At 47.1% G+C, this 72089-nt stretch overlaps 2 protein-coding genes and 2 long non-coding RNA genes across 5 annotated transcripts; all 4 read left to right on the forward strand.

Moving 5' to 3' along the window:
* Positions 1 to 12686: 12686 nt before the first annotated feature.
* On the forward strand, positions 12687 to 14875 carry LOC144705957 (uncharacterized). The gene is made up of 4 exons (XR_013582155.1): positions 12687 to 13014; positions 14074 to 14170; positions 14647 to 14711; positions 14791 to 14875. It is a non-coding gene; the product is annotated as an uncharacterized LOC144705957 (long non-coding RNA).
* Positions 14876 to 16276: 1401 nt separating this feature from the next.
* Positions 16277 to 18730, forward strand: LOC144705456 (uncharacterized). Its single transcript, XM_078578137.1, has one exon. It carries the CDS (start codon positions 16277 to 16279, stop codon positions 18728 to 18730), a length of 2454 nt encoding a protein of 817 aa, XP_078434263.1.
* Positions 18731 to 19042: 312 nt separating this feature from the next.
* Positions 19043 to 20104, forward strand: LOC144705457 (uncharacterized). The gene is made up of 3 exons (XM_078578138.1): positions 19043 to 19225; positions 19280 to 19508; positions 19569 to 20104. Exons 1-3 carry the CDS (start codon positions 19043 to 19045, stop codon positions 20102 to 20104), a joined length of 948 nt encoding a protein of 315 aa, XP_078434264.1.
* Positions 20105 to 20645: 541 nt separating this feature from the next.
* On the forward strand, positions 20646 to 21973 carry LOC144705791 (uncharacterized). 2 transcript variants are annotated; one of them, XR_013582111.1, is made up of 5 exons: positions 20646 to 20705; positions 20861 to 20922; positions 20996 to 21123; positions 21267 to 21362; positions 21731 to 21973. It is a non-coding gene; the product is annotated as an uncharacterized LOC144705791 (long non-coding RNA). The 2 variants fall into 2 exon arrangements; XR_013582112.1 differs by lacking the exon at positions 21731 to 21973 and adding an exon at positions 21487 to 21501.
* The last annotated feature ends 50116 nt before the right edge of the window (positions 21974 to 72089 follow it).

The raw sequence follows: 72089 nt of genomic DNA on the forward strand, positions 1-72089 counted from the left end.
CAAGCTTCCGCTGCAAGAGATCAGGGCTGCTCAGTGTTCTGCTCCAAGCACTGAGGCCGGCACACGCCACCTCCGAGCAAGAAACCTAGCTCAAGATTTGACTGTGTGACACTAGTTGAGAGCATCAAAGGAGGCTTAATCCTTACATGAGAGAGGTCCTTGAGAAGGAAATACTAAAATGGCTAAATACTGGAATCATATATGCCATATCTGATAGTAGATGGGTGAGTCCTGTGCACATGGTACCAAAGAAGTCAGGAGTGACTGTAGAAGTGAACCAAAAAGTAGAGGAAGTGCAGAAATGGTTAACCAACGGATGGAGAGTGTGCATCGTCTATAGAAGGCTCAACAAAGCCACCAAGAAGGATCATTACCCACTACCCTTCATGCATCAAATTTTGGAAAAATTATCGGGGCAAAAATTCTTCTGTTTTCTTGACCGATATTCAGGGTACAACCAAGTGAACACTCATCCTGAAGATCAAGAGACGACATCCTTCACCAGTCCTGTAGGGACATACGCCTTCAGGCGTGTATGCCTTTTGGCTTATGCAATGCCCCAACAACATTCCAAGTATGCATGAATGCCTTATTCTCAGATGTAGTTGGGGAGTGCTTAGAAATCTTCCTGGACGTTTTTTCCGTTTTCAGATCTACATATGAAAACTGCCTCCTAAATCTCACCAAAGTATTAAAGAGATGTATTGAATCCGACCTTGTACTAAGTTGGGAAAAATCTCATTTCATGGTGGAGGAGGGGGTGGTGCTGGGCCACATGGTAAGCAACCGTGGGCTAGAAGTTGACAAGGCCAAGATCAAAATCATCGAGGGCCTTCCACCTCCAACTAACTCTTAGAGGTTTTCTCATCCATGCTGGTTTCTATAGACGATTTATTTTAGATTTTGTTAAGATTTCTAAACCACTTACTAATCTTTTATCGTCTAAGAATAATGAATTTGAGCTAACACTAGAGGCCAAGACTGCATTTTATACTTTGAAAGAAGCATTAGTGAATGCACCTATATTGCAAGGACCTGATTGGACCCTTCCTTTCGAATTAATGTGTGACGCTTTTGACTATGTTGTAGGAGCAGCCTTAGGACAAAGGATAGATAAGAAACCAGTGGTCATTTATTATGCCAGTAGAACATTAGTAGATGCACAATTGAACTACACAACTATAGAAAAAGAACTGCTAGCAATCATATTTGTGCTAGAAAATTTTAGATCTTACCTTCTAGGTAGTAAAATTATTGTTTTTCTGATCATGCAGCAATTAGATATTTATTAGCAAAGAAGGAGGGTAAGCCTAGGTTGATTAGATGGGTTCTCTTACGTACAGAATTTGATTTAAAAATCAAGGACAAGAAAGGATGTGAAAATGTGGTCACTGATCACTTATCCAGAATATACGGCACCCCACCCAAGCTAATAAATGATGAATTTCCTGATGAACATGTTCTAATAGCATAAGGAGCACTGGTTCCTTGGTTCACACATATCGTCAATTTTCTTGTTTCAGGAAAAATAACTACAGGATGGACGTCCAATGAAAGGAAGAAACTTCTGACGGACAACAGATTTTACTTTTGGGAGGACCCAGAATTATTCCACCAAGGGCTGGATCAAATATTGAGGAGGTGTGTACCCGAAGATGAGCAAAAGAGTATATTAGAATTCTGTCACGCAAAACTAGGAGGAGAACACTACTCGACTAAGGTAACAACTCATAAAATAGTAGAATCAGGATTTTCTGTCCTACTTTATTTCAAGATGCACAGAAGTTTTACAATAATTGTTTAGCTTGCCAAGCCTCGATTAATATCAATAAGAAAGATCGCATGCTCTTACAGCCCATCTTAGAAGTAGAAATCTTTGATTTATGGGGAATAGACTTTATGGGACATTTTCCAAACTCTCATGGGTATGGATACATTCTGATGGCAGTCGATTATGTGTCGAAATGGGTAGAAGCCATCCCTACTAAGACCAATGATAGCAAAGTAATGACTAATTTCATAGAAATTTTTTTTTTATCGATATGGATGTCCAATGGCTATAGTTAGTGATGGAGGTTCTCACTTTACTAATTATAATTTTAGAACTCTCCTAAAGAAATTTGGTGTCCATCATCGAGTCACCACCCCTTATCATCCCCAAGCTAATGGTCAAGTCGAATTGTGCAATAGAGAGGTCAAGAAAATCTTAAGGAAAATAGTGCGTCCTGATGGGAAAGATTGGTCTAAGAAACTAGACGAGGCATTATGGGCCTATAGGACAGCCTACAAAACCCCTCTAGGAATGTCCCCATTTTGACTAATTTTTGGGAAAGCCTGCCACCTACACTTAGAATTAGAACACAAGGCTCTATGGGCAGTTAGGAAACTCAAACTGGCTTTAGATCAAGCAGGCAATCAAAGAATCCTTCAATTGCATGAGTTGGAAGAACTCAGGAATGAAGCCTATGAGAATTCAAAAATCTACAAAGCCAAAATGAAAACATTTCATGATAAAAGTCTGAGGAGAAGGATATTTGTAGAAAATCAAAAAATTTGGCTTTACAATTTGAGGTTAAAACTATTTCCTGGCAAGATGAAAACTAGGTGGGATGGTCCCTTCATTGTACAAGAAGTCTTTGAAAATGGATCAGTCATGATTTTAGATCCCCAAACTCAAAAATGCTTCACAGTTAATGGACAAAGACTCAAGGCATATTTACAAGACGAGGATTTGCATGGACCAATTAACATCTCTCTAGAAAAGCCTTCCAATGATAGTAGCATGATCTAAGAATTAAGTTGGTTTCTGTTTTCTTGTTTTCTTTCTCTTGCATTTTTTTTTTGTTTTCTTTGTTAAGTTTTCAGCATCGCCTATCCAAGCCCAAGCCAACCACAATATGGATTAGACACGTCACCAATTGTACTCAACTCTATCATTTCAACGATCTCCACTCCTTGGTTTGCTTTCTCTTACTAGCTTTCTCCACTCATTGTTTAAGTTTTTTACTTACCGGCATTTAGGAACATGCCATCTTTTCAAAGGGGGGGAAGTCTCATGAAAAAGGTTATCGACATCAATGAAAAGTTTTTAATTTTTTGTATCAAACCAAGGATATTTGATGATCTTAGGGGACATTCAAGCAATGATAGATACGGCATTCAAATCCTTTTCAAGGATGAGTGGAGTTGAAAGACTTGCCAGCCAAGGATACCCGAGGTGAATTAAGCCTAGCTAAGTGCACGGATGTTCATATTAGCTTAATTGCACAAGTCTTAGCCTCATACTTCTCTCATCTTGTCACCCACTTCAGGTTGAGTTAACACTTACATGCATGAAACCTTTAGCTTTACTGGAGGGTAGGGCTAGTGTTGGCTCGAAGGCATTATTACTTATTGATGTGAGTGAAGCTCCTTGACACAATAGGGATACAAAACCTTTTTGGGAAATAAGCTGCCGATCTACTAAGGACAGCACATGGGTTGTGGATAAGCGCCACTAAATGCAAAGCAAAGAAGCTGCGTCAAGTACTACAAGCTTAAAGCTTGAATCTTAGAAAGCAAAGGTGATTGTCATCAAATATGACCAACATGCAGCAAATGTGAACTAAAAAAAAATGTGGAAAAGCTGCCTCCCATGTGTTTGAGCCAATTGTATTATAGCCATTAGTACTGAGCCAGCATTAGCACCGCTCTCCATGCCTTGTTCAATAATGCGCTTGGGGTGTTAACTGGACCTTACCTCATATAATATGTACTTATTATATGTACTTAATATGTTTTGGGTTAAGGCTGACCTATATCCTTGGGAATTTCCCTAAGGTGAACATGTTCAATTGATAAAGACATTCCTTGATGAGAAAAATAATCAAAACTATAAAAAACGAGGAGTCAACTAGTGATCATCATTTATTCTTACTCACGTTTCATTACTAAGGGACTAGTAATGATCCAAGTTGGGGGGTATTTGATGACTTTAAGGTAAGGCGTACATGTGTTGAGCTACTAAAGAAGTAATAACACCTAAAGAAGCTAGAGCAAGACCTAATTGAAAATAAAGGGAATTATTGATTGTGTCATAAAGACCTTTATGAACACGTCCTAATCGACCTCCCGGTGGGTTATTATGTCATAAAATATTCAGGGATTTTCCAGTAATCAAAGCATTATTTGCATACATTAATTCCATATTTACCATTATTTGCATCCATCATTTCCATATTTAGCATTATTTGCATGCATCATGTCCGTATTTACTAACCCCACTTGGTTCAGAGAATCAAGTGGATTAGATCTCACCTTTCATCTAAATGAGTACAGATGTGGATAAAATCCAATGAAGAAAGCACCTTATTTGCATGAAGAAGCCCTAAAAAGTCCAAGAAGCCCAAAGAGAGGAACCTATAAACAGTCCTTCAAAGAGTCATTTAGGGCTGTCTAGAATTTCAGTCTAAACAGGTTAGGGCTTGGAGAAGAAGAGTTCTGCAGACCCTCCAAGAGTTGATGAGCATTGGAGTTGGGAGGAGAAGCAAGCTGAGGCATAACCTGAGCAAGATGATCACCACCTCGCCGGAAGGAACGTGACACAAGGTTGGTGTGATTGTTCTGGTTTTAGAGAGTGTGTTCTTTTCCCTCTAGGACAATCTAGGTTGGATTGGAAAGCATCAATCAATGTATTTCCAGCATCTTTCTAGCTGAGATTGTTGTTTGTTCTAGTTAATCTGAATTTTCTTCATCAGTACATTCTTGTGATTCTCCCATTTCCATCCATCTTTCATTTCCATCCATCTTCCATTTCCATCTATCTCCCATTTCCATCCATCTTTCATTTACATCCATCTTCCATTTCCATCTATCTCCCATTTCAATCCATCTTTCATTTCCATCCATCTTCCATTTCCATCCATCTTTCATCCTCTCTGTTCATCAGCTCACTAGAAGGCTTAAGCAGCACCAGCAGCAGCACTACGTGCAGACAAGCTGCATGCAAGCTGCGCACAAGCAAGCCCGCATGCAGCTGAGGCCGCGCACAAGCCCGCGCCGCACGCAGGCTGCACGCAGGCATGCTCGCGCGCAGCTGAGGCCGCGCGAAAGACAGCGCCGCACGCAGGCTGCGCACAGGTGAAGCCGCGGGTAGCTAAGGTTGTGTGCAAGCCAGTGCCGCACGCAGGCCATGCGCAGGCACGCTCGCGCGCAGCTGAGGCCGCGTGCAAGACAGCGCTGCACGCAGGCTGCGCACAAGCAAGCCCGCGCACAACTGAGGCCGCACGCAGACATCGCTGCGCGCAAGCCCGCGTGCAGCCTGCCCTCGCCGCAGATTACAAGCGTAGGCCTGGAAAGGAATAGATACAAGCGGTAGCTTGTAAGTGAACGAGGCCGAAATCCCTTCAGCATTTTCTGAAGATTAGATTTTCTAATCTTATCTTCTACAGAAGGACCTAGAAGAAGTTAGTTAAGATTTCTGTAAAATCAATTTATCTGCTGGAGTTCGTGATAAATTTACTTACTGGAGAATATTTTATGGAGTTTTATTGAAGATCTTTAAATTGATTGTTAGAAAAAATTACAGATATCTGATAACATAAATTAAATTGAAGAGGAATTACTACTACATTAATTGCTACTTGTGGTTCGACACCTTACTCACCCTAATGCGGTGAGGTTGATTTTTATTGTTGATTAGTTCAAATACTCACACGAGTAACTAGTAAAAAACCAGTAAAAAACAGCACAATTTGAGCATATCATCTTCCTCGTGGTACCACAGCCCCCCGTACCCGTACCCGTCCCTCCGTATCTCCTAGATCAACTACCCCCCTCCCCGCTTCATCCCCCCCTCGTACCCTCCCATGTTTCCTCTCGGGTCTCTTCCTCTTGCCAATCACCCCCTCGGTCCAGGCCTCCTCGTAGCATATCCCCTTCCCACCCCTCATCATCTCTTCAGCCCTCATCACCCCCTTCCCACCCCCCATCTTCTCTTCAACCCACCTCATCCCCTTCTTCACCACCTATCATGTCTTTGCCCACCACCCGACCCCCTCCATCTTCTCCATCAGCCCACAGCCTATCGCCCTTCACCCACTCACACCTACCCCCTAATATGCTATCCTCGATGCCCGACCTCCATCCATCACATATACTTTATGAGCTAGTGGAATACTTGACAAACCGTCAAGCTGCTTTCATCAGTTCGGAGGACACAAGTGGAGGTACTAGTGGTCGGGCTTCCATAGGAGAGGATGACGATGATGTCTCTCTCTCAGAGGATTATGACATGGATACCTCTCCCTATTTGAGGCACCATTCTAATGCCTCGCCCTCACGTTGCATACACAACACCCAATCTCGAGTGCGTCACGCGAGCCGATAAATTTATGATTCCAAGTCTTATTTGGAATTGTAGAGGGGTTGGAAACCCTCTAACCCAGACACATCTCCTTTTCCTTTTTAATAAACATAACTTAGGGATAGTTGGGCTAATCGAACCGATGACTACATCGGATCATTCCTACTCCATTGCGAGGAAACTCGGAATGGATCATGTTTATTGCCGTTCGTCGAATAATCTGTGGTTTTATTGGAAGCGAGATTATTCAGGCGTACTGCTGGGTGAAGGGACACAGTGTGTCACCTTTGACGTACTGTACTCCCCAAAGCCCTACTTAGTTTCTGTCGTTTACTCCACGCATGGACACCTAGAGCGGGAGGCCCTCTGGGAAGAACTCGCCCAACATAATCACTCCCACTCACGGCTAGTTGATATTCCTCAGCTTATAGCTAGGGATTTCAACTGCATACGGGATGTCAGGGAGCGCCAAGGGGGCCACCCGCCTCGGACACGCTCTATGCAAGCATTTAATGACTTTATCCACGAGGCATCACTAATGGAGCCACCTACCATAGGGGAGAAGTGGACACGGTATAATGAACGTCAAGCAGATGCGCGTATGTACGAACGACTTGATCGCTGTTTTACCAGTAGTACCGCATTGATGCATTGCACGATCACGATTGAGATCCTACTGAAACAGTACTCGAACCATACGCTGATCCTCCTCCTCCCAGACTCGAGTCATCGAGTCTGCTGCCCCTGATGTAATACGTTGATCATGCCGGGATCGCACGCCTCGTATTACGTCACAAGAGAAAAGATGAGTGAATTCGTAGTTAATTATATGCAATGAATATCGTTTAGAAACCCTTGGTGAGCAATAGGAGACGACTACGAATGAGGAGGGAAGATCAATGGTGTCCACTAAAAAGTTATTGATCTGATTAAACTCCTAATAACCCCTTGAGACCAACTACGACGTGTATGAGTATGGGGCATTTGACAGCCAAGAGGTGTCCCACGCCTAAGCTGACGATTAAGCCTTTACCGCAAAAAATCCTATCACTAGACAAGTAGCTATCCTATAGCAATTTCAGGGTATTCTAGGCAGAGGAATCGATAGGGGATGACGGCACTACAACACGTAATAATACTGTGAAATAATGGAGGGGAGACGAGTAGGTACCTGGTTGACAATAGTCCACGGCGCGGTAAGTTGTTTAGAATGCCGGGTTATGAAGGCAGATCGACGAAGCAGGACGCGCGAGCCAGGTGCCTACACACGGCGGCGGGCAGGACGGGTGGTGGCGGAGTCAGACGCATAGGCTGTGGCCTGCATGCAGGAGCAGATTTGGGTGCGCAGGCGGAATGCCTGTGCGCAGCCATAGTAGGGCGAATGGCGGTGGAGCTGGGTGTGTGGGCGTGGCGCCTGCGCTCAATGGCAGAGTTGGGCGCGGGCAGGATGCCTGCGCGCAGCGGAATCGGAAACACAAGCAGGGCGCCTGCGCGCGCGGCAGAGTTGGGCGCGCGGGCGAGATGCATGCGTGCAACTGTGGTCAGGAGGGGCAGAGGCGGAGCCGCGGGCGCGGGCAGGGTGACGGCGCACGGCGATGGGGCAGGGCGCGCTGGTAGAGACCTGCACACCGTGGCAGACGGATGGTGGTGGCGGAAGGTGGAGCAACCTCCAAGAAAGGGAATTTCTTGAAGGGTAACCACCCCAAGAACCCCAAGGTAATGGCGGTTTCTTAATCTGAGGGCGGGTTCTTGCTGGCAAGAGGGTAAGATCTTGGGGGAAGGCGTCAAGGGCACATACCCAGAGTAGTCTCGACGAGGAACTGCTGGTGTCGACACCCTCAACGTTGGCACTTCTTAAATCTTCAAGATAACCTCGGAGTAGTCTCGACAAGGAAGCCTCAAGGTTCTAAGAGAGAATGAGTCTTCAATCTTTGATCTCGGCCTCGGAGTAGTCTCGACAAGGACGATTGAGCACAAATTCACGGAGTAGTCTCAACGTGAGAACGTGGGCTCTAATCCACGGAGTAGTCTCGACGTGGTGCGGGAATAGCCACTTCTCTCTACACTCTAATTCCTATCTAACTCTACCTCTCTAACACTAAGATAGAACGAAAAAGACAACTTTCAATTTTAATAATGCCTTCTTCCACCTGGGCATGATATCCCCATATATAGTGAGGATAGGTGCCAAGTGATGTCGGTTAGAGGATGAACCATCACCTGACGTGGTTCGACCTCTATTCTGAGGTTACAAAAGAAAAGGAAAACACATGGACGTAAGATGCATGAACAAAAATTACAAACACACGAGACAAAATAAAATGTGAAAATGGGACGATACTTATGCGGAGTACTAAAACCCCGGATGGTGAGCGTCCACGCTAGCAGCCCGGTGTGGTTGGACTCGTCCCGTCCCGGCATCAACTGGATGTTCCCCCATCAGCCCCCCATTTTGATTCCAAACCATGTGGCTTGAGCATGACGATTTCCATCATTTTGTGCACAGCCACTAGCATGGAACGATCTCGACATCACCTATGGAGAACTTCAGCTACTGATTGAGGAATCTCAAATTCCATCTGAAGTGGTGGAACCGACATGTTTTGGGAGACGTCCACGCACCAGTCAAAGGACTTAAGAAGGAACTAGTTGATCTAGAGCCACACCTGCAGGAGGGTTGGATGGACGATAGGGGAGAGCGTCAGCTTCCCCTTAGAGAGCACCTTGAGGATACTATGTGGTGTTAGGAGATCTTTTACCTCCATAAATTGCATGTCCCATGACTACAAGAGGGTGATGGAAACACACGTTTCTTTCGCGCTTCGATCCTTCACAAAGCGCGTCCTAATTGCATGACCTTATTAGAGACGTATAATGAGGACCCCTCCCAGCTAGCCGCTGTAGGAGTGCAGTATTATCACTCGCTCCTTGATAACTTGTAAATTAACATGATTAATTAATGAGTTTTACATTATATTTATGTATTTTAATGATTATATTTGCATGTTATCATATTAAAATAAAGATAAATCAGTTGCACTTTCATTTTACTATTTTTTCTAACTTTTTATCATTTATCACATGGAATTGAACCTCACTTTAGTAAAGAAATATTTATTTCAGGGTTTTAACTACTTGGCTTAAGATTGATAAGTGTTTTCATGATTTTTCTGGAATTTTTTCATATTTTTATATAATGTTTTGACCATTATATAGCAAGAAACGATTTTTATATATTTAAATAATACATAATTAATTTATTTGGAATTTTATAATATATTTTTTATATATTAAAGGGCATCCACATCATTCGCCCAAAATTCAGACGAATCAGTGGATAATTATTACTAATAATAAGAGAGATAGAGATTTTTATTTATATATATATGCCCATCGACATGCAAGTGCGCAACGTGCATGCGGCGACATACATTTTTGAAAATGAATGCCTTACGACATCGATTTCCCGCGTACACGCGGAAATCAACGCCGAAAACAATAAAAAAATGAAAACAGTATGTTCGCCGCTTTTTTTTATTATAGGACTAGTCAAAAACTGCGGCCACCGACACACATGAAAAAAAAAGAAGAAATAAAGAGAGAGAAGAATAGTCAAACATTGCGGCTACGGCACACGTGCGTAGAAAATTGCGCTGGCCTTGTTTGTTTTTTATTTTTTATATATATATACAGGGTGACGTGGCTTCTCTATAGCCATTGAAAAAGGCTAATCAATCTCCAATCATTACGGGCGGCCGACGTGGACAACGAAGCCTCAGAATGCGATCCGAGGAAGCGGAAAACGAGAAAGAATATGGCAACCAATGAGAAAATGCCATTTCCAAGCTTCTTGGAGGAGTATCCAACGGCCTAGATTTATCATCACAAAGACCTTGATATCTTGAGATCTAAACGTCGGATTGGGCTGAAATTTGGAGGGTAGGTTTGTCTTTTATCCCTCTACAATCCAGTTGGTTGGATCTTTAAATGGAGGTCTGCAAAAGGGCGAAATATACTTTTGGAGGCTCTCCCCAAGCAATTGGCCAGGAAGGACACAAGAGGGATTCTTGAAGTCGACAGATCTTGCTTCTGAACTCAAATTTGTAAGTCTCTGATTTGTATTTCAATCATCTTCTGGAACGATTCTAAAATGCCAAGGCATGGGCGAAATGTACATGCCCTCGAAGTTTGCATTGAATGAAATTAACACTTCATTTTGATTCTGATTCAAGATCTGATTTTTGATACTTAATTTTAAAACAATTTAAAACATTTCTGCTTCATTAGCTTTTTTATTTAGGTTGGGATTTCATCTTTTCCCCAATTTCTTCACTTTCTCTCTCTAGGTTAATTTGTTTAGTTTCTCTCTCTAGATTTCCATTTTTATCGTCTAGGAATTTAATTCAATATATAACAAACCTTAAAACAAAATTTGAATCGAAAATTCATCTATCTTGAAGTCCAATTTAAAATTCCCTTTCTTGATTATTTAATTACCAATTTTAATTCATAAAATTATTTAAAATTTTATAATAATTGGGAAATTAATAATCTGAGCTTAAAGTTAAAATATTCCTATCTTGAATTTTCTGACCGAAATATTAAAAACCAAAATTAATTTTTTACTTAATTTTGATTAATTAAAGAATATTATTAAGGATAAGTAAGATTTATTAATTGCAAAATTAATTCATTTTTTAATTAATTAATTAAAATTGGATTAAAATTCTCATTTTTTGCCTCCCTGTGGTTTGACCCCTTACTTGCTCTATATTCGTATTTAGTGATTAAGGGAAATTATAAATTTTATTGTATCTCTATTACTATAAAAGGAAAACGTGTACCCTTGTGGCCTCTAATTGGCCAGGAAGGGTTGGAGAGAGAAGAGTGATGACTCTAAAATATTTCATCAAATAATCAAGTTCTTAAGTTTAAATTCATTACAATTATCTTGTGAATTCATGCTAAGTTCATGCATATGTATTGTTTTATGAAATCACTAACCCCACTTGATTCTTTGAATCAAGTGGAATATATTTAACATTTTATGGCTAGTGAACATTCAGAAACAGGTTAAGAAGATCAAGGAAGAGAGGAGGATCAAGAGAAGTGGGCAAAAATTTGAAGTGGCAAAAATTACGAAAATGCCCCTGGGCATGACTTAAGAGAAAACCTATAAATACTCTCTTGAGAGAGGAGTTTAGGTTGTTCAGAATTTTCTCTAAGGAAACTAGGACTTGGAGAAGAGGATTTCTGCACCCTCCAGGAGCTGATGAGCTTGTGGAGCTGGGAGGAGAAGCAGGCTGAAGGATACCCGCTCAAGAAGATCGCCAACTCGCCGACGGGACGTGACACGAAGTTGGAGTGATTGAGCTGGTTCAGATCTGTTCTCTTCTCCCCCTTTCACAATTTCAGTTGGTTGAAGTAACCTTCAGGTTCTTCAGCAGCTCAACCAGAGATTGTTTGATGCTACTTTGATTTGCAGTTCATAGTTATTTTGATTTCGCTTAACGTTTCACCCCTCACCTCACCGTTCATCAATTTGTCATCGAGCGACACCCAACCAACCTGCATTTCCAGTTTCATCCAGCAGAGGGTGCGCAAGCAGCGAGCTGCAAGGCAGAACCACGCTCAGGGGAGCATCCCTGCACGTAGCACCCGCCACGCACAGGGATCCCCCGCGCGCGGCAGCAGCCTTGCGCGCGCACGCGTCCGCGCGGAGGAGCCAACGCGCACGGCATTCGTGCGCAGAGACCTCCTGCGCGGGACGCATAGGAAGGGCTGGGCACACACCGCTGCGCTAGCCGCTGCGAGCAAGCCGTCCCGCGCGCGGAAGCGCAGTAGGCCGCTTGCTCGCGTGCAGCCAAGCGCGTAGCGGCGCTTGCCTACGCAGTGCGTGGCCTAAGAGCCACGCACAACTGAGCACCCTGCGCGCAGGTAATTCTGCACGCAAGGTGCTCGATCTTTTGCCCCAAAGGCAAAAGATCAGTCAACAGAGAAAAGTCTCTGTTGACAGAACAGATTAGGAAATCTTGACTAAAAAATATATACATATCCTCAATCGAATATCTTTTACGGAGACCCCTTTAAGAAACCAACTGAGAACAGATTAACTAGGTAAAAGGACTGAACTAATTAATTGAATTGTGATTTGAATCAAAACACAGAAAGATAAAAAATCATCCTGCTGTTTTCTGCTGCTCCCTATGGATCGACCCTCACTCGCCCTACGCCGTGAGGTTTATAAATTTGTTGCATAAGCTCTGAACCTCACACGTCTGAACTGCTAAATAACCAGTAAAAAACACATAAAGTCCGAGCTTATCAAAGAGAGATAGAGAGACTGAGAGAGAGGAGAGAGACTAGACTGCCCTAAGACTTCGACCCCTTCTCCAGCTCGATTTCTCCACTTCGATTTCGTCACCTCCCAGCCGCGTTTCCTCCAACTCCCAGCACCGTTCTCCAGCTCCCAGCCCCGTTCTCCAGCTCTCAGACCCCTTCTCCAGCTCCCAACCGCGCTCTCAGCCCCGTTTTCTAGCTCCCAGCCGCTCTCTCAGCCCCGTTTTCCAGCTCCCAGCCCCGTTCTCCACCTCTCAGACCCCTTCTCCAGCTCCCAGCCGCGCTCTCAGCCCCGTTTTCTAGCTCCCAGGCGCGTTCCTAAAACGTGAAAGGTAGTTTATGAATTTTGGTTATGAGGAGAAGCTTGATCCGAGTAAAAGAGGCTGGGAGCGGGAGAAGAGGAGATTTGGAGATTTGGGGAGGGGGAGAAGCGAATGGAAAACCCAAAGCGAATTGCTGTTTTCTCTCTCTTCTCTCTCCCTCTCTTTCTCTCTTCTCTCATTGTCTGAAATTATTTTCCATACCAATAATTTCAGACAATGATCTGTAATTTTGGGGAATTCTGAAGAACAAATCCATCTGGACATCCACGGTTCCAATCTCTGATTGGATCAACGTGTGAGTTTTGTTCATTCTCATACCAATAATTTCAAACAACTCATTCAAAAAATGAGACTAATTTCAGGCGACGATCGGAAATTTTTGGGGTTTGGAAGAACATTTTCATCTAGACCACCCATGTTTCTAGTTTTCTTATTGGATCAAAGTGTGCTGTTTTTTCGACAAATCATGGTTCCAAATTTAAATCAAATTATTTTCCAATGATGATCGGTAATTTTGGGGAATTCTGAAGAACAGTTCCATCTGGAACATCCACGGTTGAATTTTTTTTATTAAACCATATTATCTTCCATCTGATATACTTAATAAACCAAATTATTTTCTGATTTTTTATCAGATCAAAGTGTGCGGTTATTTCCGAATGTATTCATGATTTCATGGGTTTATCAAATCTCTCTCTTTCTCTATTTGTTTATCTATATCTTTATTTATTTAAATTTTGTCCCGATCTCTTTGAACAGGAAGTGTCGACAAATATTGCTCGAAGTTCTCTTGATGAACTCCCGATTATACCTTAAAAATATAAAGTTTGGATCGAAAATGTAATTTATAAAATAATTTTCCTCCCCAATAGGCCGAAATATTTTATTAGATGGACGCGGCGGGGTTAACTTAAGAATCATTCCTTCCACCATAAACTTTTGATGGAACTGTATTTCGCTTCGCAGGTTAACCAGATACGCTGCCTCATCGCGGTACCATTTTTGCGATTCTTTCGATTCTTACGTTCTTTCGATTCTTAAAATCCTTACGTTCTTTTGAATATTTAGAACGTGAATTCTCCAGCTCTCAGCCCCGTTCTCCAGCTCCCACCAGCTCTCTCAGCCCCTTTCTCCAGCACCCAGCCGCGTTCCTAAAATGTGAAAGGTATTTTATATCTTGGATATTGTTTGCCTTACTGTCTTATTTGCCTTATCACCTTATATATCTTGGATATTGTTTCCCTTACTGCCTTATTTGCCTTATCACCTTATTTGCCTTATTGCCTTATTATTGCCTTATTTGCCTTATTGCCTTATCGCCTTATTTCGATCTTTCGCTCTCCGTCATTCCTTCCGCCATAACTTTTTGGTGGAAATGTATTTCTCTTCGCCGATTAAGCAGCTTCGCCGATTAAATTTTTGGTGAATTTTTATAACGCGAATTGTTTTTTGGAACGCGAGTTTTTCATATCTTTCGATTTTCCCGCACGCCAGATTTCCGCAACGTTCGATCCTCGCTAGCGCAAGGTTTCTTATGTTTTGCGATTCACCCGGAGTGTCTCTTTCTTTCTATGCGATTCTTATGTTTTCGCGACTCTTATTTCTCTTTCTTTTTCTCCCTCTTATTCATGATGTTTTTAGAACGCGGGGCAAATTTTACAATGCGGGTATCAACATCACCACCAGGTAATCCGCCAGCGGCGAAGGTTCGATCGCCTTCTTCCGAACTCTTTTAATCCAAATTACTATTTTCCACAACTGTGATTAGAAATCACTCATTTGCAGGGACGAACACCTGGGATTAGTTCGACCTCCAGGTTCATACGCGCGTGATTGATCTGGATAGCTCGCCGGAGATTCTCAAACCGATAACGTTGATCGCGATCGAGCTCGACGTGGAAGTCGAGGTGACCATCGCTGAAAACTTCCCTTCCATTATCTGCTCATTAATCGAGAATCGCTATAGTTATTCTTTCGTTATTAGAGTTGTATTTCGAAGAAGAAGATCGATTGTAGGTGAAGATTACGTCGATCGAAGCTCGCCGCGGTTTGGGAACAGCCGGAGATCTGACCAGAGAGGAATGTTCTACGTAGATTAAAACAGATGGTCGGCGGGAATATTGGTAGCCTAGGCGCGTGTAGACCATGGGCCAGCTGCCAACGACTCACGACGTTGGGTTTTTCTCCGAGGAGAACAAACGATCAATTTATCTTTCCTTCATAGTAATAGAGATAGATATATTGATCCACTATTGAATAGATGTATGGATAATTGAATGGACAGAGAGATAGCGAGATAGACTGATCGAAGCTCGATGCGGTTTGCGCATGGCCGGAGATCTGACAAGAGAGGAATTGTCTACATAGACTGGAAACGACGGTGGCCGGGAATAGAGGTAGACTTGGCACGTGGAGACCACGGGCGACCTGGCAACGAGTGACGGCGTTCACTTCATTTGAAATGAAGTCACACTTCGTACGGATAAATAAATGGACGGAGGGACTGACCGCGTTGGATTCTTCTCCGAGGAGAACAATCGATCAACTTATCTTTCTTTTATAGAGAGGTAGAACACGTGTACGTTGTACACTGGATTACTGTCCTAACCAATTACAGTGTTCGACACCCGGAAAATTCGGTGACATTATTCGGCGATATTATTCGGAGAAGAACCCACCAATTCTTCAATAAACCAATATACACATGTACGTTGTATACTGGACTATTGACTCACAATCAGGGCCGGTAGCACGTTACCTTTCTCAGTGAGCCACCGATCATAAAGACTTCAGTTTAATTTTCGGTTATTGGAGAAATAAGTTTCTCTTTGACTTAACTCCCTCACAAACCAAACTAATTCCACCTTGCCGTCTAACAATTTCTCCTCCTCTTTTGGTGGACGTAGCAGTGTAACTAAGTACCACTCTTCGTGTCGTCCATACAACTTTCTTTACACTGATCATGTTTTATTCACATAGATCCTTTTTAGAAGACACTTACTTTTTGATCTTCAAAACTATTAATAGGTACCTCATTGAAAAATCTTCCAATAATCAGCAATTCCATTCAGTACTCTATCCTCCGTTCTGATCTTCAATGCTATTAGTAGGTTCTCCTTCCGAAGACAATAATATGAACACCCCCGTTATGAGGAGCAACCGTCGGGCTGAAAGACTTGCATATCGTTGATCCACGGGATCGACAACTGTGCCCACACTCCTCTCAGCTACGCGCGATCTGAAAAATGTTCAAGCCAATTTTCTCGGTACCATGAATGCATCATGTGCTTCATGCCAGTCAAAGTTTTGGATAGATGAACGCAAACCCAGTTCCAGTCAGCAAAACCCCGTCTTCTACTTATGTTGCAGGGATGGTAAAATCAACTTGCCAACATTCCCCAACCAGCCTCCATTGCTACTTGAGCTGCTTGAGGGCACGACTGATGAGTCCAAGCACTTCCGCAATTTTATTCGAGCTTACAATTCAGCATTCAGTTTCACATCAAGCGGTGCAAATTTTGATCGTAACCTGGCCGACAATTCCGCCGGTGTGTACACTTTTCGAATCCAAGGTGCTGTTTATCATCTGATCTCAAAAGCTTTGCTTCCCCTCCCCGGTCATTCTCCTTCTTTTGCTCAAATCTACATCTACGACATAGACTATCAGATAGAGCAACGAAACTCAATCTTCCCTGACTTACATCGCACCATCTTAGAAAAGATCCACTACTGCCTGAATGTTTCCAACCCATTTGTTCATCAATTCCAAGCTAACAATGAAGAAACAATACTCACCGCATCCACGCAAGAGTTTGAGTTACGGGTTGGAGAGCCTTCCATTGCTGACAGACGTTATGCTCAACCCACAGGCTCCGAGATCGCTGTTCTTATGACTTGGGATGGAAATGAAGGAGACAGTAGGCGTAGCATTGTTCTTCGCAAGCGTGGTGGAGGACTGCAATTCGTTAATCAGCTACACGGATATTACGACCCACTCCACTTTGTGCTGCTATTTCCTTATGGTAGTCCGGGATGGAGCACCCAACTGAAGGAAAACTTCCAAGTAACAATGAAACAATTTTACGCCTACCACTTCATGGTTCGTGACACATCAAGATTGCTTCATCTCTCCGGCAGGCTTTTCCAGGAATATGTCGTGGACGCTTACGCTAAAGTTGAAGAATCACGATTACATTGGGTTCGTTGCAACCAGACAACATTGCGTGGATGCCTCTATCGAGGATTAGTTGATCAAGTAGCCTCGGACAATGTTGATATGCCTGCGGGACGGATGATCATACTCCCACCTACATTTACTAGCGGACCACGCTACATGCAAGGGTTGTACCAGGATGCTATGGCCATCGTACGAAAGATGGGAAAGCCTGATTTATTTATCACAATGACTTGCAATCCAAAATGGCCAGAAATCACACAAGCTCTGCTCCCTGGCCAGAAGTCACATGATCGATTTGATATTTGTTGTCGCGTTTTCCGCTTGAAACTAAAGGAGCTTCTCCGTTTGTTAATCGAGAAGGAAGTATTAGGCAAAGTAAACGGACGTGTGTACGTCGTTGAATTCCAAAAACGTGGTCTCCCGCATGCTCACATGTTATTGGTACTGGATACTCCCCACAAGCCGAAAACCCTAGAGGACATTGACAAGATAGTGTGCGCTGAAATTCCTGATCTTAGCGACAAAGATTTATTTGACTGTGTCACTACGCACATGATCCATGGCCCTTGCGGTTCTGCAAACCCAAGATCCCCGTGTATGAAGGAAGGTAAGTGCTCTAAGAAATTCCCAAAAGAGTTCATAGACTCCACGCAAGTCAACAATGATGGGTACCCTCTCTACGGACGTCGCAACAACGGGCAATTCATCCAAAAGATTTCGCATGTCATTGACAACCCTTGGGTTGTCCCATACAATAAATATTTGTGCAAGGCATTTAACTGTCACATTAACGTGGAAATTTGCTCTTTCGTTCAGTCCGTGAAGTACCTGTACAAGTATGTGTACAAGGGCCACGATCGCATTCAGGCAAGAGTTTCTGCTACATACCTCGGCACTTGCAGTATCACTCCTTATACTCCGCACGACGAAGCCCAAGAATATCTAGACGCGCGATACGTATCTGCATCAGAGGCATTCTGGCAAATTTGCGAGTTCAGCCTACAAAAAATGTACCCAACAGTTTTCGCCCTACAAGTTTACGATGAGAATATGCAAACCGTTGTATATGCAGAAGGAGAAACAATTGGTGAAGTCATGGGTAGGTCGGATCGCACGCCACTCACAGAGTGGATGCGTTACAACAGGGAGCATCCGGACGATATTCAAGCCAAACATATGTTGTACTGTGACTTTCCCTCATACTATACGTGGAACGATTCCACCCGACGTTGGACACGACGTCAACGACAACAGTGCATTGGAAGGGTCCACTTTGTCTGTCCTCGCGACACCGCACGATACTACCTCCGATTAATGCTTCATCATGTTCTAGGAGCTACCTGTTTTGACAATCTAAGGACCGTTGCTGGTGTTCTCTATGACACATATCAGGGTGCTGCAGCTGCTCACGGCCTACTCCACTCTGATGCAGAGTTTGACAATGATCTGTCTTTGGCAGCAGGTGTCGCTTCTCCCCGTCAAGTTCGCGAGCTCTATGCGATGATGTTGCTCTACTGTGAAATCTCCAACCCTCTTATGCTTCTCTAGAAACACCTTGATGCTATGTCGGATGACCTACGTTTAACCAGCCAATCACAAGACCCACATCATCTACAAAAAAAAATACTGATCCTAATCGATTCAATCCTCTATCACAATGGATCTTCGCTCGCGTCATTCCCAGGGTTACCCCGAATAGTCGAAGACCAGTCAGTACATGTCACCAGCAGGGCAATACATAGATACAACATCGAGAATGCAATCCTCACCGCAAAACACCTACAAAGCATGTTGAATGAAGAGTAGAGACAACTTTACGATGCTGTATTTGAAGCAATCGAATTTCCACAACATGCTACTATGGGTAATGTCTTCTTCGTCGATGGGCCTGGTGGATCTGGTAAGACGTTCCTCTACTCGGCAATTCTTGCAAAGATAAAGGCCTCTCGCCTATCGGCATTGTCAACTGCAACAAGTGGTATTGCCGCGCTCCTCCTCGAAAGCAGGCGAACCTTACACTCCACATTCAAGATTCCTATTCCTGTAACTCACGTCTCAACATGTGGATTTTCACCTGATTCGATGATCGGCCTCTAGATTCAAGCGGCAAGTATTATAATTGTTGACGAAGCACCAATGATGCACCGCCATGTCTTTGAGACTCTCGATCGAAGTATTCGCGATGTGATGAAGACTACCAACCCATATTTGGAAAATGTTCCTTTCGGCGGCAAAGTTGTTGTGATGGGAGGTGATTTCAGACAGATGCTTCCAGTAATGCAGAAAGGCTCCCGCGCAATGATCATCAATTCAGCCCTTAACCGAAGTGAGATATGGCGACATTGCTCTATTTTCCGTCTCAAAACAAATGTCCGTGTTTCGCCAGACCAACGAGCATGGAGCGAGTTCTTACTTGCTGTTGGAGAAGGACGGGCTGCCACAGATGTCTATCTTCCAAATGAGATACGCCGCGTATCCTCCCTAACAGATCTCATTTCCCAAGTTTATGGTTCCTTCGATGATGATGAAACTCAGCTGTTGACGAAAACGATCTTAACCCCGCTGAACGATGATGTCGTTGAGATCAACAACATGGTACTAGACGTCTTCCCCGGTGAGACAATGGAATACTTAAGCTCCGATGCAATCCCCCCCGGTGAAGTCCACAATGAATCCCTTTACCCGATTGAGTTTCTGAACACAATTGATGATGCAACTATGCCGCTGCACAGGCTCCATCTTAAGATTGGGTGCATAATAATCCTCATTCGAAACTTGACCACATTACAAGGCCTTTGCAACGGGACTAGGCTAAGAGTTGTTAGCTTCTTTCCAACAATGGTGCAAGTCAGTATCATCAGTCAAGGAAATTTCTATGGTCAAGTCCACCTCCTACCACGGATGTCGCTCTACCCATCTTAATCAAGGCTTCCCTTTCGATTCAAGCGCCTTCAATTCCCAATTTGGCTGGCCTTCGCAATGACGATTAATAAATCCCAAGGCCAAACTCTTGACACTGTTGGGATATATCTACCAAACCCGCTTTTCACTCATGGCCAGCTCTACGTCGCCCTCTCAAGAACAAGACTCGGTCCAACAGGAATCATGTTCTGCGATGGTGGGAAAAATCGATCGCACGTGACTAATGTTGTTTACACGGAGATTTTCCAAAAGTCGACGTTGCGATCACGACCGAGGCGATGAGCATCTCCATACTCCGTTACACTCTCCGATACACTCTCGAACTTGCCCTCCACAACATATTTGCATTGTTATCACAATCTCAACGCCCCATAAATGGATCCTTCAGGTGACACGGGGCTACGGCATGATTCCCTCCTCCCCAACCTGCAACCAAAGCAACAAGCAGACCCAAGAGGTGATAAATAAATCTTGATTTGCTCACACTACAATACATAGCATTTTACTACTTCTCACCGTGATATGTTTTACTTCTGAAACGATCGGATAATTATCGAGAAGCCCATCGGTGCGGAATATCGTACGCTACGACAATGGCCAGGTAAGGTCGACCCATTCATCTAATGTCACCGAACTATTACTAACTCTAACTGGCTACAAGCAGACCCAATAGATGATAAATAAGATGTATATTACTGACATTATGGTACATAATATTTTACTACTTATCGCCGTGATATTTTTTACTTCTGATAGCAATCGGGTAATTACGGAGAAGGCCATCAGTGCAAAATATCGAAGGCTACTGCAATAGCCATGTAAGTTCGGTCCATTCAACTAATGTCGCCTAACTTTGATTATCACTGAGTTTCTACAATTACTCTCTCGTAGTGTCTGCAACTTTCCCATACGTATTGCACGATCAATAAGCCACAACAACTTATCAGAACTACACATTTAATCCACTCCGCACGACGTGAAGCCTGCTCAGACGTGGCATGTTTTCTCCCATTCGAATGGTAATTTCATTCCACGGGGTTCCGTTTATTATTGAAGTTTATATCACATTGAGCATTTCATGTCCTACAATTGTTGATTTTTTGCAACACACGATTTAATCTTCCACTAAAATTCTGATGTCAATTTAAAATGTGAATTATAGCTGTGGAGTGCACCAATTTTTGTTGCGGCTGTGTTATTTATCCACTGTATGGTCATACCCCATGCGAGCTTTGCAAGCGGGCACCACTAGGAGGAGGTTGAATCTTACTCATTTCCTCTCATAATTAACCACTTTATTGGGAATTACGTCTTCTTCCAACTGTTAAATTGTCTCCCGCAATATTGCTCTGATATCTGATACTACTGTTTTGATTAATCAGTGCACTTGCCCTTCTACCTTCCGAAAATCATTACTTCCCCCGACTCAGCCTACTCAGCTATGTCAGCCCGCTCTTCACTGTCCAAATCAGGGGAAAATTTACAATTAAACATCGAGCCAAAAACAAATCAAAATTTACCCCGTCCTCCGGTCGCTTCTTTCAAACATGTCTTGCTCCCAATGGAAAATCATCAATTTTTGCCCAACTCAAGCCACATAATTACTTACTATTTCATTCCTTCTAGGTGGAACGTCAGGCTGAGGGACTTCTCTTTCATTACGGCATCTTCCCCATAGCCTCTACTGGGGTCTAAAAAATTTTGCTCAGCACGGCCTGCCAATGCCATTTCTCATCAGCATCCACTGCACTAGATATCACATCAGCACCACAAAATTTATTCGCCAAACAATTTTGCTTCTACATCCCAAACTTGCCCTGTTAAACTATAACCATTCAGTTCAGCACGGTAACGGCCCTGCTTTTCATATTCATCTCTCTACCTTGCGCGAGCATTGCGAGCGGGCCCCACTAGTAAGTCTAAATCTAAAATCAACGACATTTTTACGTGCATTTTTAGGCTTATCAATTGGGGCCGTTGCCAGGGAGGCACGGTTTGAATTTTAAAAATTCTGTTTTGGAGTGATCATCAATTTTATTACAAATTGTTGAATTGGATTGAATTTTGTAATTGTTTTGTGAATTTTAAACGCATATTTGAAATTGCAAAAATTACTATTGCTCTCTATCTTATATTTGATTTTTCTTGTTTGTCTAAGCTAATTGTCTTGATTATTTGTGTGTTTTGACATTGCATGGACGGTATGAGGTCTTTAAAACCTTATCTAGTGAACCTTGAGACAATCAGTAGAAGTCCTAGCCTTGATTACATTTTTGAGAGCTCCGAAGCAGAAAATCAACACATTTGTGAGAGAATGGAGGATAACAAAAATTTTAGAGCTGAACAAGGCGTTAGAAGAATGAGATTGAGAGAATTTTCTGATCCTGCAGAGAGTGAAACCTACACTAAAATTTCTGCTCGTTTACCTGAAAATGTTAATTTTAGAATTGACCCGAATATGATCAATCAATTACCTACGTTTTATGGACGATTTAATGAGGAGCCTTATGAGTTTTTAGAAGAGTAAAACCAGATATGTTCTGCTTATAGCTATGCAGGTTTTCCTCAGGAAATTCTTAAACTCCAGCTATTTCAATTTGCTTTGAAAGATAGGGCCAAAGAGTGGTTCAAAGGGGTTGGTCAAGAATTTCAATCTTAGAGTGAGATGCAATCTAGCTTTTTAAAGAAATTCTATTCTTATGGAAAGACCACTTCAATTAGGAAAGCTATAAGGGATTTTTATCAAGGAACTGACACTCTAGGAGACGCATGGGAGAGATTTATGTCACTTACTAGGAAGTGCCCACATCATCGTATTCCATCTCATGAATTCGTTAAAATTTTTTATGGTGGATTGAATGATCAGGAACGACATCTAGTGGATATATCTAGTGGAGGAATGTTCCTTGACACTCATGTAGATGAATCCATGAAACTTATGGAAAGTTAGTGGAAGATTGGACATATCGTCAAAGTTTTTCGTACACTAACCGAAATGCAGGTCCAAAGCGTGGAGGAATCATTGATGTCAAAGCAGTTGAGCCTGAGATCAGAATGGATAAGCTGGAAAGAGACATGAGCAAGATTGGTAAAACAATTGAAGATATGAGCAATAATTTTAAATCTTTTTTGCAGGAAACTAAAGGAAAAGCGAATACATATGAAGGCAATAATTCCACTCACAACCCTTGTTGTTTTTGTTCTAGTGAAGAACATTCTGATGAGTCTTGTCCTATAGTTGAACAGGTTAATGCATTTGGAAGAAAAGATGCAGGACATACCCAATGGGATGCAAGACCTAATCAGAATTGGAGCAAAGGAGGAAACAACAACTTCGCATCAAAGCAATTTGCACCGCAGCAATATCAGCAATATTTTCAAAATTTTTCTAAACCTTTTTACTCTCATCCTAACAAAAATAACGACAACGCTTACTCAAATTTAATGGAATTTATCAGGGAAATGCAGGAAGAGAGAAAAAACATGCATGAAGAAAGGAAGATGTTGATGTAGACCTTAGAAGAACACAATAAGGAAATTGAAATGCTCAAGCGAGGACAAGGCATTCAAGCACAACAACAAGCTCTCAGAATGAAAGGTAAATCAGAAGAAGTCCTTATAAGAGAAGGCCATCCAGGTCAACTCCCTACCCAGCCTAATATTAATCCAAAGAATATCATGTTGTGTGTAGATAGAAATTTAGAATCATCATGTTTTGTATCTTCCGAAAATATGAATGAATCTTGCATTAGTGAAAATAATAATGTTGCATCATGCACTGGTTTTACGAATAATTTTGTACATAATTGTGCAGAAGATATGAATATTAATGAGCAAGTCCATGTAATTTCAAAATTAAGAAGTGGGAAAGTTTTTTAGGATTTCATGAAGCTAAAGATAAAGAAAATGGAGAGATGGAAAATGATCAATGAGATAAGGGTTGCGAGGATGAGGAAAGGCATCCAAGAATGGCACACCCTAATCCAATTGATTATAGACCACCCATTCCATTTCCTAGTGCATTAAATATAACCATGTAAAAACTAGAAAATTCTCATTTGCTTGAAATATTTAAAAATGCAACCATAACTATTCCCCTTACTGAGGCAATACAAAATATTCCTTCCTATGTAAAATATGTGAAGGAATTGTGCACCCCTTATAGGAAGCAGAAAAGGGTACAACTTTCTGAAAATATTAGTTGAATTTTATTGAATGATATTCTTAGAAGAAGAAGAGATCCAGGGGCTCCTCTCATTAAATATGAAATAGGAGGAATGGCTTTTAGCAAATCACTTCTTGATTCAGGTGCTAGTGTTAACATAATGCCTCAAGCTTTGTATGATAAGTTTAAATTTGGTGAACTTGAACCTATTTTTCTTGAATTACAATTAGCCGATGGTTCAACTAGGCAACCTTATGGAAAATTAGAAGATGTTATTGTGAAAGTAGAGAATTCTAAATTTCCTAATGATTTCATAGTTGCAGATATGAAAATAACTGGAAATTTGAGCCATGCTCCTATTATTCTAGGTAGACCATTCCTAGCTACGGCAAAACCGACAACAGATTGGGATAAGGGTACAGTGGAACTCAAAGTAGGAGATGAAAAAATTGAACTATCTATCTCAAAATTAATGAAATACCCAAAAGACACAAGCGAGGATGTTTGTTTCCTATGGTTGGTAGAAGAAGACGATTTTGATTTTGATCCGTGCTCTTATGATTTATTTTCTTGTGAATCTAATGAATGTTTGAATGAAAAATCTTCCATGCCAACAAATATTTCATTACATTCTGAAATTGAGTTTAAGCCTTTACCTTCGTCATTGAAATATGCTTATTTAGGACCATGCAATTCTTTCCCCCTAATTATATCATCATTGTTATCATCTGAACAAGAATTAGAGCTTTTAGGTGTTTTATTTACTTACAAATCTGGTACAGGATAGACAATTGATGACATTAAGGGCATTAGTCCAAACATTTGTGAGCATAGAATTTTCTTAGAGGAAAATTCTAAGGCAACAAGACAACCTCAAAGGCGACTCAACCCGCACATGTTGGAGGTTGTTAAGAAAGAAATCATGGAATGGCTAAAAGCTGATTTCATATATGCCATTTCAGATAGCCCGTGGGTAAGTCCTACTCATGTAGTACCTAAGAAAACAGGAATAACTGTGACGAAGGATGAAAATGGTAATGAAGTTCAAACTCGAGTAGCTTCTAGTTGGAGAGTATGCATAGATTATAGGAAGCTTAACTCTGTGACTAAGAAATACCATTATCCATTAACATTCATTGATGAGATTCTTGAAAGACTTTCAGGTCAAAATTTTTATTGTTCTCTAGATGGATATTCAGGATATAACTAAATTGAAATTAACAAAAGTGATCAAGAGAAAACAGCATTTACGTGTCTAGTAGGTACTTTTGCATTTAAAAGGATGCCTTTTGGGTTATGCAATGCACCAGCTACTTTTTAAAGGTGTATGACTGCTATGTTTTCCGATTTAGTAGGGAATTGCTTAGAAATTTTTATAGATGATTTTTCAGTCTTTAGTTCATCATTTGATAGTTGTCTATCTAATTTAACCAAGGTGTTGCAGATATGTGTACGGAACAATCTGGCTCTAAACTTGGAGAAGTCCCACTTCATGGTGGAGGGAATTGTCCTAGGGCACCATATCAGCAAGGATGGGCTAAGGGTGGACAAGGCCAAGGTCGAGGTTATCAAGAATCTCCCCCTGCCCACAACCCTAAAGCAACTTAGGGGATTTCTAGGGCATGATGGCTTCTATAGAAGATTTGTTAAAGGTTGCTAAAATTTCTAAACCCTTAGCTAATTTACTTTCTAAAGATACATTGTTTGTTTTTGATGAAAATGCTAAAGCATCCTTCTTGCAGATTAAAGAAACTTTAATTCAAGCATCAATTTTACAAGCTCTAGATTGGAGTAAGCCTTTTGAGATTATGTGTGACGCCTCTGACAATGCAGTGGGAGCTAGTTTAGGACAAAGAATTGACAAGAAGCCAGTTGTCATCTACTATGCAAGCAAAACATTAGGAGGAGCCCAGGTAAACTACTCAACAACCAAAAAAGAATTGCTTGCTATTACTTTTGCCTTAGAGAAATTTCGTTCTTACTTATTAGTAGTAAAATAATTGTCTTTTCAGATCCTGCAGCTTTAAAGTTTTTATTAAATAAAAAAGAAACCAAACCTAGATTAATACGGTGGATTTTACTTTTACAAGTATTTGATTTAGAAATAAAGGATAAACATGGAATAGATAATACTGTTGCAGATCATCTTTCCAGATTATCTACAGAATTATCTATTCCTATCCATGATGATTTTCCTAATGAATATATTTTAGAAATTTTAAGTAAAAAGCTTCCATGGTATGCTCATATTGTAAATTTTATTGTCACAGGATTAGTACCTAATGATTGGGATGTTAATGATAGAAATACGTTTTACAAAGATATTAATTACTATTATTATGAGGAACCTGAACTTTTTAAATTAGGTGTTGATCATGTGTTTAGAAGATGTGTACCCGAGGAAGAACAATGGAGCATATTATATGCTTGCCATTCTTCTTTATGTGCTGGACATTATGCTCCAAAATTAACTGCATTTAAAGTTTTAAATTGTGGGTTCTTTTGGCCAACCTTATTTTCAGATGCTTTTAAGTTCTGCTCTAGTTGTTTAAAATGTAAAGCTATGGTAAATATCAAAAAGAATGATAGAATGCCACTACAGCCTATCATTGAAGTAGAAATATTTGACCTACGGGGGATTGATTTTATGGGACCATTCCCAAATTCAGATGGACATGAGTATATTTTGATGGGAGTTGATTATCTTTCCAGATGCGTTGAAGCAATCCCCACTAGGTGAAATGATCATAAAGTAGTGCTTAAATTCATTCAGCAGCATATATTTTGCAGGTTTGGTTGTCCTAGAGCAATTATTAGCGATGGAGGAAGTCATTTCAACAATTCTCAATTCAGGACCGTGCTTAAAAAATATGGGGTTCAACATAGAATCACTACCCCATATCATCCACAAGCCAATGGTCAAATTGAGAATTCAAATAGAGAGATTAAGAAGATTATTATAAAGATTATTAGGCCTGCTGGAAAAGATTGGTCAAGTAGGTTATATGATGCTCTTTGGGCATATAGAATTGCTTACAAAACACCCTTAGGGATGTCTCCTTATAGGGTTGATTTCGGTAAAGCATGTCATTTTCCGGTGGAAATAGAACATAGAACATAGTGTGGTGGCCGGTAAAGATTGTCACGGCGGACAGGTATGTCCGCTACCTGTGGGCGATCGTGAGGCAGGACGGGTTCGTCTCGGCACGCCGGGTTGTCGGCGTCCAGGTCGCGATCTCGACGTCGGACGTAGTGGTCTGTCCGGGCCGGATGGTCGGCCATGTACTCGCGGGCGTAGTCGTCCCTCGGAGGTGGTCTATCCCTGGCGCGGGCGTCATACGGGTCGCACCACAGGTCTCGATCTAGACATCCGGGGTATGGGACGTCGTCGTAACACCGGTCCTATGCCTCGTGCATGTCTTCAACTTTGTCGTAGGGGCTCCTCCGTCGTGGAACGTATTGGTTGACCCACGGCGGGTCGTTTCGTAGTCCTCGGGCGGGGAACGCTGGTCCGGGTCTGCGTACGGGGGATCGGGGGTGCTCGAGCATCCGCTCCATGTGTTCCATCCGGGTGGCCATGGCGCGAAAGTATGCCCCTTAGTCATCAAACGGGTCCTATTGGGGTGGAAGCTTGCGTGGTACTCCTCGCCCGCCAGTGTCGGCGCTCTAGGGGGTGTCCTTGTCAATGGGCGACTTCCCATTCTGTCGATGGCATATGGCCGTCTCTTCGTCATAATCACTAGGGGGGGACTCGCCACGAGGTGGCGGTGAGTTGCGAGGGGAGATCCATAGCCCACGAGACATACTAGTGGGATCTCATGGTCCGGATGATGGGGGGGCACCCGTAACGGCAGGTGCAGTCCGCGCGGCTTCGATAGGCGGCGGTATCGGGCTGGCTACCGGCGTCGCGGGACAATGCTTCGAGAGGGCAGTAGCGTGGCCCCTCTCATCAGGCGACGGTTCCGACTGTCGCGGGGAGGTAGAACCTCCGCGTTGAGCTCTCCGGCTTGATCACGTCTCTATGGCCGTCCCTAGGGAATACTAGATGCGTTTTGAAAACAATGAGATGCGATGCATGCGGATGCAGCTAGTGATGCGAATGCGGCGTCAGAGGCGCGATGTGAGCAACCACAGCCTGCTCTGATACCAATTTGATGCAAGACCACGTCCTAGACGAAGTCCTGCCGTCACCGAGGGTTTGCACTCAGTGTCGAGGGTGCGTTGGTGCGCGACGAATGCTCGATGGGTTCGTCGGGCACGGGAATCCTATGAAGGCGAGCTAGGATGAAAAAGATCCAGGAGGGGGTGTAGTATGTGCAGCAGCCGATGAGCAGGGAGAAGCTGGCGTTCGAGGGACCAACAGGGTCACCCGGAGACGGGTAAGGGGACCTTCCGACCCTCGTCCAGATGGACGAGGTTGGCTACGACGCCCAACCGGGAATCCCTATTGGAGGTGGCCCGCACGCGACGTGCAAATCGACTCGTACCGACCGGGTGGGATGCTCGATAACACGTAGTTCTTTGCTCGCCTATCTCGCTCATCTATGTCTAACCCGAGCACGGAGGAGGCAAAAGAAGATGCACTGTAAGAAATAAAAGACGAGACGAGAGAGGACGGCGTACCAAGTAGTCGTCCGGCAATGTCACGCGTAATCTCGGTCGGCTCAGTGGGAGTTGCCCTTGACCGAGAGGTGGTAGTGGGTGTAATCGAGATGGGCCGGGCGTCGCAACATGGCACGTTCAGAGGAGGCACAACGATGGAGTTGAGGGTCGTAGCGCGCCACGACATGTTGCGTGACGCAGGGCATGGCTCAAGTCCGCAGGTGCAGCGCGCTCAGGCACCAGTGTGGTGAGGCCGTGCGGTGGGGCAGGTGTGCGCGGCACCAGACGGTGCAACGGATGACTCGACGGCCCGGTGGTGCAGCGCACCGGGCGCGAGTCTAGGAGGTGAGCGGCGCAAGACGACAATCACGTCGTCGGAGCTAGGTGCAGGTGGAGAGCTGCGACCTCGATGGTGGGTCGGCATAGCTCGGAGCACCGGCGGTGAGGATTAGGGAACTGCGGACGACTGCACGCAGTACAGGTCTTGGTATGAACAAGCTCAGAGGTGCCTAGGCGAGGCTCAACAGGCTCCTTCGGAGACTATCGGGTAGGAGAGCGGATGCGTACCCGGGGTGGGCACGAGTCGCCCTACTGCTTGAGCAGGCGGGGGGCGAGGGTGCCCACGGAGGACACCACGTTGATTGCAACGTCGCGGCAACGGGCAAACGGTGAATGAGCACCAGTAGGGGCACGAACGTGTGGGCCGCCTCTGACGCAGGGCGAGGGGAAGGGCGGCCCTTCCGCAGGTGCAGCGTCGTCCTTCAGAGCGGGATGGAGACTCCAGGTGCAGCCAAAGGATGGACGACTAGAGCCCCGGCAAGAGCTTTAGTCCGCAGCAGTGGCTCACACGGGCAGGAAGCCAGCGGGAAGTGGCGGACGCCTCCCAGGTAGCTTTCCTCTTTCTTCCCTTCTTCACCTCTGGCTCTTCTCCTCTTCTTCTTCTGCTTCTACTTCTTCTGCTTTACTGGTCATAACCCTAACTCAACGGGGAGTAATCATCTCTTCTTTCAAAACCACGATATTCAAATTCATCAAAATAACAGCGTGCGTCTTAGGGCACCAAATCCGACCCTTATATAGGGGGGGGGGGGGGGATGGGAGCCCAAAGACCAAAAAGACCTATTTTTTTCTCAAAATAACCCTAGGACCTAAGGGCACGAGGATGACTATAAGATGAAGAAAATGAAGATGAAACGGGGGAGAGGAGGGAAGATCCTTATAGGGTCGAATCCTCCCTCCGTACATGCGATGACGACGCGTAAGAAAATACGAAAGACGAAGATCAAAACCAAAGACGACGAACGAAATGAAACACGAAAACGATAAGGTATCAATTACCCAAAATACTTGAATCCGGGCGTGCGTACTGACGCCTTGGCCTGCTGAGCTGGCTGGATGCGGACGGCCGATGCCATCGGTGGCGGCAGTGACGTCTCTGAAGACGTATCCAGGGCTGGAGCTGGTGATGTCAGGGACGACGGTGATGACTCCGAAGGCATATCCGGGGTTATTGCCGGGGCTGCGCCATCACCACCTTTCATCTTAATGAGTACAGATGTGAATAAAATACAATGAAGAAGGCACCTGATTAAGCAAGACTTGCAAAATTTATAAGAAGACGCCCTAAAAAGCCCAAGAAGCCCAAAAGACTCAAGAAGCCCAAGGGAGGAACATATAAACAGTCCTTCAAAGAGTCATGTGGGGGTTGTCTAGAATTTCTGTCTAAACAGGTTAGGGCCTGGAGAAGAAGAGTTCTGGAGACCCTCCAAGAGCTGATGAGCATTGGAGTTGGGAGGAGAAGCAAGCCAAGGCATAACCAGAGCAAGACGATCACCACCTCATCGGAAGGATCGTGACACAAGGTTGGTGTGATTGTTGTAGTTTCAGAGAGTGTGTTGTTCTCCCTCTAAGACAATCTAGGTTGGGCTGGAAAGCATCAATCAGTGTATTTCCAACATTTTCCAGCTGACATTGTTGTTTGTTCTAGGTTGATTTCTAGTGTGTTTGTTAAAAAGAGTTTTCAATTCATCCATTCCTCAGCTCTTCTCATCATTTCCAAGCAGCTCAAGCTCAGCTTCAGCTTGAGCAGAGCACCGCCAAAGCTGCGCACGACCCGCGCGCAGGGAGACCCACGCGAAGCCAAGAGGCCACGCGCAACATCTGCGCACGATCCGCACGCAGGGAGAGCCGCGCGTAGCCAACAGGCCACGTGCAGCTCCTGCGCACGATCTGCGTGCAGCTCCTGCTCAGGATTTTCACGCAAGGAGGTCCGCGCGCAGGGAGAGTCGCGCACAACCAACAGGCCGCGCGCAGCTCATGCAAACGATCCGTGCGTAGGGAGAGCCGCGCGCAGCTCCTGCGCATGATCTGCACGCAAGGAGGGCCGCGCACAGCCAACAAACTGCGCGTAGCTCTTGTGCACACTTCGTGCTCAAGGTAAGCGGCGCAGCCAACAGGCCGCGCGCAGCTACTGCTCACGACCCGCGCGTAGAGAGACACACGCAGCCAAGAAGCTGGGCATTTCGTTCGTCCCCTACTCAAAAATTATAGGCGAGAGCCTGTAATTGAGTAGGGTATTGCTCCACAAAACAAGCTCTCTGTAGTTAGATTTTCTTAATCTAATCTTCAGAAGAAAGACAGTGATAGGAGTTAGTTAAGATTTATTAACTTAACTCTCGTACTGAGGATTTTGCTAAATCGATTTTACTAAGAACTTTTTATGAGTTAATCACTGAAAAGCTTCCCATAAATTAACTGAAGAATATCACCATAACTTTTACTAAAGATTATCTTATTCATATCCTATAAATCATTCTTAGACAAACTGCTTATTGAATTAATTGGAAACTCTACATGGAATTTGTTGTACCGTTATTTTACTGAAGATATTTGAACTGATTGTTAGAATACCTTAAAGGAATTGGATAACATAAATTAAATTGAAAGAGGAATACTTCTGGAATATCTGCTCCTTGTGGTTCGACATCTTACTCGCGCTAAGGCTGTGAGGATAATTTTTATTGTTCACTATCTCAAATACTCACACGACTCATCAGTAAAAACCCCATAATTTGAGGTTATCAACCGCGAAGGTGATGGGCACTACACGCGCAGCTACTCATCAGCCCCTCCCCAAGCCCATGGTTCCACCCCTCTATGATGACACAACCCCTAAACGGAGTTACACTGACTCGGACGGGAGAGGAGTAGTAGCCTTATCCAAGGAGGAAGTCTAGAGGATGGCAGCACCATTTGCCTCCACATTGATTGGGCGGTTCACTACAAAACACCCACTTATTGACGATATCATGAGGGTCTACTTAGCGTCGGGGAATTTCCTCGGATTAGTGGTCATTGGCACACGCAACCATCGGAGTATCTTCATTCGCTTCCAACTGGAAGCTGACTTGAGGAGGGCTTGGAGTCAAACTACGTGGATGATCAATGGCTCCATCATGCACATCTATCGCTGGACAGCTGAATAGATGAGCACCCGAGAGCACTGTCCTCACTCCGCGCCGGTATGAATAGGTTTCCTAGGGCTACAGCCACATCTCTTCATGCCCACTGCTCTTGAATCGTTAGCTCGTGCAGTTGGAACATTTATACGTCTTGCTAAAGATGTAGAATTGTTCAATCGCCTAGGATATGCATGGGTATGTGTCGAGATAGATCTCCTTGAGCCCACTCACCGCATGATACTCATTCGAAATGGAAATGAGTTGATTCGTCAGCCCATCGTGTCTGAGAACCTTCCACAGCTCTGTACACACTATACCCTCCTTGGCCATACGATTCATACGTGCCACCAAAAGGCGTCACCGACTACCTCAACTCTCGTGGAGAAGTACTTCCCCCCTTTGAAGTACAACGATTATATCCTAGCCGGCAACCACACTACCCATGACCGCCACCCTACCCGGAGGCCACCATCGAGCACCCGTCCAACCACTGTATCGCAGGGTGTGCCTACTGTCTCGTCCTCATGGGATTCCATGTCGGCTAAGTTGGTACCAACTAAGCCTGGCCCGATAGCCTCACAGTGGGTGAAGAAGGCCGCTAATAAGCGCCCCCCAACCCTCACCCCGAAGGCATCTACTATTAGTACTCGATTAGGAAAAGTTAAGGAGATACGTGCCCCACTTACCTCAAACTCCTTTGACGTACTAGATGTACTAGGGAGACCTGAGGGAGACTGTACTCCACTAGACCATCCCCTCGTCCTTCATCTTTGCATCCCTCCCTAACACCTCAACCTACATCGCCTCACCCCCCTCCCACACCTATCCCCCCTTAGCACCTCAATCTACATTGTCCCCCTTAGCACGTACCCCACCATCCCCGCCTATCCGCTCTCCTCCACCTGCCCATCCTACCACCTCTACCCACTCCACACCCTCTCACCGACCTCCATCCCCATCATCCCTACCCTGCTCCCCCCTGCCCCTCCACCTTGCTCCCCTCCACCTAGCCCACTGACCATTACCATCCCTAGCTTATCGGCCCACCCTAGCCACACTCCCCACCAGATATACTCACCTTCCTGCCCGACCTCCACCCATCACATATACCTTTTGAGCGGGAGGACTGCTTGACTAACACTCAAGCCCCAATCCCTAGTTCAGAGGACACTTGTCGAGATCCTAGCGGCCACCTTTCCACAGCAGAGGAGGATGATGACGCCTCCATCTCCGAGGAATCGGATTTAGACACCTCTCCTCTTCCAGATCATCACTCAGATAACCCGCATACATCTTGCATCTATAACACCCGATCGAGGGTGCGTCACACGAGTCGATAATTTTATGATTCCAAGTCTAGTCTGGAAATGTAGAGGGGTCCGTAACCCTCTAACCCAGTCACATCTCCTCCCTAGTCAATAAGTACAACTTAGGAATAGTTGGACTTATTGAACCGATGACCACATCGGGTTGCTCCCACTCCATTGAGAGGAAACTCGGAATGGATCATGTTTATTGTCATCCCTCGAATAAGCTCTGACATTTTTGGAAGTGGGACTATTCGGTGGACCTACTAGCTGAAGGGAACCAATACGCCCCCAAAGCCCTATAGGCTTACTATAGTCTATGCCTCACATAGACACTTAGTGCGGGAGGCCCTCTAGGGGGAACTCGCTTTACATATTCACTCTTACTCACACCTTGTTGACCTCCCTTGGTTTCTAGCTGGGGATTTCAACTACATACGGGCAGTCAGCGAACGCTAGGAAGGGCGCCTACTTCAGCCAAGTTCTCTACAAGCGTTCAATAATTTTATCCACCAGACATCACTTGTGGAGCCTCCTACTATCGGAGAGAAGTGGACTTGGCGTAATCAGCGTCAAGCCGATGCGCGTATGTACCAACGGATCGACCGTTGCTTCATCAATAGCACAACATTGATGTAGTGCACCATCATGATTGAGATACTCCTGAGATATTATTCAGATCACTCACCAATCCTCCTTCTCCCAGACTCGAGTAATCGAGTTTGCCGCCCCCCATTCCGCTTCCAAGCCATGTGGTTAGAGCATAACGACTTTCGTCGTCTTGTGCAGCCATTGGCATGGAACGATCTCGACATCCCCTATGGAGAACTTCAGCTATCGCCTGAGGAATCTCAAACTCCACCTGAAGTGGTGGAATCGACATATCTTTGGAGACGTCCACGCGCCAGTCAAAGTACTCAAGCGGGAATTAGTTGCCGTCGAGCGACAATTGCAAGATGTCTGGAAATACGAGGAGGGAGAGCATCAAGTTTGACTTAAGGAGCAGCTTGAGGATGCTATATGGCGCCAAGAGATTTTCTATCTCCAGAAATCGCGTATTTAACGGCTATGAGAAGGTGATAGAAACACACGTTATGAGACACGATATGTCTTTACCTCAATCCGTCATAGAGCGAGGCCCAATTATACAACTCTACTAGAGATGTATAATCAGGACCCCTCCCAGATGGTAGACGCAATTGTGGCGTTTTACCACTCGCTCCTATCCTCACAACCAACTGTGGTAAGGACCTTCTCGCATCTATCCCTCCCTTGGTGACCAATTAGGAAAGCGCCCTCCTCACAGCCCTACCCACCCAAGTAGAGATCAAGGAGGTAGTCTTTTCCTTAGCTACGAACAAAGCCCCCGGACCGGATGGATTCTCAGCAGAATTCTATACGACCTGTTGGGACATCGTAGGTACAGATTTGGTGCTCGCTATCAAAGAGGTGCTTACGTGCAAAGTCTTCCCTCGCAGTTGGAAATCTACTTTTTTGGGGCTCATGCCCAAAGTGGCTCTTCCAACTACCTTTCGAGACTTTTGCCCCATCAGTCTTTGTAATGTATGCTACAAAGTTGCATCCAAAATCATTACAAAGAGACAAGGGAACCTCCTTGAGCGACTCATATCGCCTGAGCAGTGTCGTTTTGTCAAGGGTTGACAAATCCATGACAACATCATGCTCATTCACGAGCTAACCCAGTCCTTGGACGCTCATATTCCGGGCTCAAATGTCATCATCAAACAATATATGGAGAAGGCCTTTGATCGAGTCGAGTGGAATTTTCTCACCATAGTGTTGCGCCGCTTTGGGTTCACTACTGAGTTCATTGATCTTGTCATTGCTTGCATAAGAGAGAATCACTTCTCTTTTGAAAGCTGGAAACTCCACTGGCTTCTTCACCGCCACAATAGGTCTCCAACAAGGGGATCCTATCTCGCCTACCATTTTCATATTGATGGAAGAGGTCTTCAGTTGATTGCTCACCCGTGCGATTAATCACGGCCTCATCCAACCGTACTTTACGAAAAGGGGATGCCCGATCCTCTCACATTCTCTATTTGCAGACGATGCCATCCTCTTCCTCAATGGATCTAAAAAATCCAATAAGGAACTTATGAGTGTCCTCACAGCATACGAGCAAGCTTCGGGCCAGCTCGTAAATGCCTCGAAGAGTAGATTTATAGTTGGTCCTTCCACTACTATAAAGCACTCTCAGATCATCCAGCACTATACTCACTACTCACGAGGATGACTACCTTTCAAATATCGTGGATGTCCTATCATTCTGGGACCCGCGAGGCATCATTACTTTGATACCTTGTTGGGTAAACTCTGAAAGAAACTAGAGGGATGTAAACTTTGTTTCTTGTCACCTGGCAGACGTATCCAACTTATTTGACACGTGCGCATGAGTATCCCATTGCACACCCTCGCGGTTCATTCACTGTCTTCTACGGTCCTCTGCTTAGTGGAACAACTATGCACACTTTTCTTATGGTTAGGTCACCTCGAGGGAGAGCGCTAACACCATTGGGTTTCTTGGGAGAAAGCATGTCGGCTGACGGATGAGGGGGGTCTCTGGATCAGACGACTCTCGGATGTCTAGGACATGCTCCAAAAGAAGCTCCTATGGCGCTTGCCCACCACATACTCACCATTGAGTTATTTTATTTACGCAGGTATGGCGAGTGGGTCCATCGAGAGGTTGATATTCAGGGTCCTCGGCAATGGCAAGCGTGGCAGCACCACTGGCTTCAGCTTGCCCAGGTCACCCGTTGTCACATTGGACGACGAGAAAATAGCGCCTGGTTTGATACCTGGCATGTCACTACTGTCCCACAACCCCACATACTTAGACCATGGATCATCGTTTCTTTCATAGTGAGACATCACTTGAATGCTGGCACCAAATCATAAACCATTGTCGTGCACTACCTCGTGCTACACTGACCCCGTTCGAGAGTTTTGGCAGGGTGTTTCTCTCGCCAACATACTCTAAACAGAGCCCCATTCTATACATCACCGTAGCTTATCTGCTATGGGAGATATGGAAAGGGCGAAACTCTTCTCATTTTGCAGAATCGCCCATGCGCCCCGTGGATATCATGCGTTGAGTTAAGTTGTGGATCAGGCGTATCCACCATCTCATTCCCCTCAAGCCGGCAAATCAGCACTCGCATGCGACCTCCTATGCCCCTGGGGCATTCCGGTGACCCCGGCCCCTACACGCATTCAGTAGCGGGCTGTTTATTGGCTGCCACTACCAATCGACATCCTTAAATTGAATGTAGATGGTGCGGCCAAAGGGAACCCATGGCCGGCTGGAGGTGGGGGGGTATCCTACGGGACCATACAAGGAGCATTCCTTTTGCTTTTTCTTCTTTTTATGGCACACAGACTAATATAGTAGCCGAAGCTATGGTGATACATGATGGTCTATTCCTCTGTGAGGAGTGAAACCTTCGTGTAGGTACATGCTCCCAATGGCGGCTCCATTGCGTATGGCAGGACATCATGCGGTGCCATTCTCGCACAACCAGCTTTTGACATCAGCTGCGAGAGGGCAACCAGACAGCAGATGCCCTCGCCAACCACACGGTACATGCACGAACCCCTTCTTCCCTATTTCTTTCTTAATAGGCACTCCCTCCTACAGCTAGGGGCTCTTATCGTGTTGACCGTCTCAGCATGCCGACCTTCTGCACGTGGCGTATCTCAAAAGGGTAGGCCCGAAGGAATGGAGGATTGCTTGGAACCTTAGAGCTAGAGGGACAACCTGCGCCCACCTTGGCTGAAGACCTCACCACGCACTACATTGATACCATTTGACGGAGGCGAGAACATCTCCACAACTACATCATCGACATCGCGGGGAGCTCTGGTGGGATGTCGACACGAGCACATCTCCGAGCAGCTACCAGGTATCACATATGTCTCTTTTCTTTTTCTGAACATGGATGTGGACGAGTGGGATCCGAGTGTAATTGGGATATTTGTACTCACTCCACGCCTATAAACACTTATAAACACTCCACTTATATATAGAATACCTCTGGGTGGCGTCTAGGGCACTGATGGACTGGTCTACGGGCACAAGCGTAAGGTTGGCCATACTCGGCACTGTGTTTTTTACGTATAAAATTTTAAAAAAACCCAAACCCTAACCCAAAACCTAAACCTAAACCTAAACCTAAACCTAAACCTAAACCTATCCCTAACAGCATATCCTTATCCCCAATCATAACTCTAATGCTAACCCTATCCCTAACCGTAACCCTAAACCTAACCCTAACCCTAACCTTTACCCTATACCTAAACCTAATCCTAACGCTAACCCTAAACCTAAACCTGTGCCTACCATAACCCTAACCCTAACCGTAACCCTAACCCTAAACCTAAAGCTAAATCTAAGCTTAAAACTAACCCTAAAACCCTAAATTCCTAATTCTCAAACCCTAACCATAAAACCCTAACCCTAAAATCCTAACCGTAAGACCTTGACCCTAACACCCTAACCCTAAAATCCAATAACCTTATAACCCTATACCCCTATAACCCTAACCCTAACCCTAACCTTAACCCTAACCCTAACCCTACCACGAACGGCGTCGAGACTGTCCTCCGACGCTCGCACTGGCCGTGCGAGCTCCTTTCTACTGGCTCCAGCCGGCTGTCTGGCACCCGCGTGCAACCTTCCCCGCCTGTTGGTCGTGCTGACCAACTCACCGACCTGTTACCGAACCCATGCTGACGCACCTCGTTGCACCGTCGTCCGCCATCTTCGCCCTGCCGTGGCCGCTCACATAGAGAATTCTCACACGGGTTTCTCAACGGTTGGGTGACGGTCAGCCGCCGATACCACTGCTGTCGGCTGCCATACTACACGGGATGCCCGTGCCCCCACCCCCGGCGAGTTGGAGCGCCATCGCTGTCGCGCGTGAATTCCGCCCGACCGCGTGTTCCCAACAGTGCACCCCGCTGTGCCTACCCGTGCTGGTCGGCTGCACCACCGTGTGTGCGTCGCGTCGCACGAGCTCCTCGCTTCTCAGTGGTGCTTGTGGCCACGTCTCCACGCGCGGACCGCATCAGTTGTACTGTGCTTCCCCTGCCCTACGCACTGCAAGCTTTTGGCCCCTGTCACCGTCATCGCCGAGCAGACTCGAGACCTCCTCGACCGCCAGCGCCTCCACACCTGGGGGAGCTGCTGCCTACGCCGCACCCTGCCCGCGCCATCGTGCTGGATAATTGCCTGCTGCCCTACCCACCGATGAGACGTCCCTGTCCGTGTGACCAGCTTGTTGTACCCGGATTGCTGATGGTGCCCATTCCCTCCGGCATACCGAGCTTACCTGAGGCGAGAATATCTCCCCAAAGACAATCGACAAGTACGCTTTTCGTCCCATCTTTTATTTCCTTCAGTGCACTTTCAGTTGCCTCCACAGCGCTCGAGTTAGATGTAGGTGAGTGTGACAGGACGAGTGAAAATTACACACTACCGAGTGTCTTACATGGTTTGGGTCGAGCCGATTCGCCCGCCACGTGCGAGCAAGCTCAGGCGGGAGTCATCCCGTTTGGTGTCGTAGCAATCTCGTCCGTCCAGACGAGGGTCAGGAGGTCTACCTACTCGTCTCTGGGAGACCCTGTCGACACCCGGACGTCGGCTTCCCTCTGTCTGTCGGCAACTGCACGTACGACACCCCCACCCATACATCTCATTGTACATCATCCTCGTAGGACACCCGTGCTGGTCGTCTGCCCTTGAGTGGGCGTGGCGCACCGACGATCTCGACACCGTGTTCCACCTCTCGGTGATGGCCGGACCTCATCCCTGACATTGTCCTGCATCAAATTGGTATCAGAGCAGGCTGTGGTTGCTCACAGCGCGCCTGTGACGCCGCATTCTCATCACTAGCTGCATCCGCATCGCATCGTATTTCATCGTTTTTTCAAAATGCATCTAGGTTCCCCTAGGGATGGCCATAGAGACGCGATCGAGCCGGAGAGCTCAATGCGGAGGTTTTACGTCCCCGTGACAGTCAGAACCGTCACCTGACGAGAGAGGCAACGCTTCTGCCCTCTTAGAGCACCGTCCCGCGACACTGGTAGCCGGCCCGATACCGCCGCCTACTGAAACCGCGCGGACCGTACCCGCCGTTTTGGATGCCCCCCAGTCATCCTGACCACGAGATCCCACTAGCATGTCTCGTGAGTTACGGATCTCCCCGCACGGCTCACTGCCTTCGCGCGGCGAGTCCCCACCCAGTGATTTCGATGAATGGACGGTTGTTGGCTGTCGACCGCATGAGAAGACGCCCATTGAGGAGGTCATACCCCGGAGCACCGCTACTCGCGGACAAGGCACAGGACGTGGACGAGGAGGAGCACAACCAAGGGGTGTACTTTTGCGCCATGGCCGCCAAGATGGAGCGTATGGAGCGGATGCTCGTGCGCCCCCCATCCCCCGTACACGTACCTAGACCTGCGTTCCCCGCTCGAGGACGACAACATGACCCGCCATTGGTCGACCGCCACGCACCCCGACAGAGGAGCCCCTACGATGAAGACGAAGACGTGTACGAGGACTACGACCGCCGATACGACGATGTCCCCTACCAGGGATGTCCTGACCTAGACCCCGTACGAGGCCCACGTGATGCCCGTGCTTGGGATCGATGACACATGCAGGACGGCTACGCCCGCGTCTACAAGGCCGACCGACCGGCCCGACCAGACCACTACGTTCGACAACGAGATCGCGATCTAGACGCCGACCACTCGGCGCGCCAAGACAAACCTGTCCAGCCACGCGAACACCAGCAGGTAGCGGACATACCTGCCCGCCGTGACAACCTCTACCGGCCACCACACTGCCGGCATGAGAGGGACGACGATGTCCCACGTCACCCGCCACGCGTGACGCCTGAGGGCCGCGCCCCTCGCGACGGTAGTCCCCGCCTTCAGGACGACCGTGACCGCGAGCTGACCCCACCTTGATGACGTGTCAACCCGCATCACGAGGACTACCCGGTGCCTGATCGGCACTCAGATGACGAGGAACTATGACGGTAGGAGCAGTGCGCCCGCATCCAGAGGAGTGTACGTGCCGATGTCACCGTCTTTGAGGGTTCACGGAAACCCAAGGAGTTCATCGACTAGGAGTCGAGCATGAACTCCTACTTTCGGTGGTACCGCATGGACGACGACCTCTGTGTCAAATACTTGGAGATGAGACTTGGCGGACAAGCCAAGATATTCTAGGAGAACGTGCGCATCACTGCTGAGCGACGAGGACGACCCATCATGTCCTAGGTCGACATGGCGCAGAAGCTACGGAGCAAATATGTTCCTCGACAGTATCAGATGTTGTTATTCCTCACATGGCTCGACTGACGTAGGACGACTATGGGATGGACGATTTAGGGCGGATGACGAGGCTATGGGTAGGAATGGGTAAGGGATAAAACAATCCACAGAAATCACGGTCGATTCTCGGACTTAAACCGATGAAATCTGGTGGTGCAGCTCCGACCCTTATCGAGGCGGAGTACTGTCTTCCCCACGCGGCGATGCCTAAGCACCGAAATCAATACCTCAATTCACGTCGCGAAGAAACACTCGAGAAAAGGAGAGAAGAAGAGGAATCCAAGTCTAATTCTGGCGGTGAAACTTCCCGAGAAAATACTGAGCGGAGAACACGCCGACACCACAGGGTTCAGGTATACCTCAGCACCGTAGTGCGTAGAGGCTGCAGGTAATTCTGCTCGTGGCGGCGAAAGCGGCGTGATACTGAACAGGCGCTCGGGCGTTGTCCGGCCGTTGGCGTTATGAAGCGGGACGCCCGGTTGCGCGGCGCCGACGCGGCGTCTGAGGCGCACGGCGGGCGCAGCGGGATGGCGTCGCGGTCGCGGCGTGTGACCAGCGCTGCGCCGGCGGTGATGATGACGGCGGCAGCGCGGCGGTGGCGGCGGCGGCGGCACGACGGCGATGACGGCAGCGACGGCAGCGGAAGGTTAGGCAAGAAGAGGTAGGGCAATCCTCCAAGAAGAGTTAGAAAGAAAACTCAATTCTTGAATTATGATTGCCTAATGAGTTCTTGAAACAAATGACCTTATATAGGCCTTGGAGGAAAGAGAAAATAACTAGAAAATAAGACACGCAAGGGAAAATGTGCATCACGTCACGCTAAAGGGCAGTTGTGGATCTGCCTTTGGCGTCGTGTCGTGACGCGCGTGGAGACGCGTCGCGGTGGTGACGTGGCGGACGACAGTTGTGGCGTGTTGACTTCTTCGTTGACTCCTGTTGACCCAGGTGGGTTGACTTCTGTTGACTTCATCTTTGGATCCGTAACGTCTGTGTTGACCCCGACTGCCTGCGGTGACGTGTCCCGGGCTGATGCATTGGCGTCCTCGCCATCATCAACCTTAAGCAAGGTCGACTCTCCGTGACAGAATATATTGAGGCGTTTGAGGAATGCCGTATGCGTTGCCGATTCGTGGAGGACCCGCGAGTCATTATTGGACTGTTCACCCACGGGCTCCGACCAGCCCTGCCCAACGAGGTTCTTAAGTGCAACCCGGGTGAGGTGGACGAGGCGTATCACCTAGTTGGGCACATGGACCCTCCGAGTGACGAGGCGACACCACCTAGCGCAACCACCGCATCCCGAACCACCCCGATTCGACCCATCCCTACTCGAACTACCCCGCCCACGATCATACGGGCTACTCCGACCACCGGGGGGCAAGGAACCGCCCCTGCCACTTGCGTGGGTTCTACCCCATCGGCTCGGGTCATCACGAACGATACACCGACCCGTAGCATCACCGTCAGCCAAGCACACTTAACGTTCTTCAAGTGCGAAGGTCGAGGGCACTGGGCAAGCCAATGCCCGTTTTCGGCACTATTGATCGACATTGGAGACGTCGACCCCGGCTATACGGAGGACATGGACGCGCCTATGGATGATCAATACAATGGAGACGAGGAGTTCGCCATCGAGTACGAGGAACCCGACGGACAGATCAGGTACATCCAGATCACGGTTCCTCGCACGTCTCTGACACCGGTGCCACGAGTCACGGATCGCTCACTAGCCAACATAGCCATCCACCACCCTAGTGCTAGCAGGACGCGACCACCACCTCGAGTCGCCCCGACCGGACACTATGGCAAACGCGTCGCTCCGCACCTCGATCTTTTACACTTATGTCTGGGCGAAGATTGCCTGGGCGGCGCACGGGCGGCACGCGGGCGGCACACTGGCGGCACGCAGGCGACACGCGGGCGGCATGTGGGCGGCGCACGGTCGGTGTGCGGGCGGCGCGTGGGGCGCGCGGGCAGCACACGAGCAGCCTGGGTGGCCCCTTGGCGGGCTACCTGGGCAGCCTTGGGCAAGAGAGAGAGGGTGAGAGGGAGAAAAAAGGAGAGAGAGAGAGAGAAAGAGAGAGAATGGAGAGGAGATGGGAGGCCGACGTCGCGAAGCGGAGGCGGCGCTGGCAATGGCGGTGCCGGCGGCAACGAAGGCTAGGGTTAAGAGGGACAGGGGAGGCTGGGCAGTCCTCCAATAAGAGTTAACAGAACTCAATTCTTGAAATAATGACTGCCTAATGTTTCTTGAAAACAATGGCCTATATATAGGCCTTGGAGGAAAGAGAAAATGACGAGAAAATAAAGACGTGCGCCGTGTCACGCCAAAGGGCAGTTGTGGATCTGCCTCTGGCGTCGTGTCATGATGCTCGTAGGGACGTGCGTGGGTGGAGACGTGCTTGTCGTTGGTTGCGGCGTGTTGACTTCGGTTTACCGTGGTCCATAGCGGGCGTGTTGACTCTGGTTGACCGTGGTGACGCGTTCGATGCTGAAGTGTTGGCGTCCTCGCCATTAGGGACATTCGGCTGGGTACTCATCCACCTCAAGGTCATCCTCGGGCTGTTCTTCCACCGAGTTTCCATGTATGTCCATGACGAGAAGGGTGGGGCAGTCGATCCGTCGATGCCCAAATCCCTTACACTTAAAGCATTGGATAGGCTCTCGTGGGGATGCCGATGATGATCAAGATGCCGAGAACTCCTATTCTCGTGTGCGTAGTAGTTCCTATCCGGTGGATAGTAACGATCATCGTGATATCGTGGTGCAAGGTACTTTTTCGGAGGTGGAGTTCTTTGCCATTCCTCATTGATGTGCTCCCAGTCTTCTCGTCGGTTGTAGCGAAGTGGAGGCACCGGAGAATCCTGTTGTCGGTGCGTCGGAGCGGGAAGATCTGCCATCGGGGCCTAGCCGGGGCGTTGGGGAACCTCGCTGGCCGAGGGGTCACCATGATGCTCATTCACCGAGACCCTACGGGTGCCGTGGTAACAGAATGCCGGTCTTCGGAAGCTAGAGGTGATGGTGGTGCTGTTTCACCAAGGGGGATCGAAACCCGAGGAGCGGGTTCCCTAGGCGGAGGAGAAGGTAAGTCGACAACCCACATCGATTGAACTGGTTAGACGGTTGTCCATGATGGTAATTCATGTATTCACGTCACAAAAACCATTCTGGACATCGTCTAACACGCGATCGATGTCCACTCGAGAGGAGGTCGGTGGGATGGACGAGGACAACTCATGGACAGGGACAGACACATCACGACCATCTTGGGGTTGGTCTGTCATTGGAGCGGATACTTGTTTGCCTGAACGCAAGTGCATGCAATGGGACTGATGAAATGATGACATCTATTATGGCGGCAACGACAGGGCTGACACAGGTTAGGCTCTGAGACCAATTTGATGTAGGACAACTACTAAGAAGGGTGATTGAAGGGATGGATACGACAACGACGGGTAAAGGATGCTAGATGAGTTTGTATGGAGGGATAAAACAGACCACAAAAATCCAAACGGTTGAATTCGGAGCTTAAAACAGATGAGATACTGGTGGTGCAGCTCCGATCCTCGTCGAGGACGAGAGTACTGTCTTCACCCACCGCGACGATGCCAGTGCACCGAAATCAATATCCGAATTCACATCATGAAAGAAACTCTCGAAGAGAATTGTTGGAAAATCTAGATCAAATCAAATTTGATGGCAGTGGAGACTTCTCAAGGAATACTAGACGGAGAACACTTCGACACCAAAGAGTTAAGTCGTACTTCGGCACCGTAGTGCGTGAAGAGGCTGCAGGGAATTCTGACCATGGCAAGACTAGGTGAATTCGGGCGTTGAGCGGCCCACTGGACAAAATAGTCTGGGCGTTCCGGGCATTGTACATCCGTGGCAAAGAGCAAGGCAGGCTGGGGATGGGCAACCAGAGCAGCCTATGGGAAGCCTTGGGCGAGAAGCCTGGGGCGGTCTCTAGGCGGCCCTAGGCAAGCAGCCTGGGCGGCCTGGGGGTAGTCGTGGGCAGCCCTGGTTGAGCCGGCCTGGGCGACCTAAGGGCGGCCCTAGGCACGCGGCCAGGGCTGCTTGGAGGGTGCCTTGGGCAGCCCTGGATGGGGCAGCCTAGGGCGGCCTAGGGGCTGCCTTGGACTGCCCTGATGGGGCAGCTTGGGCAGCCTTTGGGTGGCCCTAGGTGGGCAGCTTGGGGTGTCCTTTGGGCGGCCCGAGGCGGGCGGCCTAGGGGCGGCCTTGGGCAGCCCTGGTTGGGGCAGCCTAGGGCGGCTAGGGGATGGCCTTAGGCAGCTCTGAATGGGCCGGCCTGGGCAGCCTTTGGGCGACCCTAGTCGGGCAGCATGGGGCGTCATTTGGGCGGCCCTTGGCGGGCAGCCTGGGCGGCCTGGGGGCAGCCTTGGTAAGCCCTGGTTGGGGCGGCCTGGGCGGCCTTTGGGCGGCCCTAGGCAGGCAGCCAGGGGCGGCCCTAGGGCAACCCTAGGAGGGTGAGGGAGAGAGAGAAAATGGGAAGGGAAGAGAGGGGAAGGAAGGGCGAGGCGGTGGAAGGCCAGCGACGCAAGGCAGCGGCGGCGGTGGCGGCGGTAGTGGTAGGGTTGAAGGAGAGGTAGGGAGGCTGGGTAGCCATCAAAGAAGAGTTAACAAAAAACTCAATTCGTGAAATATGACTGCCTAACTGTTTCTTTAAACAATGGCCTATATATATAGGCCTTTGAGGAAAGAGAGAATACAACTTAACGACGAGAAATTAAAGACGTGAAATTAAAGACGAAAGACGTCCTTCATGCCACGTCAAGGGGCAGTTGTTGATTTGCCATTGGCGATGTGTCATGATGCGTGAAGGGGCGTGCGTGATGCCGGAGTGTTGACTTCGTCCGATGAAGGTGGTGGTGTGTCTGTAGCGGCGACAATGGCTTTGGTTGACGGTGGTGATTCGTCCAATGTCGATGCGTTGGAATCCTCGCCATCATAAAGCTAACCCTAAAACTCTAAAACCCAAACGCTAAAACCCTAACCCTAAAACCCTAACCTTAATACCTCAATCCATCTCATTTGCTGAAAAATTTTCTCTCTCCTCGCGCAGAGCTTCTCTCTCCTCTAAATTTGGCACTTTTATCATAACGTTTGCTAGAAAGCTCGGATCAAAGTTGATGGGGGACCATCGCACCGACACCGCCACAAGACGAGCTCTACCACACCAAGAAGCTCATGCCGATGTCTGCGACCCTAGATTCAAGTTTCTGACATGAAAACTCGTTGATGTAACACGTTGACAGCCAGGATTGACGGCACGTGTTACGTTACAACAATGCACGAAAAGAAAATATTAATCATGTAGAATTATGTGATTTTAAGAAACTATATTGAGCAAAAGGACAGTCCAAAGAAGGTGAACAATTCAATTAATCCTCGGTAGGTGAATAGGGAAGGTAGACTCTAGATGACCCTTAGGATCCATGGGCAAGTCTACGACGGAGAGGCATTTTACGGCCCGTCAGAGTTGAACCTTTATTGATGGAGGACCATCGTGCCGACGACGACCTGATGACGACGACGACATCAGCCAGACGACAGACGACGACTCGCCAGCAGCCACGTCGGACAGCTCGTGCCGACGTCCGCAACCCGGGGTTTAAGTACTCCGGGTAGGTTCGAACAATTTATGTTTTTTCTATGTGTATTTTCTTTGCATTTCGAATTATGGATTGGGCCACTATCGTAGGGCCCATCCTCGTCTTTATTTTCATTTTAAGATTGTATTTTGATTTTGTAAGGAGAGGTCGAACCACGTCTCATGACGGTTCAACCTCTCCCCACGTCTCCTTGGCACCCCTCCTCCCTATATAAGGGGAGGGCATGCCCAAGGGACTACTTGGAAGTTTTTGAATTGAAATTGTTTCAAGAATCTTCCCCCTATCGTAGTCATAGCGTAGGGGGTTTGGCTAGCCCCACCTCTTCGTCGAGACCACTCCGAGGAGTAGAGCCCACGTCCTGTCCGTCGAGATCACTCCGGGCGTGACGTGTTCAACCGTACCGTCGAGATCACTCCGGTACGTTGAAGCTTCTCAAGCCGCTGTTGCACTCAAGGCTCGCGCGAGCACCCATCGAGATCCCTCTGGCGTCCTCGAAGGTTCGCGGCGACTCTGGCGCCGCGCTGCATTCGGAAATCATCTCCAACGAGGAGAACCCCCCGCGACCCACCAAAAACTCACCACGCCAGGTTCTTGGCTCTACCCATCCACCCCCCCCCCCTTCTCCTTCATCCAGCCCATCTCGCCCACATTTCCTTGGACGCCACCCCTTCACCCTCGCTTCTTGATCATCTAACCCCATTTCTTGATCTTTCCCGCCGATTCTTGAACGCCACCCATTCTCATCCCCCATTTTCTTGAAATTCTTGATCGCCCAACCGCTTCCCCTACCCTTTCTTGATCGCCCTTTCCCCTTCCCCTGCCCTTCTTGATCGCCCAACCACCTCTTCTTGCCTTTCTTGATTGCCCTCCCCCTACCCTGCCTTTCTTGATCGCCCACCCTCCTTTCCCCTTCGTTTCTTGATTCCCAACCGCCTCCTCTTGCCTCTCTTGATCGCCCACCCTCTTTTCCCCATCGTTTCTTGATTCCCAACCGCCTCCTCTTGCCTTTCTTGATCGCCCACCCTCCTTTCCCCATCGTTTCTTGAATCTTCCTCTTCACCCTCATCGTTTCTTGACCATTCCCACCATCTTCCATCGTTCTTGACCATAACCACCCCATTCTTGCATCACCCTTTGGCTTCCCCCCCCCCTTTTCTTGATTCGACCGCCACTTCTCCCATTGCCGCCCCGCCCCAAACCCCGATTCCCGACCACCCCGCATCATCGCCCGCGTCGGGGACCCGCTCTGTGCCGCGACCCCACGCCGCGCCGTGGACCCATTCGCGCCCGCGACTCCGCGCCGCGGCTTCGCCAGCGCCGCAGACTCGCGCCCAGCCGTGATCCGACCGTGCGCCGCGAGTTCGTGCCCCACCGCGGGTCCGCCAATCGCCACGGTTCTGCTGCACTCTGTGGCTCCACGCCGCACCGAGGCTTCGCCCCGCGTCATCAACCCCCCTGCGCTGCCGTTCTGCCCTGTACCGTGGCTCTGCGCCACCGCCACTGCCGATTCGCGGCCGGTGCCGCCCGTCACTTGCGCCAAGCCACGTTGATCCCTCCGGCATTCTGGCCTACGACAAGACGAATCCGTCCCCGGAACGCTATCTCTACGCCCGTCTTCGATACGCCGTGGACTACATATTTTAAGGTCAGCTCGTCTCCTCTCCCTCCTTAACCAGTATTATTACCTGTTCCAGTGCCGTCCTCTGCTATCGCATCCTCTGCCGCCACTCATCACTCGACGACGGATTAGGAACAAGCCACTGTTGTGGGAGCAGGACTTTCTTGAGGTAAACGGTCTGTCACTTGATCTTTAAATTCCGAACTTATCAGGGCCGTTAGACGCCCCTCTCGTCTAGACGTCTAGTGGTCTTGAGGGTCATTGGGAGTCTGACTTTCGGATCAATCTATTTGGTGATCGTCACCGTCCATCGCGTTATCTCCTTGTGTCTTAACTGCTCGATCATAAAATCTCATTGTGTTTGCATCATATCATCATTATTCCTGTGACGCGAAACGCGCCGCTCGATCCCAGCCGTCGGCGTTTCGCATCATTTATTGTCAGCAATCTAGTCATCTATCACAAGAAAATTCTACTTCTCGACACAAGTGGCTATCCTATCGATAATATCAATAAGATGGCAGAGGAACGAGATAGCGGATCATGGCACTACAATACGCAATAATACTGAATGAGAAAAGGGGAGAGCAATGGGTAGTACCTGGACTACGCATCTCAAGAAGACACCTCAGGGTCGACTCATAGTGGTGACGAGAGTTCGAGAAGTCAACATGTAGAAGGGTGCGGGCATGGCTGGCGTTCAGCTTGGCAGGGGGGCCCGTGATATGGCGTCTTTGGGTGCCGGTCAAGGCCGTAACCAGACAGGGCATGGCATTGCGGCAGGCACCACGCGATAGGGGGAAGCTGGGCGCGGCTAGCGCTCAGCATGGCGGGATGCCACGCTGCGACGTCTTTAAGCGCCGGTCAAGGCGGGCACGCGGGTCAGGCGCGGCAGTGTTGCGGACCAAGGCAGCCCGAGCGGTGATGGGGCACGCTACCAGGCGAGACATTGGCATGGGCTGGGCACTCTACAGGCAAAGACGTCACGTGGCTGGTCGACCGCACGTGGCAGGTCGTGCCAAGTGCGGGTGTCTCTGGTCGCGGGAAGACTGGACGAGGGCAAGGGTTGAAGGGCGCGCCGTCGGACAAAGGCTGGGCAGCGGTGGCAGGAGCGGTCGACTTGAGTCAGCTGATGGTAGACAGCGTGGAGACGCGATCCGATGAAGTCGAAGTAAACGAACCCAAGCCTTTCCAAGGATTCTTGCATTCTTGATGACTAATCGCCAAGAAGCGCAGAATCTTGAAAATGAAATCTCAAGAACAAAGTAACAAGAACCTTTTGTCGATCGGCGGGACACGGAGTGATCTGGATGTGTTTACGGCTCGAAGACAAAGGCACAATCTCCACGATCTCACACTAAAAAATCTAACTATTTCTCTCAAAGAAAGCAATGGAACAAGAACGATACCTTTTTTCAAAGTTCTCAACTATGTCTCTCCCTTGGGCATACCATCCCCTTATATAGGGAGGATGGGTGCCAAGTGACCGTTCTTAGAGGAGAATTCTAGGATGCTTCGTTGCTCGCTCTCGGGGACGCATCGTCGGAGAATTTGATCTTGTCCTTGGTGAAACAGCTCCGGATCTTCCCAAAAATAAAATCGCGCATCCTTGAGTAGCTTTTTCCTCTCGTGGGAAGTCCAACCTGTAGGAATTTGTCTTGAAACTAAAAAATTGACAATATGTGCATACCAAGGAACGAATGTTCCTTGTGCAGTTAGGACAAATTCATCAGGAAATGCATCATTAATTTGTTCAGGTGGGGCGCCTATGATTCGTGAGAGATGGTCGGCTACTATATTTTCACACCCTTTCTTATCTTTAATTTCCAAATCAAATTCCTGTAATAAAAGCACCCATCTAATTAATCTCGGTTTAGCCTCTTTCTTCGTTAACAAGTATCTAATAGCTGCATGATCAGAATAAACAGTTATTTTACTACCTAGTAAATAAGACCTAAACTTTTCTAAAGCGAAAATAATGGCCATCAGCTCCTTTTCGGTGGTGGTGTAATTCAGTTGTCGTCCACTAAGGTCCTGCTGGCGTAGTAGATCACCACGGGTTTCTTATCAATTCTTTGGCCTAACACTGCACCTACTGCAAAATCAGAAGCGTCGCACATTAGTTCAAAAGGAAGGGTCCAATCGGGCCCTTGCAGGATAGGCGCATTAACCAAAGCTTCTTTCAAATTATAAAATGCATCTTTAGCCTCTAGTGTTAGTTCAAAATCATTATTTTTAGACGATAAAAGGTTTGTAAGAGGTTTAGAAATTTTAGCAAAATCAAGGATAAAACGTCTATAGAAACCCGCGTGGCCGAGGAAACCCCTAAGGGTTTTTAGGTTGGTTGGAGGTGGAAGGCCCTGGATGATTTCGATTTTGGCCTTGTCCACTTCCAATTCACGGTTGCTGACCGTGTGTCCCATCACTACTCCCTCCTGCACCATGAAATGAGATTTTTCCCAACTTAGGACAAGGTTGGACTCAATGCACCTCTTCAATACTTTGGTGAGGCTTAGGAGGCAGTTCTCAAAGGTAGATCCAAATACTGAAAAATCATCCATAAATATTTCTAAACATTCGCCTACCATATCAGAAAATAGGGCATTCATACATCGCTGAAATGTGGCGGGGGCATTGCATAACCCGAAGGGCATACGCCTAAAGGCATATGTCCCTACGGGACTCGTAAATGTTGTCTTCTCTTGATCATCAGGATGGATGTTTACTTGGTTGTATCCTGAATAACCATCAAGAAAACAAAAATATTGCTGCCCTGACAGTTTTTCTAGTATCTGATCTATGAAGGGTAGTGGGTAGTGATCCTTCTTTGTCGCCTTATTTAATTTCCTGTAATCAATGCACACCCTCCACCCTGTGGTCAATCTTTTCTGCACCTCTTCCCCTTTTTCGTTCACTTCTACGGTAATTCCAGATTTCTTTGGTACCATGTGTACAGGACTCACCCATCTACTGTCGGATATAGCATAAATTATTCCCGCATTCAACCACTTAATCACTTCTTTCTCAAGAACTTCTCTCATGTAAGGGTTGAGTCTCCTTTGATGCTCTCTACAAGGTTTTGCTTCCTCTTCTAAAAATATCCTATGTTCACAGATCAAAGATGGAATTCCTCTAATATCATCAAAGGTCCAACCTATGGCATTTCTATGCTCCTAAGTACCTCTAGCAAGTCCTTTTCCTGTTCAGGGTTAGTGATGAAGATATGATTACGGTAGGATTTTCTGCTCATCTAGATATGCATATTTGAGGGATGAGGGCAAAGGTTTCAATTCTGGCCATACCTCTACCGAAGAAGGATCTATGATCTCTCCCTCTAGCTCTCTACCCTCTACTTGTGACAAGTATTCTTTAACCACTTCCTCTCCTTCATCCGCTGCACACAACTTTAACTCCTCATTGCTTCCTACAGGACATTTCATCATTTTTGATATATCCAGTTGAACTCTCTCCTTTCCAATTTTAAACTCCACCGTCCCCTTCTCCCAATCCATAATCGTTTTTGCCGTAACTAAAAATGGTCTACCTAAGATGATAGGAGCTAAACTAATGTCTCCCGATATCTTTACATCTGTCACTATAAAGTCTACAGGTATTTCACAATTCTCTACAGTGATCATGACATCGGTTAACCTTCCCTCGGGTTGCCTAATAGTGCCGTCAGCTAAGAGTAGGTCCATATGAATTTCCTCCAACTCTCCAAACCCACTCTCCTCATATAATGCCGTCGGAATGATACTTATGCTTGCTCCCGTATCTAATAAAACTTTAGAGAAGGTGTTTCCTCCTATTTCGCATGTAATGAAAGGGGCTCCGGGGTCTCTCATTTTGATAGGGATGGCATTAAGAATGCTAGAGGCATTTTCAGATAATTTAACCACTTCCCTAGGCTTCTTAATGGTGCAAGAGTCCTTAAGGTATTTCTTTAGGGAAGGTGCACACCTAAGCATATCTTCGACAGTAACAGTCATGGTGGCTTTTCTAAAATTCTCTAGCAGTTGGTTTTCATAATCAAATATCGGTTTTTTTCTATTTAAAGCGGAAGGGTAGGGAACATGCTGCCCACTCGTAGAAGGTAGAGGCTCCTCCACGTAGGGGGGGCCCTCTCCTTCTTCCTCTTGTGGTTCGGTTCCCTTCTTAGAATTCTCTATAGAAGTCCGATAGGGATCCTGAAGTTCTTTCCCATTTCTCAATTTTGAGATGGCTAGAACCTGAGGATCATCTCTATTCGTCTCATCATGAATGGAATGCTGCACATGATGCAAGTTGCATGGATTGATGGACGATTTCGTGGGAAGTTTATAAGATGTGCAAGGAGAATCTAACGGTATACCTTGGTGTTCAGGTTGGACAGGTCTGAGGCTTTCTAGCATCTTCCTCATCTGCTCTTGAGCATCCAGCATTTGCTTCGTTTGAAACTCCATCATCACTTGCATCCGCATCTCCATTTCCGCCCGCAACTTTTGATTTTGCTTTTCGATCATATCTGAAATGACGGGAGTTAATGTAGAGAAATCAGGTTGAGTTTGAGATGAAACCTGATACTGTTGTGGAGGCCTGTGCTGGAATTGTTGTCTCTGCTGGAACGGGGGTTGAGCTGCCGGCTTGTTTCCTTGGTGGAAGGCCTCTCCGTTTTGGAAATTTGACCGCTTTTGACCCGCCCACGGTTGTTGCGGCTGGTGGAAAGCCTTCACCTCTTCTTCTATGGCTTGGCAAGCTCCATCTTCATGTTCCCTGCTAAAACTGAGAGAGCAGATCTTAGCTTTAATGATGGGAGAGTTACCTAGGAAGACATTCTTCAAGGTAGAGGTGAGCTCCTCCAATTTCTAGTTGGTCTCCCTTAGGCCCGCTTGTAGCTCTCCCTCCTTGGCGTTGACCTGCAGAACTCCTGCTCTCTTGGGCTGCACATTCCTCCCATTCTGATTGGCTCCAATCTCCTGCAAATCAGTTTCTGCAACTCTCTCCAAAATATCAAAAACTTCATCCTCATATGCAGTATAAAACGTTCCACCCGTGGCGAGGTTTACCTTGTTTTTCATAAAATCAGAGAGAGACTCATAAAACATCTGAGCTAGTTGACATTGTTCAATTCCATGGTGAGGGCACTTCCTCAACAGATCATTGAACCTCTCCCATGATTCACTAAACACCTCACCATCATGAGGATGGAAGTTGTGAATTTCCTTTCTATAAAAGTTAGTTTTGGAGAGAGGGTAAAATTTCTGCAGAAATTTTCCCTGCATCTCTTCCCATGAATTAAAAGTGATTCCTAAATTGCGGTACCAGGAAAATGCTTTATCTTTTAAGGTTAGAGGAAAATATTTCATTTTTAAAATTTCTGTAGATATCCCTGGAACGTTTTGAGATGAACACCTAATGTAGAAATCATCAAGGAATTCTAATGGGTTTTGAGCAGGCAGTCCATTAAATTCAGGTAAGGAATGAATTAATGCATTGTCATATCGAAAGGAAATACCGTCACCGATGTTCAGATTTACATCGGTTTGACGCAAGCTTCCCGACGGTGTGGACCTATCCATCATAGTCCTCCTCCTCTCATTCTGCTGGTGCATCTCTTCAGCCATATTTCTCTGCTGAATTTCTGGTTCTGTCACTATAGAATCCTGAGTGGCGTCGCTAATGTCTTTCTCTGCAGACTTTTCACCAGCTCCTGAGCGTGTTACTACCATAAATCTACAGCAAACGGTTAGAATAACAATGAGCTGAGGATTGTCAAGTCCTGCAGCTCTAGAAAAATCAACAAAAATGACTGTAGATTTAGAGAGATAACTGTAGATTCAGAAAAATAAAATAAAATTTCTACTGTAATACCGTGCTCCCCGGCAACGGCGCTAGTTGATAAACTCAATTTTAGGGCGTTTTTTACTGGTTATTTAACAGTTCAGACGTGTGAGGTTCAGAGCTTATGCAACAAATTTATAAACCTCACGGCGTAAGGCGAGTGAGGGTCGATCCACATGGAGCAGGAGAAAACAGCAGAAATTTCCTTCTTTATTCAATAGATATGTCACTTATCAATTTAAAATAAATATTAAACTCTGTTAAATGATCCTCAGGAAAATCACAGAATTCCTCTTTAATTCCCAGTTTAGTCGAAAGATTTAACTGCTATTGCTCTGATTAAGTTAAAAATTTAACTTAATAGAGGCTGTCTACAGAGAAGTTCTCTGTAGACAGTACCTTTGCCCTTGGGGGCAAATGATCAAACACCTTGCGTGCAGGGTACCTGCGCGCAAGGTGTTTGCGTCTTGTGGCTACATGAGTGTGGCTGCGCTGCGCTGTGCAGCAGCGCTGTTGCGTCGCGGCGTGGCTGCGCAGCGATGCTTGCGCGGCGCGCTGCGGCGACGCTGCTGCGTGTGGCAGCATTGCTGCGCGCCGGTGCTGCTGCGCGCAGATGTTCTGCTATATCAAAGGATTTTTTGGGGAGGTTTGGGGAGGATGACCAGAACGAGAAAGAAACAAAGTTCAACTGAAATCAAATCTAAAACGAAACAATCCTCAGTTGGAAAACATTGGAAGATCTTGTGACTCTTCCAACCCAACCAAAATTGTATGAGAAGAGAGAGATTACAGGGCTGAAGCTTGAGATTTCCCCACGTCGGGTGTCACGTCCTTGCGGCGAGGCGTGGTTCTTCAATCCAAGCTATCTTCAGTCTGTTCTTCCTCTCCAACTCCAAAAGCTCATCAGCTCCTGGAGGGTGCAGAAATCCTCTTCTCCAAGCCCTAGTTTCCTTAGAGAAAATTCTGAACAACCTAAACTCCTCTCTCAAGAGAGTATTTATAGGTTTTCTCTTAAGTCATGCCCAAGGGCATTTTCGTAATTTTTGCCACTTCGAATTTTGCCCACTTCTCTTGATCCTCCTCTCTTCCTTGATCTTCTTAACCTGTTTCTGAATGTTCACTAGCCATAAAATGTTAAATATATTCCACTTGATTCAAAGAATCAAGTGGGGTTAGTGATTTCATAAAACAATACATATGCATGAACTTAGCATGAATTCACAAGATAATTGTAATGAATTTAAACTTAAGAACTTGATTATTTGATGACATATTTTAGAGTCATCAGCCTTGTCCATTATTTCCTTTTTGTCTATGTAATGCTTGTAAAGAGGAGGACCTCGTCTTGCGACGGTTCCCTCCTCCATGAGCGGCCACTTGGCACCCATCCTCCCTATATAAGGGGATGGCATGCCCAAGCGATGGGCAGACTTGAAAATTTTGAAATCAGATCGTGCTTGTTTTGTTCTTTCTTTTCCTTGAAGGATAGTTAGCTAGCGTAGAGTAAGATCGTGGGGATCGTGCCTTTCACCATCGAGCCGAGTACACATCGAGATCACTCCGTGTCCCATCCGATCGGCGATAGGTTTTTTGCCTATTCATTCTTGGAAGTTCCTTTTGATAGAAATATATGTGGCTGGCAAGCCAACCACACACTCCACGTCTCATTCCATATTCATTAATAGAACATATTCACAGTACACGTGTGATGCGTATAATGAAGTCCATAAATACATGATCGGACATAGTGAATTATGATGAGATCATAATACGGAGATCACTAGTCTTTAAGCATGTGTTCTAAACATTCCTATTCAAAGGATACGCGAGAAGGACATCGAAGTATCCGGATAGAATAACACTATCTAGCCTCACTCATATGATATGTATGGCCGGTCCCGTAGCCATTAGTGTGGCGACACTAAGGATAGATAGTGGGTGCTCTTTAGCGGAAAGAATTCACTGAACTGATCCGTACGAATCCCTGGATGGTATTATACCGAACTGTCAATCAGGTTGATTCTAATGGCCAGGACGCCAACACTTCAGCACCAAATGCGTCACCTCGGTCAACCGGAGTCAACACGCCCGCTATGGACCACGGTCAACTGGAGCCAATCAAAGTCAACATGCCACAACAGTCGACAAGCACGTCTCCACCCACGCACGTCCCTACGCGCGTCATGACCCAACGCTAGAGGCAGATCCACAACTGCCCTTTAGCGTGACACGACGCACGTCTTTATTTTCTCGTCTTTATTTTCTCGTCATTTTCTCTTTCCTCCAACGCCTATATATAGGCCATTGTTTTCAAGAAACATTAGGCAGTCATTATTTCAAGAATTGAGTTTTGTTAACTCTTCTTGGAGGACTGCCCAGCCTCCCGTGTCCCTCTTAACCCTAGCCTTCGTCGCTGCCGCCACTACCGCTGCCGCCACTACCGTCGCTGATAAGCCGAAAATAGGGGTGAAAATTACGCAAATTTTTAGCCCTTGTCGTTGTGAATTTTTGGCTTATGCAATAAAATTTATAAAACTCTACTTAATATGTATAGTGATAAGTATGAGTGTCGTCCAAGGGAGGCAAGTAGGAATTTCAATTTGATTTAATTTTTGGTGTTTTAGATCCTAATTAGAGTGAATTTGATCTTCAATGAGGATCAAGTCACCCTAATTAGGTGAGAATTTAGAGAGGGGGGTAGGAGAGATGGGAAGATTAGAAGAATTAAGAGCTCTAAATTTCCTTATTTGATTCTAATTAAAGGATCCAAGAAATCATTTAGAGAGGTTGAAAGAGGGTTCTTAAAATGAGTTGGGTTGATTTTTCAGATTGATAATTCAGAACTAAAATGGGGTAAATTGAGACTTCTAAAAATTAAAACTAAATTTTTTATAATTTTCTTTTGTAATGCAATTGAATGCCCAGGTAAAATTCCTCAATTTCTCCTCTCAATCCTAATCAGGGCTTGCACATGCGGCTCAAGCCAAGCGATTTAGAAGTTCAGACTAGAATGGAGATGAAGAAACAAACAACTTAACCTATTTCATTCAAAATGCACAAAAGTTTGAATACAATGAAAGAAAAAAATACCAAAACTGTTGATCCAGGCTGGGACTCTTCTCTGTCTTGCAGCTGTGATGAAGCACCCTCCAGAATCAGCTCCCCCTCTTGAAATTTAGCTTTTATACTTAGGTTATAGGGTAAAAATCACCATTTTACCCCCGTTTAGTACTTAATATTTATCTATCAATGTAGTCTAGATCTGAATGATCTAACCGTACAGATAGAAAGAGGGGATCAAGACGAACAAATCCATAAAAAAATCATCTCAATCGGACTTCAGGATCAAAATTTATTAATAAATCAATTTTAAACCAATTTAATCCATTGGATTTAAAATTGATTTATTTATTAGTTTCGTTTTTAAACACGCAATGACGTGTCGCTCTCTCATTGGCTGGCGCATTTTGAATCCTCATTTTTGCAGAAAAGTCCTTAAAAAGCCTGGAATTGCTTTTGGACGCCGCCCAAAAGTAATTGCGTATATGCCCCTAGCGCACTCTCTCTCCTCCGATTTCTCCTAAAACATTAAAAATATATATTAAAAATTGCAATAAAACCCTGAATGATTTTAAATAGGATCTTTACGCCTGCCGTGGCGACCGAGAGCTGTTTTCAGGGTCTTTTTGCAACGAAACGTTGCAAAAAGGCCCCAGAAAGTCTAGAAATTGCATAAATACATTTTTTTCTCTTATAAATATGCCCTTTTTTCATAGAATAAATGCATTTCTTCTTGAATAAAATCCCAAAAAATTCCTAAAAATTCGTAAAAAATTCTAGAAAATTATAGAAAATTCCCTGATTAATTCCCATGTTGATAAATGTCGAAATAGACTTTTTAATGTGCCATTTTCATCTAAAAATAATTATTTCGAGCTTCAATAAATCCTTAAAAATTCATATAATTAACAGAAAATTAGGGAAAAATCAGAAATTACTTGGAAGCATTATTTTTGTGTAAATATATGATAACAACCCAAATTTAAGCCTTTTAAATGCATAAATCATGCTAATAACATAAAATAAAGACCGAAATTAGGGTGTTATCAGTCGCCTCACGACGTCAGCCTCCCGTCTCCTCTCCATTCTCTCTCTTGCTCTCTCTCTCTCCTTTTTTCTCCCTCTCACCCTCTCTCTCTTGCCAAGGCTGCCCAAGTAGCCTGCCAAGGGGCCACCTAGGCTGCCAGCGCCGCCGCCGCTTCCACGCCCGCCCGCACACCGACCGTCGCGCGCCGCGCGCCACCTGCGCGCCGCCTGCGCCGCCCAGGCAGCCTTCACCAGGGCCGCTCGAGGCCGCATTCTTGTTGCCCCTGGCCGAACGCCGTCGGCGCTTTAAGCCGCGCGCATTGCGCGCGCTCGGGTGCGCTCCACCGCACTCCGCGAACGCGCCGGCGCTCCGCGCGCACTACTCCGCGCTCCGTGCGCTCCGCGCACCCTTCGCGCACTTCGCACGCTCGTGTGTTCGCCCACGCTTGACGTTGCGTACACGACAATCACACTCAACTAGGGCCATTCAACGCCCGGATTCGCCCAGCTTCGTCACAATCAAAATTGCCCACAACCTCTTCACAGACTACTATGCCGAGGTACGCCTGAACTCTTTGGTGTTCAAGTGTTCCTCGTCTAGTGTTTTCCCGAGAAGTTTCCACCGCCGTCAGATTTAGATTTGGTTTGAGATTCTATCTCTTCTCTCCTCTTCTCGAGTATTCCCTTGCGAAGTGAATTCGGGTATTGATTTTGGTGCTTAGGCATCGTCGCGGTGGGGGAAGAGAGTACTCCCGTCCTCGAAAAGGGTTGGAGCTGCACCACCAGATTTTCATCGGCTTTTAAATCTGAATTCGATTGTGAATTTCTGTGGACTGTTTTATCCCTACCTATAATCCGCCTATTACCCATACCTTTCGTCAACCCATCCATCCCCTCAGTCACCTTTTCCTTAGTTGTCCTACGTCAGATTCACGGCATGGTTGTGTAAGTTGTCCTTAGACCTGAGACACCAAAGACGTCTTGTGGACGGACGGTTGTACTTTGGCTATGGCCAACGAGTCTCTAATCATGGGATTCTAAACGGTCTTAGTTCGGGTGCAACAAGAAGTACACGAAGGCGATTGAGTTGTCAAGATGGGGTCGTCCATCCTCGTTATAAGAGGTGACAGCTCAAGGAAGACGATGCAATGAAGGTCCTTGGCCAAGGCAGTGAAATATCAGAGAATAGTTCATCAGTACTAACTCGGATGACCGATTAGGGTTTGACAGTTCACCATACCCTAAGTTGTCCAAGGAGCATCAAGTGGATGAGGGATTATACAGACACGGTAACCGATGATGAACAGGTTCCATGAGTGAGTCCATACACACTCCTTTGTATCTTCTAGGACACGAGGTGTAGCTTGGCACCCCACGTGTCGGACTCTCGACCTATTAATTGGGTTAAATCGATCGTACATTAATTAATCTATATGATGATATAGTTAATTAATTTGGAAGGCCAATAAAAGTTATTGGGCCACTAGAGTCGTTAACTAGACTGATACATGGGCCTAGAGGGTCACACGCAAATGGTCTTTTGGACGTTGGAAGATATACTTAAGTTTTAGGGGTTTTTATGAAAACTACCCACTTAGTATATAAACAGGGGAAGTCCTTGAATGAAATTACCCAGGGCAGAATGTTTGAGGGGCCTTTCTCCTTCTTCTCCACTCTCCCCACACCACCTCTCTTTCCCTAATGTGATCCAGACGACGTAACGACGCCGACGGAGATAAAACGGGGCTCGTCTACGAGAAGGAGGAGATCTGAAGCGCTTCGGACCGCGTGGATACATCTAGATGCTGCACACCTGAGCAGCTCGACTCGTCTTGCTCCGGGATCAAGGAAATCACGAATCAGATTCGTGCAAAGGTACGTCGTTTCAATGTTTTTGTTGATGCCGTTCAATTTGCAAAAGACTTCCGCTGCGCATCGTTTTGTTTTGTTCATCCAGAACTAGGCCTATAGAACCCAACACCTTTCTTTCAAGATTTGTGTTTTCCTGGCAGTTAGTCATCAAGAATCACCATACTTCATTGGAGAAGGCTTGGTTCGTCACGGCCTCGTCATCCAAATGTGTCCCCGCACCGGTAGACCTTCTCCGTTGTTGCTCTTTCTCTTTGATCGTCGACGACACCCACTCCGTCGCCCTCGGTCATCCCAGCCCTGTCCGCGCATCCGCGCTGACCGAGCCGCTGACGGCCATGCTCTGCCTGCCGCGTGCATCTGCGCTATCCACGCCACTCCATGGTCGTGCCACTTCTCAGTCGTCCACAGTTCAGACCGCACAGCCCGTTGACCGCGCCGGCCCGGCGGTACCCAGCCCCGTCTGCGCAACCCGCGCCGACAGCGCGCTCCTTGCTTGCGCCAAACTTTGGCTGTCCACGACCAAAGATCACGCAACCCTTCTGACCGCGCCTCTCAAGTCCACGCCCTGCCCTATCCGCGTGACCAGGTGCAGACGATGCGACCCTCGGCTGCGTCTACCGTGGCCGCCCATGGCCAAGACAGCACAGCCCGTTGACCGCGTCGCTCTTGGTCACTTCCAGTCCAGTTAACGCACGCCCGCGTTGCTCCTTGGCTACGCCGCCCTTCAACTGCTCTATGGCCCTGACCGTGCAACCCTGTCAATTGCACCTCCCACAGGCACACCAGTCCTCGCCGCTACTCGTCGTTCTCTACAAATATCATCGGGTCGCATATTCCAGGTTCGACTTTTGAATTCCTCTTTCGTTTACTCAACAAGGTGGCTATCCTATAGACAAGTTTGTGAAAACCCGGCAGAAGAAGCGATAAGGAATGACGGCACTGCAAGACGTAATAATACTATTAATTAAGGAGAGGAGTCGAATAGGTACCTTGTTGACGAAAGTCCACGGAATTGTACTGAATGGAGGAACCGGCCGAAAGCGGGGGTCTCGCCACGAGACTGACTTGAGGAGGTCAACGGTCCCACAAAACACTAATGGGGCGATCGACGTTAGGCCAGCGGCGCACAAGTGAATGGTGGCTCGTAGACAGACGACCGTAGGCGGTCGCGGACGTCTGGTGGGCTGGGGCACAGGCGGGTGCCGGAGGCGCGCACAAGCGCCGGATGACGGGCATGGGTGCAGGGCCGTGAGCGGGCTAGGTGAATGTGGGCGCCGGGCATGGGGTCGCGTGCCAGTTCGGTGCGTGCGTAGGGCGTGCGCGCAGGCGCTGGACGGCGGGCGCGGCAGTACGACACCCACGGTAGCAGGTCTGCGCGCAGGTTAGGCATGTGCGGACGACGGACGTGAGCACTGGGCTACTCGAGGCGCGGGCGGCACGCACGAGCGTGGGTGATGCAGAGCGTGGGGCGTTGCGCAGTGCCGACGGCAGAGTGGCGACGGCAGTGAGGTACGGCGGTGGTGCATAGGTGGTGATGGTGATGCAGGGCGGGCGGCAACCTCCAAGAAAGGGGTTTCTTGAAGAATACCACCTCAAGAACCTCAAGAAAGAGGGATTTTTCTTGATCGAGGAGCAGGTTCTTGTTGGCTGTTGGCGGAATCTTGGAGAGAGGAATGTAGACAGCGCGTATATGGAGTGATCTCGACGTGGACAGCTGGCGGTGCTTCTTCCTCGTAGCTGCCTTCTTGAATCCTTAAGAAACCTTTAGAGTGATCTCGAAGGAGGATTCCTCGGCTTTAAGAAGAGACAATTTCTTGAATCTTTAAGCTACCCAGCCTAGTCACGATGAGGCGTTGAGACACGTTGTCACGGAGTGATCTCGATGCAATGACACAGGCTCTAATCACGGAGTGATCTCGACGTGGGCGAGGCTAGCCACTCCTCTCTACACTCTAGTCCTATCTACGATAAGGTGGAGACAACTTTAAAATTTCTTCAACCAATGCCTCAACCTTTCACTTGAGCATGCTATCCCCTTATATAGTGAGGATAGGTGCCAAGTGAGATCGTGGAGAGGACGAACCATCGTGAGACGTGGTTCAGCCTCTCTTTAACAGTTACAAGTGAATATGAAAACATAATAAGGACGAGGCCCAAACACCGGCCCAGTCTGTAAAATCCAAGAATGAAAATAAAAAAGAGATAAAACAAATAAAAGACGAAAATAAGATGCTTACACGGAGTATTTAAACCTTGGATGGCGAGCATTGGCCCGAGCAGCTCGGCATGGCTGGATTCGTCCCGTCCTGGCATCCTTTGGATGGTTCTCCATCATTCAGTATTATTACTTCTTATAGTGTCGTCCTCCGTTATCATTTTCCTCTATCGACCTTATTGATAAAGTTTGGATAGGATAGCCACCATTGTCGAGAGGTAGGGATTACTTGCGATTGACGATTAGGTTGCTGATGTCAAAGGTGTAACTCCTACGGGCCGTAGAATGCCTCTCCATCGTAGATTTGCTCGTGGATCCTGAGGGTCATCTAGGATCTACCTGATCTATTCATCTATTCGAGGACGTATTGTATTGTTCACCTTAGCCGGTCTGTCCTTATCGCTCGTTACCTAGCTTCTAGCCCGCAATCCAATGCGGGCTATAGAACCACATGGGTACCCACCGGATGTGGCAGCCACGTTGGGGGGCAACCTCGCTCTGGAGGCCCACGTGGGCAAGAAAATTGGGCCCACTAATATTCTAATGGACCCTACTCAACCCACGTCAGCCGTCGAGGGCGTCTACGCCATCGGATCTGCCAACGTGCACGCATACGACAGCTCGTTAAAAATCAAAAAAGAAAAAAAAGAACAAGCCAAAAAAATCAAAAAAAGTGACCTCGTAGCATTAAATGCTGCCGAGAAGCTGCCATCTGAGCCCATCTAGACCGTCGCACAGACCACGTGTCACTATCGCGATGGTCCAATAGATGGATTTATGGTGGACCACGCGACGCTTCCAAAAGTTGAGCCGTTGGCATTAAATGCCAGCGGCTCAACAAATGAACCTTTTTACCTTCAGCTTCCCTCATGCGACACATCAGATCCGACACCCGCGAATGCGTCATCTCTTGTGATAGATTCATTCATAGCCATCAGATCGTCCAGCTCTCCTCACGCAGAAAGAAGTAATAACCATGCCGGCAACGCATTAAATGCGATGCCGATAAGCTCACCACCGTGGCCTGCCTTTTTTGAGTGTTCAACGCCCTCAGCGTCCGCATTGGTGGACCGTTCTTGGCAGCATTTAATGTTGCGAAGATAGCCCCCATTTGAGCCCATCTAGACCGTCGCACAAGCACGCATTGCGATCGGGACGGTCCAATAGATGGACTCCTGGTGGACCACGCGATGGTTCAAAACATTTAGCCGTTGACATTAAATGCCAGCGGCTCAATAAATGAACCTTTTTGCCTTCAGCTTCCCTCACCCAACACGTCAGATCTGACGGCCGCGAATGCATCATCTCTTGTGATAAATTCATTCGCAGCCATTGGATTGTCCAGCTCACCCCACACAAAAAGAAGTAATAACTACGCCGACAACACATTTAATGTGTTGCCGGTAAGCTCACCACCATGGCCTGCCTTTTTTGAGTGTTCAACACCTTCACCGTCTGCTATGGTTGCCCATTCTCGGCAGCATTTAATGCTGCGGAGATAGTGGCCATCTGAGCCCATCTTGACTTTCGCACAGGCCACGTGTCGCGATCGCGGCGGTCCAATAGACGGACTCATGGTGAACCAAGCGACGGTACCAAAAATTGAGCCTTGGCATTAAATGCCAGCGGCTCAATAAATGAACCTTTTTGCCTCGAGCTTCCCTCACCCAAGACGTCAGATCTGACGGCCGCGAATGCATCATCTCTTGTAATAGATTCATTCACAGCCATCAGATCGTCTAGCTCACCTCATGTGGAAATAAATAATAACTACGCCGGCAACCCATAAATGCGCTGCTGGTAAGCTAATCGCCGTCGCCTGCTTTTTTTGCGTCTTCATGATGGCGAGGATGCCAACACAACACTATCGGATGCGTCGCCATGGTCAACCAAAGTCAATGTCTCCACCATAGATACGCCGCCACAGTCAACCGACATAATCACTCCCCCTACGGGCATGCCACAATCGTCTCCGCTACGCACGTCTCCACGCTCGCACGACAACACTCCCGCTATGGACACGCTGCAATTCTCACCACTACACACGTCTCCACGCTCGCACGACAACACTCCCGCTATGGACACGCTGCAATTCTCACCACTACACACGTCTCCACGCACGCACTTTCCTTCGCACATCATGACACGTCGCCAACGACAGATCAACAACTGCCCTTTTTGTGACATGAAGCATGTCTCGTCTTTAATTTCTCGTCTTTAAGTTGTATTTTCTCTTTCCTCCAAGGCCTATATGTATAGGCTATTATTTCAAGAAACAGTTAGGCAGTCATATTTAAAGAATTGAGTTTTGTTTAAATCTTCTTGGAGGACTGCCCAAGCCTCCCTATCTCTCCATCCCTAGCGCCGCCGCCGCCGCCGCCGCCGCCGCTGCCGCCTCGCGTCATCGGCCTTCCACCCCACATTCTTCCTCTCTCTCTCTCACTCTCTATCGCCCTCCCAGGACTGCCACACAAGGCCGCCCAGGCCGCCCCTGCCAGGGCTGCCCAAGACCAGCCCTAGGCCGCCCCAACACAGCAGCCACTGGCCGTCCCAGGCCATCCCTGCCAGGACCGCCTAGGGCCAGCCCCATGCTGCCCCAACAGGGCAGCCCCAGGCCTCCCTAGCCAAGGTCACCCAGGTCTGCCCCCAGGCCGCCCACTTGGGCTGCCCACAAGCCGCCCAGGCCGCCTAGGGCACCCCGCAAGAACCGCCCAGGATCGCCCAGCGCACGCTTGTGCCACCGACGTCGGCCATCATCAACGTCGTCCGACGTTTTGAGCCACACGCGCTCCGCGCTCTTCGCGCTCGTGTCACCACTCCGCGCGCTCAGCGCCCATGCGCACTGCTCCGCGCGCTCCATGCGCTCCGCGCACCCTACGCGCGCTTTGCGCGCACGGGTATCCGCCTACGCCTGAATCTACGACCACGACATCAACTCACTACCAGGGCCGCTCAATGCCCAGAATGTCCAGATATTCTCGTATAGTGGGCCGGTCAACGCCTGGAATCGTCCAGTCTCGTCACGAATCAAAATTCCCCGCAGCCTCTTCATGCACTACGGTGCTGAGGTACGCTTGAACTCTTTGGTGTCGCCGTGTTTTTTGTCCAGTATTCCACGAGAAGTTTCCACTGTCGTCAGATTAGATTTGGTTTGGATTTTTTCCACTTTCTCCCATTCTTTCGAGAGTCTCCTTCGCGACGCAAATTTGGGTATTGATTTCGGTGCTTAGGCATTGTCGCGGTGGGTGAAGATAGTACTCTCGCCCTCGGCAAGGGTCAGAGCTACACCACAAGTTTTTCATCAGTTTTAAAGTCCGAATCCGACCGTGTGTATTTCTATGGGCTGCTTTATCCCTCCTATACCCAACGCATCCACCGTCGTCCATCCATCCGTAACCTTCCCCGTACTCTAGTCATCCATTCCTTAGTCGTCCTACGTCAAATTAGAATTAGAGCCTAACCTGTGAGCCCAGCCATTTCCGCCATTGTAGACGTCTTCATTTGTTAGTCCCATTGCATGCATCTTCATTTGCGTCCAGGCAAACGAGTCTCTACTCCGATGACAGACAAACCCCAAGACGGTCGTGAGGTGTCCGTCCCCGTCCATGAGTTGTCATCGTCCGCCCCACCAACCTTTTCTCGAGGAGACATCGATCGCGTGCTAGACGCTGTCCAGAACGGTTTTCGTGATGTGAATACACGAATTACCAATATGGATAACCGTCTAACCAGTTTGATCGACGCGGTGAGCGAACAGACTTACCAACTTGAGAATAGAGGTCATGACCGACATCCGCGTGATTGCGATGACCACTATCCACCTGATTCTACACCTCGAGTACGTGATAGGAATCATCGTGATCATGATGATCCTATACGACCCGAGGAAAGATCCGGAAGCCAAAATCAGAGTTGTCCCGAACGAGACAATCTGATTCTTCCGGAGATTCGCACTTCGGTCCGTGATAGTGATGACTCTAAAATATGTCATCAAATAATCAAGTTCTCAAGTTTAAATTCATTACAATTATCTTGTGAATTCATGCTAAGTTCATGCATATGTATTGTTTTATGAAATCACTAACCCCACTTGATTCTTGAATCAAGTGGAATATATTTAACGTTTTATGGCTAGTGAACATTCAGAAACAGGTTAAGAAGATCAAGGAAGAGAGGAGGATCAACAGAAGTGGGCAAAAATTCGAAGTGGCAAAAATTCGAAGTGGCAAAAATTACGAAAATGCCCCTGGGCATGACTTAAGAGAAAACCTATAAATACTCTCTTGAGAGAGGAGTTTAGGTGTTCAGAATTTTCTCTAAGGAAACTAGGGCTTGGAGAAGAGGATTTCTGCACCCTCCAGGAGCTGATGAGCTTTTGGAGTTGGAGAGGAAGAACAGACTGAAGATAGCTTGGATTGAAGAACCACGCCTCGCCGCAAGGACGTGACACCGGCGTGGGAAATCGCAAGCTTCAGCCTTGTAATCCCTCTCTTCTCGGACAATTTTGGTTGGGTTGGAAGAGTCACAAGATCTTCAATGTTTCCCAACTGAGGATTGTTTCGTTTAGATTTGATTTCAGTTTAAACTTTGTTCCTTTGTTGTTCAAATCGTCTTCCCCAAATCTTCAAAAGAACAGAACTCCTCCGCATCTCCACCACGCGTGTGCAGCAAAGCCGCGCTCGGCCGTGCACAGCCGCACGCGACGCGCGGCCGCGTGCACCGCGTCTGGCCCATGCGCACCTACGGCACAGCCGCGCGGCGCGTGCACAGCGCGCGGCAGCGCGTGCAGCAGCGCCGCGGCGCGCGCGGCAGCGTGCGCCGCGTGCGCAGGCGCGCGTGCAGCCAGCGCCTAGCCGCTGGCAGTCGCGTGCAGCGCGCAGCAGCGCCGCGCGCCGCCAGCGCCGCACGCAGCGCGTGCAGCACGCAGCTGCGCGCAGCACGCAGCAGCGCACTGCTGCGCCGCGCACGCAGCACGCAACGGCGTGCAGCCGCGCGTGCAGCGCGCGCAGCCGCGCTGCGCAGCCGCGCGCAACGCGCAGCGCGCAGCACGCAGCCGCAGCGCGCGCACGCGCGGCCGCGCGGCGCAGCCAGCGCGCAGCGCCAGCGCGCAGCGCGCGGCGTGCGGCACGCTGTTGCGTGCGCAGCGGCATTCGTGCAGCGGCGCGCGGCTGCATAGTCAGCGCGCGAGCGCCAAGCGCCAACACCTTGCGCGCAGGTTGTCACCTGCAGCGCCTGATCCTTTGCCCCAAAGGGCAAAGGATCTGTCTGAAGAAATTCTCTGTAGACGGCTTTAAGTTGCACTTTAACGTACTGAAAAGGAATTTCCTGCTGTTTTCTTTTGCTCCCTGTGGATCGACCCTCACTCGCCCTAACTTGTGAGGTTTATAAATTCGTTGAATAAGCTTAATCCTCACACATGTTACTGATAAATAACCAGTAAAAAACACAGTAAAATCGAGCCTATCAACTGGCGCGTTCTGGGAGCACGGTATTACAGTAGAAAATTCTATTTTCTCTGAATCTACAGATTATCTCTCTAAACCTACAGTCATTTTGGTAAATCTACAGTCATTTTTGTGAATTTACTGTCTTTTCTCTAAATCCACAGTCATTTTTGTTTATTCTTCTAGAGCTGCAGGACTTGACAATCCTCAGCTCATTGTTATTCTAACCGTTTGCTGTAGATTTATGGTAGTAACACGCTCAAGAGCTGGTGAAAAGTCTGCAGAAAAAGACATTAGAGACGCCACTCCGGATTCTACAGTGACAGAACCAGAAATTCAGCAGAGAAATATGGCTGAAGAGATGCACCAGCAGAATGAGAGGAGGAGGACTATGCTGGATAGGTCCACACCGTCGGGAAGCTTGCGTCAAACCGATGTAAATCTGAACATCGGTGACGGTATTTCCTTTCGATATGACAATGCATTAATTCATTCCTTACCTGAATTTAATGGACTGCCTGCTCAAAACCCATTAGAATTCCTTGATGATTTTCACATTAGGTGTTCATCTCAAAAGCGTTCGGGGATATCTACAGAAATTTTAAAAATGAAATATTTTCCTCTAACCTTAAAAGATAAAGCATTTTCCTGGTACCGCAATTTAGGAATCACTTTTAATTCATGGGAAGAGATGCAGGGAAAATTTCTGCAGAAATTTTACCCTCTCTCCAAAACTAACTTTTATAGAAGGGAAATTCACAACTTCCATCCTCATGATGGTGAGGCGTTTAGTGAATCATGGGAGAGGTTCAATGATCTGTTGAGGAAGTGCCCTCACCATGGAATTGAACAATGTCAACTAGCTCAGATATTTTATGAGTCTCTCTCTGATTTTATGAAAAACAAGGTAAACCTCGCCACGGGTGGAACGTTTTATACTGCATATGAGGATGAAGTTTTTGATATTTTGGAGAGAGTTGCAGAAACTGATTTGCAGGAGATTGGAGCCAATCAGAATGGGAGGAATGTGCAGCCCAAGAGAGCAGGAGTTCTGCAGGTCAACGCCAAGGAGGGAGAGCTACAAGCGGGCCTAAGGAGACCAACCAGAAATTGGAGGAGCTCACCTCTACCTTGAAGAATGTCTTCCTAGGTAACTCTCCCATCATTAAAGCTAAGATCTGCTCTCTCTGTTTTAGCAGGGAACATGAAGATGGAGCTTGCCAAGCCATGGAAGAAGAGGTGAAGGCTTTCAACCAGCCGCAACAACCGTGGGCGGGTCAAAGCGGTCAAATTTCCAAAGCGGAGAGGCCTTCCACCAAGGAAACAAGCCGGCAGCTCAACCCCGTTCAGCAGAGACAACAATTCCAGCACAGGCCTCCACAACAGTATCAGGTTTCATCGCAAACTCAACCTGATTTCTCCACATTAACTCCGTCATTTCAGATATGAGCGAAAAGCAAAATCAAAAGTTGCGGCGGAAATGGAGATGCGGGTGCAAGTGATGATGGAGTTTCAAGCGAAGCAAATGCTGGATGCTCAAGAGCAGGTGAGGAAGATGCTAGAAAGCCTCAGACCTGTCCAATCTGAACACCAAGGTATACCGTTAGATTCTCCTTGCACCTCTTATAAACTTCCTGAAACCGTCCATCAATCCATGCAACTTGCATCATGAGCAGCATTCCATTCATGATGAGACGAATAGAGATGATCCTCAGGTTCTAGCCATCTCAAAATTGAGAAATGGGAAAGAACTTCAGGATCCCTATCGGACTTCTATAGAGAATTCTAAGAAGGGAACCGAACCACAAGAGGGAGAAGGAGAGGACCCCCCCTACGTGGAGGAGCCTCTACCTTCTACGAGTGGGCAGCATGTTCCCTACCCTTCCGCTTTAAATAGAAAAAAACCGATATTTGATTATGAAAACCGACTGCTAGAGAATTTTAGAAAAGCCACCATGACTGTTACTGTCGAAGATATGCTTAGGTGTGCACCTTCCCTAAAGAAGTACCTTAAGGACTCTTGCACCATTAAGAAGCCTAGGGAAGTGGTTAAATTATCTGAAAATGCCTCTAGCATTCTTAATGCCATCCCTATCAAAATGAGAGACCCCGGAGCCCCTTTCATTACATGCGAAATAGGAGGAAACACCTTCTCTAAAGTTTTATTAGATACGGAGCAAGCATAAGTATCATTCCGGCATTATATGAGGAGAGTGGGTTTGGAGAGTTGGAGGAAATTCATATGGACCTACTCTTAGCTGACGGCACTATTAGGCAACCCGAGGGAAGGTTAACCGATGTCATGATCACTGTAGAGAATTGTGAAATACCTGTAGACTTTATAGTGACAGATGTAAAGATATCGGGAGACATTAGTTTAGCTCCTATCATCTTAGGTAGACCATTTTTAGTTACGGCAAAAACGATTATGGATTGGGAGAAGGGGACGGTGGAGTTTAAAATTGGAAAGGAGAGAGTTCAACTGGATATATCAAAAATGATGAAATGTCCTATAGGAAGCAATGAGGAGTTAAAGTTGTGTGCAACGGATGAAGGAGAGGAAGTGGTTAAAGAATACTTGTCACAAGTAGAGGGTAGAGAGCTAGAGGGAGAGATCATAGATCCTTCTTCGGTAGAGGTATGGCCAGAATTGAAACCTTTGCCCTCATCCCTCAAATATGCATATCTAGATGAGCAGAAAATCCTACCGGTAATCATATCTTCATCACTAACCCCTGAACAGGAAAAGGACTTGCTAGAGGTACTTAGGGAGCATAGAAATGCCATAGGTTGGACCTTTGATGATATTAGAGGAATTCCATCTTTGATCTGTGAACATAGGATATTTTTAGAAGAGGAAGCAAAACCTTGTAGAGAGCATCAAAGGAGACTCAACCCTTACATGAGAGAAGTTCTTGAGAAAGAAGTGATTAAGTGGTTGAATGCGGGAATAATTTATGCTATATCCGACAGTAGATGGGTGAGTCCTGTACACATGGTACCAAAGAAATCTGGAATTACCGTAGAAGTGAACGAAAAAGGGGAAGAGGTGCAGAAAAGATTGACCACAGGGTGGAGGGTGTGCATTGATTACAGGAAATTAAATAAGGCGACAAAGAAGGATCACTACCCACTACCCTTCATAGATCAGATACTAGAAAAACTGTCAGGGCAGCAATATTTTTGTTTTCTTGATGGTTATTCAGGATACAACCAAGTAAACATCCATCCTGATGATCAAGAGAAGACAACATTTACGAGTCCCGTAGGGACATATGCCTTTAGGCGTATGCCCTTCGGGTTATGCAATGCCCCCGCCACATTTCAGCGATGTATGAATGCCCTATTTTCTGATATGGTAGGCGAATGTTTAGAAATATTTATGGATGATTTTTCAGTATTTGGATCTACCTTTGAGAACTGCCTCCTAAGCCTCACCAAAGTATTGAAGAGGTGCATTGAGTCCAACCTTGTCCTAAGTTGGGAAAAATCTCATTTCATGGTGCAGGAGGGAGTAGTGATGGGACACACGGTCAGCAACCGTGAATTGGAAGTGGACAAGGCCAAAATCGAAATCATCCAGGGCCTTCCACCTCCAACCAACCTAAAAACCCTTAGGGGTTTCCTCGGCCACGCGGGTTTCTATAGACGTTTTATCCTTGATTTTGCTAAAATTTCTAAACCTCTTACAAACCTTTTATCGTCTAAAAATAATGATTTTGAACTAACACTAGAGGCTAAAGATGCATTTTATAATTTGAAAGAAGCTTTGGTTAATGCGCCTATCCTGCAAGGGCCCGATTGGACCCTTCCTTTTGAACTAATGTGCGACGCTTCTGATTTTGCAGTAGGTGCAGTGTTAGGCCAAAGAATTGATAAGAAACCCGTGGTGATCTACTACGCCAGCAGGACCTTAGTGGACGCACAACTGAATTACACCACCACCGAAAAGGAGCTGATGGCCATTATTTTCGCTTTAGAAAAGTTTAGGTCTTATTTACTAGGTAGTAAAATAACTGTTTATTCTGATCATGCAGCTATTAGATACTTGTTAACGAAGAAAGAGGCTAAACCGAGATTAATTAGATGGGTGCTTTTATTACAGGAATTTGATTTGGAAATTAAAGATAAGAAAGGGTGTGAAAATATAGTAGCCGACCATCTCTCACGAATCATAGGCGCCCCACCTGAACAAATTAATGATGCATTTCCTGATGAATTTGTCCTAACTGCACAAGGAACATTCGTTCCTTGGTATGCACATATTGTCAATTTTTTAGTTTCAAGACAAATTCCTACAGGTTGGACTTCCCACGAGAGGAAAAAGCTACTCAAGGATGCGCGATTTTATTTTTGGGAAGATCCGGAGCTGTTTCACCAAGGACAAGATCAAA

Source organism: Wolffia australiana, chromosome 7 (assembly GCF_029677425.1).
Source record: "Wolffia australiana isolate 7733 chromosome 7, ASM2967742v1".
Lineage (NCBI taxonomy): Eukaryota > Viridiplantae > Streptophyta > Magnoliopsida > Alismatales > Araceae > Wolffia > Wolffia australiana.

Bases quoted from the DNA above. Each gene is read 5' to 3' on its own strand.
- LOC144705456 (XM_078578137.1), top strand. From the start codon at position 16,277: ATGAATGCATCATGTGCTTCATGCCAGTCAAAGTTTTGGATAGATGAA.
- LOC144705457 (XM_078578138.1), top strand. From the start codon at position 19,043: ATGGGTAATGTCTTCTTCGTCGATGGGCCTGGTGGATCTGGTAAGACG. The intron at 19,226-19,279 runs GTAACTCACGTC...ATCGGCCTCTAG, and splicing joins CATTCAAGATTCCTATTCCT to ATTCAAGCGGCAAGTATTAT. The intron at 19,509-19,568 runs GTGAGATATGGC...GTGTTTCGCCAG, and splicing joins CAATTCAGCCCTTAACCGAA to ACCAACGAGCATGGAGCGAG.